Here is a 72,089-nt window from a genome sequence, read left to right on the forward strand (position 1 = left end):
TGTGGACATTTATGAGAGCTTGTAAACAAATATGTTAATACGTCATATTTTTTTTTTCCTGAAATCGATGCCCATTCCCTCCTTGTGCATCACCCTTTCGCATTGTTGGAGATATGTTATGCACAGATTGATAATCTCTATTCCTTGATCAATATTTGCACAAAGCACAGTCGCTGCATGGTCACTGAAAACATTTTAGCTCCTCTGATTTAATCTGAATTGTAATATCTATGAGAAATACGTCAAATGCGATAATTGCATGCTGCAAGAAAAATCAAAATAAGGGTTCACAGATTGTAGGAATGAATCCTAGTCGGTCTGCAGGCTTCAAAGGAGCACACTGATCGGACTCGGACCCCGCTGCGACCACGTTGGAGGTGGAGCTTGAAAACGCTCGGCTGCCTGGTTCCGCTGTCGCTGCCGTGGGATCGCGCTCGGCCGTGTGATCGTCTGATACGGGGAGAAATGACACAGCATGGTCCCCGTTGAGGAAGTGAAATGATAACATAACGGCCGCCTCGACTAAACCATCTGTGTGTTTCTGCCTTCACTGGACTGCAATGCCGCCACAGCGCGTATTCGCCCTGCCGAGGCAACAATCTCTGCTGCTGCCTGCGGTCATCAACCCGTTTGTTCAAGACACCAAACTAACCAAAGCGACCATAATAAAAGTGAGTATGCCGTTTCAGTTCAATGGTCATATACTGGCGAGCTTTTGTAGAATATGGTCACCACTGTTTGCAATACGGCTCACACACACACACACACACACATATCTGATGTGTGAGATTACATACAAACACGCACAGGCTGCTGTGTAGCCAGGGCCTATAATCTTCTCCAACGAGGCTTTGACAAGCGGCTTGTAAAGCACAAACAATGAGCACTGTTGTGTGCTTTTCTAGAAAGCTGTCCAGTGATGTGGATTTCCAGACTCGTGCATATGCCTGCTCTGAGGAATGTCAACAATCAGGGTGTTAACCCTTTCAGCTGTCTTCCCTTTATGGTCACAGGCCTGTCATTTATGATGTGTGTGTGCTCCTTCTCCATGTAGTGTGTCCTCCGGGGAATCTTCCTGGTCCCTATTCGCGCCATCCTTCTGTCCCTGGTTCTCATGGTGACATGGCCAGTAGCTGTTATAATAACCTTCAACCATCCTCTGAAAGGAGCCGTGGAACCAATGACAGGCTGGAGACGGTAACTACATACACCATCCCACTGCAATACAGCTTCCCAAGGAGCTACCAACGCCCCACAGGAACCAGATCCCTCAAGTCATGGTCCTGTGGATATCAGGGTCACTTATGAATGTTAAATCACTTTGAAACTGAATAATTGCACAGTACAGCTGCCTTACTGACATCAGTTTAGTTTTCGGCCAAATGTATGCACAGTTACCCCAGCTCTGGTGTCAGAAATACACTTGAACGTTGCTTTTTACTTCCTTCTAACAGTGCAGTGTCATGTTAACATTTTGTGTTTGCACAGCAACTGCATAGGCAAACATTGCCGTCATCATTTTTTCACCAAATAGTCAAATTAGCCAACAGAGAGGGGGTTTGCCACCAACTCTTCTTTTTTGTACGTGAGCCACCTCCCTGTTCAGCACATTGAAACATAGCTGTTGGTGAAGCAATGCGCTAAGATTTAAAATCGTATACCGTCGGTCACTCTACCAAAATAATGCATTTTACTCGAGCAAGAAGAGGAAGAAGCTGTGCATTTCCTGGGTTCATAAACTGGACAGTAACCAGTGACTGCAGCATATTCTCAAAATAATAGCTCATGACATGACTTGAAGAATGTGCAGCAGCTGGCATTACTGCCGAATCATGCTTTTCTAGATCATATCTGCACCACAAGCATTACTCTTGCTCAGTTCCCCTCAGTTCTCAGACAGGAAAGAGGCAGTGGTATCAGCAGGGCTTAACAGCAGTGCCTGAAAGAGTGATTTATCTCTATATAAATTCAATTAGACCTTGTATATCCACATAGTATGAATACAGTGTGTTTTAAAGGTTCTGTATATGACATTCTGAGCAGTAATATAGCAGCAAACAGCTATTTGCTATGTAAAGATAATATGGAGTAATGACATCCTGAGCAGAGAATAAAGTCATGCACCCTCTGTGTGCTTCTCTTTTCCTTGTTGTGGTCGATGGCCAGGCCACATGTGAATTTTAGTACAAGAGTCCCATTGGGTGTATTGCACTGGCTAGCAAATCACCTCTACTGTGCACTGTGGTCATAGGTGGGTATGGGTGGTGACCACTGATAATGGTGACGGCATTATTGCAAGTCTAAGTCTAATGCCCACCCTTTAGTCCCCCCCTGTTAGCACCGTTTACTGCTAGCCCCTGGCTCAGCCATGTTGAGAGCCGTGTGCAGTCAATCCCTGCTCAGTTTCTGAATCATAGACATGCTGAATGTCGTTTAGAGCTTCTTTATAGTACTGAACATGTCGTAATTCATATATCGACATTAAATGTAAAACATCAAGTGGTTGGGCTGTAATATTTAACTAACACCAAACAGGGTGTGGCATAAAAAAATGTTCAGCTGTGCAGATAGTGGCAGCTAAGTATACACAGTGTGCAGTTCTACAGTTAACAGGAAATTCTTGTGACCTTAGACCAGAGCTTTTTACATAACTATGACCAAACATGGTGGAGGTGACAGAAACAAGAGAGACCCTTATCTTATTTACCTACTAAATGCTTTGCTGTTAACAGGCTCACGGTGGTGAAAGCTCTGTAGGTTAGGTTTTACAATAAAAAGGACAGGATGACTAAACAGTCCAATTTCACAATTGTAATTAGTATCTGACAACTTAGAGCTACAATAAATGGTGTTTCTGATGTTACCATTAAATAAACTCCAAATGAAAGCCTGCGTCGCTCTTTGTTGGCTGTAATGACTTGATTTGCTAATGGTATTTATGGGTGTTGTTGATGGTTTGTGTTTGTGTAGGAAGCTTTCTACCCTCAAATCAGCACTACGTCACTTCTAGCTTCCTGCCCCATTGAGCAGGAAGATAAAGCAGCTTAAAATATACATAGGCTTGTATACTGTGGACAAAAGTTTCAAAAGGTTCCATATCCCCATTCGTCATTTTGTCTTAATGTTTCGATCAACAGACTATGACTTCCTACCCTTTCTCTAGATTATGAGGAAGGAACTGGCAATGGTAAAACTCTCAAGAAAAATACAAAATGGTGCAACTCTTCCTGTTTCAAAAGCTTTTTTGCTTAGCCCATTTGTAAAAAAAAACAAAAAAAAAAAAACATTGACTTTATCCCCCCAGTGGTAATAACCCTGGAGTTGGTACTGATCAACAAAGAAACATTTCAACATGGCTGATCCCATTGTGAAACAAAGCAGTGCCTTCTGAGCTACATATTTATTTTTCCATTTAAATTTTCCCCCCATAATCTCCCAAAGTCAGTAATCCAAAACTTTCTGGTCATTTCTAGGTTCATGTGTCGGAGAGTGATGGCTGCCCTGGGGAGAGCTTACTACTTTTGCATGGGCTTCAGAGTGGTGGTCAAGGGCAAGCAGGTGGACAGCAGTGAGGCCCCCATCCTGGCTGTGGCCCCCCACTCCTCCTTTTTTGATGGGATCGTGTGCATTGTGGCAGGCCTGCCCTCCACTGTCTCCCGTGTCGAGAACCTGGCTACACCCATCTTTGGCAGTGAGATGCTTGTCATTTTGCTTTCCTGTTTCAGTACAGGAAGGGCAGTACGTGTGTGTGTGGGCTTTTTGGTTCTCTCAACTTGTGTGTGTGTGTGTGTGTGTGGGTGTGTGTGGGTGTGTGTGGGTGTAAGTGTAAAAATATACAGAAGTGTGAAACATCAGTGTCATTTAGTCACACCTTCTCTTCAACATGTCGTGTAAAGTTCTTATCTTGTGCTGCTTATCATTCAGTTTTAAAAATCCCCCTGACACAATTAGATATCACAGCTAATATTTACAAATGTGCTTTGCGTAGTAAGACTGTTCTTGGGACTTGATGAATAGTTATCCCAATCATCATTTTGATGGTAGTCACACCACAGAGCTTTAATCATTTAATAACTATCCCATACTGGTGATATCATCACTAAGTGGCCATTTAATGAAATGGCTCTGCCCTATTATGTTAATAAGGCCATGCAATTAACCAAGGCCTGGAAATAATCAGTAAAAAATATGACCAAAATAAAAAATAGTATCTCCTCTTCTAAGTGTGTTTGTTAACGTGTGTGCTTTGCCCTCTCTGCAGGGTTTGTGCGCTGTCTTCAGCCAGTGTTGGTGTCCAGAAAGGACCCCGACTCCAGGAAGAATACAATCCAGGAGATCGACAGCAGAGCCAAGTCAGGAGGCCACTGGCCACAGGTCTGTCCCAACACCAAAAAACACTCAAATATTAGCCTGGTATTAGCACTGATTATTTATAGCTACAGAGAAAACTAGGAGCTTGTCAGCTGAGGGAAACTCAGGATGTTGGTTTGGTTTCACAGTTTCATTTGTCGGTTTTGGAGGGCAGTGTTGTATAATTATATTTCCTTTTTTAACATCAGAGAAGTAGATCAAGCACATACAATGTTGACTCAAATACAAGTGCCGTTATTTCAAAAGAATACTTTGCACGTTGTAAGCAGCAGTAGCATTACGTTGCATACTTAATAAAACTAATAATGCTTTGCCCCTCAGGTTCTGATATTTCCAGAGGGAACATGTACAAATCGCTCATGTCTCATCACTTTCAAACAAGGTAAGACAGAAAAAGTAACTTTAATGTAATGTAAATGTGAAGTTTTTCATTATCAGTTCTGTCTGTAGCTTATAGCGCATTAACTTTTTCACTCAACACATCCAATCCACTGAGCAAGAAGGCCATACAACAGAAGGAACACTTGATGCTACACTGCCCCATTCATTCATTACATGATGTGGTTTGTGCATTGATTTGTTGTCAACTGATACCCATATAACTCTGTTTAAGCGAGGTTGCAGAATAGGGATGTCAGTTTTGTTTGACACAATTCAGCGTCCATTCCTTCGTAATGAGAGGTCTCCATGATTTCTTTTAAACTGTGTGTTCCACACCTATAGGTGCCTTTATCCCAGGGGTCCCTGTGCAGCCTGTGATTATGAGGTATCCCAACAAACTGGTGAGTGAGTGTGATTGTAAAACAGCATTAAAGAGGACTTATTATGCTTGTCCTTATTTTCTGTCATATATTAAATATATGATATAGATATATATAATGTTACAATGTCAGATGTTCATATTAGACATGGCCAAAGTTTCAAAGAGTAAGGTAAACATGTAAGTTAGCCCTGTGAGCAAAAATCCCAGGCTTCAGACCTGTGTTTAAATGACATAGTATACACTGTTACGTGAAGCTACATGTTAACTAGGGTTGAGCCAATTATTTTTCATCAGTTTCATCTAGGTAAAATGTGTTTGTACATGTGATTAAGGAAAAACCCTATTTGGGTAGCTTTGTTCAATCTCTTACTATTGTTATCCAAATTAATCTTAAACTTAATCCTGCAATTGTTTTGCATTTACTTTTCTAATTAAGTAATAAATACAGCAACTTCTGATCAACCCATCAATTTCAAGTTTAAAGTAACAACTTCTGCTTAGGTCACACCCACTTCTGGTTTAATCCTGCCCATTTCAAGTATGTTTAGGGGCACATTTGATTTAGTTGGTTGAACAGATAGAGATCATTTTGTACATGCCCATCTCGAATGCTGAAGTCAGGCAAACATGTAATTTTGGTTGCTGATTTTGTTAATTTCCTCAGTCCTGCTGGAACGTGCCCAGTTGAATTTAGAAGCTTTTATAGGTGATTTTTCATCGCAGAAAGTGTTGCGATACTCTGCTACAGCACAGATACAGAAATCCCGGAAATATTGACCAGTCAGAGCAGACTGGGTGTTTTCTGAGGTCGCCTTATAAAGACAGGTGCTGAAATGAAGCCTTCTCAGACAGAGGGTGAAGACAGGTGTTCAGCACAGACAGTATTAGGGGGGAAACGTGTAAAAATGTCTCATAGAAACCCAAAATACAAGTATAAACCTGAAAATGAGCATATTTCACCTCACATCTTGAGAGGCAAATTTATAGAAGCCACACTGTACTATACAACTTTGAATAGAGATACTGTGACGCAGAGCTAAAGATGTAGTGCAGTGGAAAACAGTACGTACATTTGATACTTATAGCAACACAAAAGCTCATCTGTATCATACAACAACATATACAGTGTTAATATTTTACAAAGCTTTATGCATCCCCTCTGTTTTCCCTCCAGGATACAGTGTCTTGGACTTGGCAGGGTTTCAGCTCGTAAGTATGCTTTCTACAGTTTCTCATGTTTCAGCTATAGTATGCCGGTTTGCTGATGGTGATGTCTGCTTGCTCTTCGACGGTCAACACTATTATAACAACACAGCAACATTATTGCCATGTATTGCAACAACTGTTGGCACTGTTGGATCAACATATGTAACTGACTGTCCTGATTGTGGTTTGTGCAGGAGGACACTGCTGCTTTTAACTCTGTGCCAGCTGTACACCACAGTGGAGATAGAGGTAATGGGCGTTCCCCAAGTGTACATCCTCATATAATGGCAAAGATACTTCAAAGAGTTTCAGCTTTACTAGTAGTATCAGCGCCACTCTCTGCTATCAGATTAAACTAAAGAAAGCTAAGTGTGTAACCTTGATTTACTTTAATATAGTCATTGGATTTCATGCTGTGCTCAGAGTTACTCAACCTAAGCAACAATGTGTTTTCTACACTGAAGGATTTGGCTTCAATGTAGAGGATTAGGCATTTTCTCTCTGCTTGACCTTTACTTTTTACCTTTTTCATCCGTTTTCTGTTTTTCAGTTCCTGCCGACACATATCCCCACAGAGGAGGAGAAGAAAAGCCCTCCTCTGTTTGCCAACAAAGTGCGAGAAACTATGGCTCAGTAAGTAGTAATTGGCCTTCAACAGACATTCCACTGTGTATTGTTCAAGCACATAGTACAACAAAGTGCAACAGAGAAGCAAGAGTACATGCTTCTACAAGTAATGAACACAGTGTTAAACACATAAAGTGCCTGTGAGTTGATGAGGCAGTTGTGTTGGAAAAGGCATGAGTTGTGGATAGTATGCAGTTTAACGGCCACAACATTATAACTACATTAGTGTATGATGAGTTCGCTTACTGTCTGATCTTTGTATATCTTCCTGCTGGCCTGCTTTGTCCAGCTCTTTACAAGCATCATGAGCATTTGAACTGACTGCTGTCTGCACAAACTGCCTGCTTTCAGAGCTTTGGGAGTTCCAGTGACAGACCACACATATGAAGACTGCCGCCTGATGATCTCAGCTGGTGAGCTAACGCTGCCCATGGAGGCCGGCCTGGTTGAGTTCACCAAAATTAGCCGTAAACTCAAGTAAGAACATCTTGTTTAAGTGTACTGTTGGGATCACAGGGCAGGGACAATAACAATAACAGTGACAAATATGGCTTAAGAGGGGTTTTTTTTTGTTATGGGTAAAATTGTCTAACACATCTGGCAAAATATCTGCAAGTTAATGACCTATGTAGCTCGAGAACAATTATGCAAAATGCAAGAGAATGACACACACACAACCTCCTTCTTGTTCCCTGCTCCTTCAGTCTGAAGTGGGACAATGTGAAGAAGGAGCTGGAGGGTTTTGCAGCCATGGCCACCTCTTGTAAAGGAGGACGGATCACCATCGAGGAGTTTGCCAGATTCCTAAAGCTACCTGTCAACCCAGCCCTCCAGGAGCTGTTTGGACTGTTTGACAGGGTGAGAGACATGTACATCAGATATTATGTTTCTCTGTACCTAGAGACTAACTTTTTTGGGTACTGAAGTTCCTTTTGTTGACACAGAGCCAGTGTGTTGGAATTCGTCTTTGTACAATAAAATTGGCCCTGACACATCCTGCACGAAACACACCATTAATATAACAATTGACAACATAATGTGCAACAATTTTAATATCCAGTTTACAGAATTGCGCACCTATTACATCACTGCATATAATGTGTAGCGATGACAGTAAAATTAAGAGGACATCAAGGAGTGGGTTGAGGATTTATACAGCCTAGAGGAGGAAACTATGATCGAAGTAGTTTGGCCTCCGTCCTGGTATGTCTACCAGAGGTTTGAGTTGGAAGCATAAAAACAGCTTCTAACATCCAGTTCAAGTGTCTTTTTCCTTCAGAAAATCCATGCCTCATAATTTTCCAGTAATAGAGATTTGTTGAATAATAGAAATCACTTATGCTATTATACCTACATATTACCCTTTACCATTCAAAACTGTTGATGCTAGACTAAGTCTGTATTTCTTGATCATAAAGTATAAAGCACTATTCATCATAACAATCTGTGCATTTACTGACTCAAGTATTTTCATTGCTCTCCCTTTGACCCTGTCTAGAATGGAGATGGCACCATAGACTTCAGAGAGTATGTCATCGGCGTGACCATCTTATGTCGACCAGCTAACACTGAGGATGTTCTTCGAATGGCTTTCAAGGTACGACAGAAATTTTCTGCTTCTGCTCGGGCCTGAAGAACAAGCAGTGTTAGGTCACCCAAAGAAGTACTCTTTTTAGGACTGCTTTGTATGCTTACAAAAAGCCCAGATTCTTCAAGATGACTAATCAACATAGTATAGCAGTGACGGAAATATAACACCCGGGTAGACACGCAAATTTTTTACCCTTTTCCGGTGCGATGCAGTGATGCACTGCCACAGATTTTATCCATGTCTATGCAAACAGTGCTCTGAATTTTTTCCAAATTAGTTGGCACAAAGCCTGAAAGAGACACTGAATAGGTAACAGATGTAAAAAAAAAAAAAAGAAGTAGCCACTATAACATTTTACTGGCCTCCAGGTTGGCTTCTACTAGGATGTAAATCACTAGTTTGATCTCGATATGATATTATATCACTTCTTTGGACAATCATTCGATATTTACCGATATCACAATGTCTGCCACGATACAGTTTCTATTGGATTCAATTCAGAGGCCTTGTCAATGAGTCAATATCATACGCTCATTTAACACAGTCTGTTACAGAAGAAGCTGCCACCCCTTTTTTTGCTCTTTGCCATAAAAGACAACAACACATAAATAACTGTAAGCAGCTGTATCTAGTTAAGTTCAGTAAAGTTTACTTTAAATTGACTCCACTAACACAGAAAACAGCACATGAGATAAGTTAGCCTTCAGGGCTTTCTGATGGAAAGCCCTTTCTGGAAGAAATCATTTCGTTTTAATCCAAACCATAATGTTTTGCAATTTCAGGGCTGTCTGGCTTAAAGGTCTGAAGGCAAACTTCTCCCAACAGCCATAAAACATGGAAGTATAAAATTTGGCTCAATAATAACTACTAAGGCTCAGAGACAAAACAATATTTTTTGCTAGACACCCATTATTAGCTTAAGAACATACATTTGCCCAAATTAACTGAGGGGCTAGCAGACTTTTCCTCTATTCATAGCTAAACAAATTACATGTGTAGCCTAATTTATACTTTTCTTACTCATGGCTGGTTACTGTCTATTTTTTCTGTGTAAATTTGTTTAAACAAATCAGCTAATGTTGCTGTGTTGCTACAAGAAGTTAGTGGCCAGCAAGGCACACATTGTGCCATTGTTTACATATGGCATGTGCTCTGTCTGTTGACGCGTATTTTCTCAGAAATCCAGAATATTTCCACACTTCTGATTTATTCCCAACTAAACAACATTCTCCTCATCCTCTTTTTCTTGGCTGCTTGCCATTTTTCTGCCTGGCACTGTTTGACAGTGACACAGAATTTTAAAATAAAGGCATACCCTAAAGATTATGATGTGAATCGATGTCACTTTGCATCGATGATACTGGATCGTCCATCATTGAATCGATATATTGATCAAGATCAATGGACTGTTAGACCCATAGCTTCTACTGTTTACTAACCCTGTTTTCTGGAGCGTTTGTGACAGTGAACGTGACACATTAGGGAAAAAAGAAAGGCATACTCGTGTACTGCAGAGACTTGTGCACGGCTCTGGTCTACTGGCAATGGGAAGATTTTTAGTGGGTTTTCCCACGTTTAAAAAAACCCTGCATATATGCGCATTGCACTAATTTGGGTGGAAAATGGGTACGACTGAAATGTTCCACACTGATCATGTTAATTCGAATTGTATCGTTCCAAACTTAGGTGGGTTTCCATCCACCTATTTTTATTCGCATTTTCAACAATTGCGAAAAAAAACTGCCAGAAATGCCAGAAATTCGAAAAAGGGCTGAAATATTGCAAAAAAGTTTTTACGCTTGGAGGGGGTGGAAAGTAGGGTGTATCGATATTAGGAAAATGCGACTTTTGGCAATGGAAACAGATTTAGCGAATAAACAATGACGTAGGCTACCGAATCCTGCTTCTACTTCACACACACACCTGTGTGAACTTAGAGAGAGGTAATTACTCCAGTGTCAGGTGAGTGTAGGCCATTTCACAGCTTACCTGAATAGACTGGATGTGTTGAATACCACTGCATCATGTGCGCTGCCTGGTGTACCAACACAGACATCATGGCATTATGTAGGCTACGCTGACAACGGTGATAGGAGTGTGATGAGAGCTCTCGCAATAGCCAAGAAGTTCCCAAGGAATCTCTCCATCTCGCCGTAGTCATGGACGTGCCGGTAATTGTTTACATCAGTTGTGGACATGAGACACTCTCAGTGACATCATCTCACGGCGCCCTCTTCTTCTACGGGTGTTCTTTTGCATTTTATTTTTCATGAGAAGAGCCACCTTCTGCTCGACCTGTTGACTCCCAATACTCGCAAAACAATAACAAATGGAAACGTGCATAAATTTGCATTTTCTTTTGCGCATTTTCACAAAATTCGCTTAAAATTTGTGATACATTTGGATGGAAACCCAACTGTAACATGCAGACCTCTTGGAGATGCTGTAACTAGAACCCCTGACAAATTATGCGTGCATAGCTACAGCATATAATGCTTACTTTTTATACTAAATATAAAAAGTCAACATTTAATTTACAGTAAAAATAAACAGAATACAAAAGAAGTATTAAATCTGAGGTAAATCACCCAGCCCTGCCTTTAGTTGACATTAGAGCACAGCAGAAGCACTACTGCAGGAAGACACAGAGGCAGCATTCAGAGGGGCTTGGATAATGTCAAGTTAACAATGTGTGTCTGTTGTGGAGAGCGTGGATTCACTTTGCTGGCCATAAGGTCAAATGTGGTTTTGAACAAACAGTTCAAGGGTTTATGTAATGTGAAGTGAAAAGTTATTTTTGTCCAGCTAATTTAGCAAAAATAAGTTTCCCCAGTTTTATGTAAGTTTTTCCTAGCCCACCTACCTGTTTCCATACTTTAAATAGCCTTTATTTTTCTAAAACATGCATACATTTTCAAGTGAAAAACATTTCTCTCTGTTTCTGTCCTCTCTCTCATGCAGTTGTTTGATACAGATGACGATGAGAAAATCACCCGAGAGGAGTTTACTGCTCTGCTGCGCTCTGCTCTGGGTGTGTCCGATCTAAACATGACCAAGCTCTTCAAGGAGATTGATGCTGATGGCTCTGGTTTCATCACCTTCAGTGAGTTGACTCCAATGCCAAGCTACATTTTGGTCTTCTAACCTTTGTTTGCATTTCCACCAGGATATTTTGGAACAGGAATATGTGCAGGAAATATGTACAGTATTTTTTAGCATTATTATTTAAACGTCCTTTTATTCTGAGCTACACTGTATCCTAATGCTTTTTTCTGTGCCTGTGATTCTTCAGGTGAATTTCAGAGCTTTGCCTCGACCCACCCAGAGTATGCCAAGCTCTTCACCACCTATCTGGAGCTTCAGAGATACCAGGCAATTCAGGAGGCGAGTCCAGGTGACCTGGAATTGTCCTGTCAGACCAGTTCGGCAGAAAAACAGGAAGACAGCACCTCTGACAAAAAAGATGACTGACCGTGAACTCTGCTTGACTGCACTGAGACAGAACACTGTATCCACTGCACTGAGAAGAAAAAAAGCAAGTCTTATCCACTCCAACAACTTCTAGCAAATTCAAGTCATTTGCCACAGCAGAGCCATAGTATAAGTCATGTGCTTGCCTTTTTAGATGGTTTTAGAGTGCTTCTATCTTCAATTTTAGTGCCTTATAGAGATTTCAAAGAACCACATCCCCAAGTCACTGCACAAGAAATGTCTCATTAGATTCTTTTATCCCTAAAGTTTTGTGTGAGCGCGTGTTTTGGTTATGTATTCACCAGGAAAAAAAATGAAAAGCTAGTCATAGGATGAAAATATGTCACTCATCAGTGTTTAACATTTCTAAACCCTGCAATCTTGAGAGTTTTAATGTTAGTGCCAGTGTTTTATGCTATATTTAAACTGCCTCACCATGTTTTTGTCTTGGATACATCATTCTCAGTAGCCTGAGCTTATCCCCACTTGGACTTAGATGAACATAGCGTTGTGTACCCCCTCCTTTGTCTTTGTGATCCTCTGTAAATGAGTGGGAAAAAAAATGCCAAACCAACACCTTTTTAAATATAAGCAAAGAGTCCTCGTGCTTCTGTGTTGCAGTATAATTAGTGTACAGTAAGCTTTATTAAGATCTTTCCAACCTGGCAACCCGCAGATGTTCTGTATTAAAGCTATGTCTACGAAGAGCATACATGCTGCGCATTACACTTTTTCCAGTGCTCAGGGACACAGACCTTGTAAGATGGCTGTATAATTAGCCAGAGGTTTGCTTTGCATGTGTATCTATTTGCATTTCTACTGAAGACTGTTGTTGCTGAGACAGCAGCATGTCTGCGCGGCTTTAAGTTTACTAAAGCAAATGAACCACTGAAAATAGGGCAATTTGTGAGCAAAAAGGCAACAGTGCTTCTTCACAACAGTATATCCCAGCGGGGTATGCTTTCAGATTAACTAGCAGCACTGTTATTTATTTAGCGAGGTGCATTGCAATTATGTGATTTTTTTTTTCCTTTCTTTTTTTTGTTAACACTGCAAAGTTTGCTTTTTAAAATAAAACAAGAATAAGATTTTAATCTTGCCTGCATTTTTATATTCATCACTGAGGGAACCTGTAATGACTTCTGTTGTTTATAATGAGGCATGGGTGCAATGAAGGGGGCTACAGCTGCACCTCTGGTTCTCCAAGCCACCACCAGGTGCCAGTAGTTACCTACTACAATTCAATTGTGTGCAAGTTGGTTTTTGCTCTGCTTGTGAGTACCACTCTGAGTTTTAAATCTTTTGTCATCTTTGGCCTGTCCTTTAAATTAATGGTAGAGCTAGACAACCATGATGTTTAAGTTAGTATCAGATTTATGGTGCACAAGTGTGTGTGCAAATGTCACATTTAATCACGGGGCACTGAAACAGAAGATAACGCATGATATGAATGAGTTCTTTGAGTTTCAGCCTCACAGAAAGTGTATCTAGAACATAAACATTTCAATGGATTTATCATGTTTTTGTTTAATGCAGCAATATCTTAAAGAAAACAACAATGTTACTGTGACTTATGTGCTATAATCACTCAGTTTGTCTGCATTATATTTCTTCATTGGCCTCTCTGTGACCCAACCTGTACTCATTGTGAGGTGGGAAGAAGTCTTAATCATGAACAGATGCAGTGTGTATGTGCTAATGGAACATTTTATCATTGAAGAAACACCAGAACGGACACACTGTATGAGATTTGGAGAACGATGTACTGAAACGTGTTGGTGAAGACCATGTGAAAGTTTGGTTTTGTTATACTGCATGTGCGTGTCTATTCTGTCAATACAATTTCTCAGACAGAGAATCTGTATCAATCACATGTAAACTGATGTACAGACAATAAACATTTTCATCAAATAGTCCCTTTTTTTAGTCAAAGCATTACTTTAAAATGCTAAGACCATGAATCTATTTTGGCACAACCACATATTAAAGCTCAACGGCTGTCGGGAGAAAAGTTCATCTGTCTGTGTCTATGAATGATGGCAAGCGGGTCGCTTCATTAAAAGCCCGCTGTTAGACAAACTGTGATTACCAGCTGTGATTTCCACCTTCAATTTGTTTTAACCTTTTCAAACGTACAGAGGCTCATTTCATTTTAATCAAAATTGATGAGATGGCATGGAATCAATTAAATGACATTGTTGCCGCGCTTACAACAGTGTGACTCCTTCCCTACACACAGCTCCCCACTTTCCTCTATGTGTCCCCCCCCCCCACTCCCCTCCGTCCTCCCGCTTTCCTCTGCATGTGCTGTTGTATATTGCTGTATCCATTTCAGCCCTGCCCGGGGGGTGATCCTGTCGCAGTAGATTGTGGGAGATATGTGTTGGTAATTTGATTTGGTCTCTTCAGGACCTGAGTGAGTGAGCAGCCTCTGTTTGTGGACACAAGCTGGACACAGGCCTCGTACGGATGGAAGGACTCACTGTGCCAGGCTGGAAGGAAAGGTCAGAACCGACAGGCCTCGTTGTTAAATTGATGCAACGTTACTGTGTGCCTCAATTGAACTAGGTAGCCTGGCTTTCTCAGCCCAAATGAGAATGAGTCCCGGCTGAGTTCCACCCTGCGAGTTCTGATCCAGTCAACCAAAAACTTTAAGAGTGTTTTACACGTTGTACAGTGTTGGTGGCTTTGACTTATAGAGGGTAAAACATGTACGTATTGTGGCTTGTTAATACATTCTAACCACAAACTTCCAGGACTGAAAAATGAAGCCAACAATGAAGTGCCAAAAACAACTGTTCCTTGAATGACCACTTGAGGCAGGCTCCAGAAGCAGGCTAATCCTCATAGACCCCCATGTTAAAATGCCTGACTTTATGCAACTCATTCGTTAACATTTTACTAAGGCTATAAGCTACACATATTAAAGGGCATGGCCGCTTGAGTGACAGACTGTGTGTGAGGCGTCATGGCATCTATGAGTCACATCCACCCCTCACTTCTTCACAGCATCACTGTCACTTCTGGCTCAGATAAACAACATTATTTTGTACAGTCTATGGTATGAACACATTTTTGTACATTTCTTTGAATACAGAATATGCAGACTTTACTCAAAATGTAGTTTTACCTACATGACTACAATACAGCAGACTGATTCACTGTCAGCGGGATAATTCAAGAGACAATAACAAGAAAAAAAGAACAGTGAAAAGGGATTGAGCCTTGTTAGCACAAGGACGTTTTAGAAGCATTACATAAGAGGAAAGAAATCAGAGAATAAATCAAAGTAATTTTGGCTTTATGTTTCGCAGGCCTTCCTGCTTATAACAACAGGATACCTGTCCTGGGTGTGTACGTACACTCGCGTGACCCCTCCTTTGTCCTGCATGACATACATGAATGTATAGCTTCAACATTGTCCACAAGAACTACTGACTGCGTTCTGTAAGGACAAGGAAATCAAGTATAGTTAAAGAAATTCTCTCCTGTTCCTCACACGACTGACACAATGGGCCTAATTCACTAATGTGTACAGAAATGTTCTGACTATGCACACAAAAGAAGTGTGCATACAAAATGACCGTCAGGTTCAATGTGTTGATAGGTAATGAATAAACATCTGATGCTTACACAGAAATATTCAAATCCAAGATGCCTTGTTCTTCATGGATGTATCAGTCATCCAATGAAAATCGTTCTAGGTGTCTTGCAAGTCATTTCATTACCATTTACCTTTAATTTAGCATGAGACACTGGTACTGGGTATTATGGCAAACTTTGGGGTGTCCAGTAATTTACGATAGAAATATCTAAATTTGAACAATGCTTGGCAGCATGACATACCTTTAAAAATGTGAAACCCATTGCTTTGTTCACTCATACCTGACTTCTGTCCGGGTACACAGTGCAAAGGTTCATTGAACTCTGATAGGTGTTAGCTTCTATAGATGCTGGCACAATGTTGATATCTACACAACTTGATGTGAGTCACGCACTTACAAACACACGCCTACACAACACACACACACACACACACACACACACACACACACACACACACACACACACACACACACACATCTCGTACCACCTTTGGCTCCTGCAGTCTTAAGCCTGGCAAGCTGTCTCCTCTCAGCCCTTCAGGGAGTTCCTCCAAACCTCATTGTTAGGTTTCCTTATCACACCAGATGACACCTTGTTGACTTTTTCTCTCCTATTATTCTCTCAGGAAAGTGATTGTTCCTCATTTCCTTTGTGATGGTTTATAGGAACAGTTAAGGTCCTAGTGAGGGCAAGGTTTGGGGAGCCGTATGAAACATCGGCAGCCCACTGCTGCTATCTGCAGCAATATCTGCAGTCCAGGTTTGTTTTCATGCTCAATGTTTTGGGTTTTTCCACATCTCTGCGTTTGATTCTTTTCCAGATGATTTTTGGACGATGGGCAACAAATTTTTCCTGTATAATTTTCAAGGATGGGTCAGCGTGAGGTTGTGGAAAATACATTTGTCTCTTACTTGTCAGCGAGACTTACCAAATAAGGTGTAGAAGTGTTTAGATGTTCCAAACAAACTCAAACTCATCCCTCTCCACTCTGAGAGACAAGGAAAACATATTCAATCACTGTTACCAGTGTTTCTCTTTATCATTCTAGGAGCCAAGTGACAGAAAGTGTGATGTGTTACAGTGTTTATGACAGTGCAACAATAGGTCTTACGTAACAATTGTATAGGAGAAAATTAGAAATGTCAGTATGAAAATTAAAAATGCGTCTCTTATAGAAGATGTACATTTAGTCTGAATCTTACTGTTAGACTTGTCAATCAATCACAGCTTCCCCCCCTTTTTTTTACAAGCACTCTTACACTTGGAAAAGCAATAATGCCATCTTCCTGCTGTCAAGCCTCCCTTTTTGTGCCCCGTAATTACTACCCACAATTCAAACTCAACATGCGTTTGCCCCCTATTGAGTAATTCATTCACCGGTGGCGTGGAGACTGAATGGATATGACCTGCTGAAAGATAAAACTCTTTGATACATAGATGAAGGAGACTATAAAACTGATTATTTAAAGCATTTTGAGGACAATGGCGCCACATTCTCACAGATTTATTTTGGAGTGTAGGTGTTGGCTGAAGCATGACATGAAGTGCTGCTAAGGAACTTGGTTTACTGGCCTGTGCCTTGTGTTGGCAACATTTCCCAGATGTTCTGCTAAGAAATGTTGCTCTCTTTGACTGGACAGCTGACTTAAACTGCTATTTCTTCTCACTAAATGTATATATAGCGTGTGGGGAATGAGACTTAACATTGCTGAGGTACTTAAATCTTTGCAGATACTTGTAAAGCCCAGAGAGAGAGGCTTAATGACACTCCTCCTTTTGTGAGGCCCAGAGAGGTTTAAACCAAAGACAGTTTTAATGGGGTGCAGAACAAAACAAACCCCACTCAATGCTAATACCATGACCTGATTACCATGTTGTAATGACCTGGTACTTTAAGTCGATGGAATGACAAAACAAGCAATGCCCCTTTTTGTGAGAAGAAAAAAGTCCATATATATAGTACTTTCCAAACTCTAAAATCCTGACTCACACAGCACAACCTGGAAAGTCTTTGTTAAGTTGTGTCATAAAAGATCTAATAAATGGTCATTCTGAGTCATTTTTATTTGTACTATGGCTCAAGACGCTTTTTATGATGTAGGGATGACAATAATGGCAGAGTTAGTAAGCACTACTGTGAGTGAAACTGCAGGGTCATCTAAAACAGTCCCCAGAATAAATGTTGGCATTGTACATTTTTGCAAACCACGGATATGAAACATTTGTACATTATCATGTAGAAACTTTAACTTTCTTTACATTTCAGTACCACTTAGTTATGTTTGGATAAGATCATGTTTTGGCTTAAAATACCTGCTTTTGGTGGCACAATCACAGCTTGAAATGCTGCTGATGTCTCACTAAGAAACAGCCAGTTTCATTTTGTTGGTTTGTAGTAGTTTGCTGCTTGGTGGCTGTCAATCCTAGATGTCATGTCATCTAGCATTCCCTCCACCTCCCAGTGAGAGAGTTGGCTCATATACATGTAATCAGTACTACATCACTTTAAAAATGCTGATATGATACATATGAAACATGCAATTTTAACGTATCTGTGTTTTGCAGAGATATACAACATTCTCTTCTGGCGACTGGGCTCAGAGAAGGTGGGTGAAAGGTCATGATGGTGTGTGTGTATACGTGTGTGAGGGGGAATAAAGTTTATTAGGTAATATAAAGAAGTAGCAATGCATGTTTGCACAAGTACTGTAAGTGCAGAGGCATTGAAATAAAAAGGAACAGAAGTAAAGAGCTTTGCTGTGACCCTAACCAATTGCTGGGGTTAAATCCAGAGGGTCGTACTGTGACTGCTGTGCGGCTGTGTCTTGTTTCATTAGCGTCTCATCCTCGGGTCAACATGGGAGAGCCTGAACTTTAAGAAGAGAAGGCAGGTTTAAAGAACTGTATGCAGCCAGAAGCTGGAATCTGGTATGATCGAGGTAACAGGTGACGGATGACATCATTTTGCCTTTAGCAGTGCTGTACACCTCTATGGGAGCAGCACCACTGTGAGTTCAGGTCCTACTTATTGTCTCAATATGCACCTGCTTTACGTCTTTAAATCATTTCTGAGGGACAGTTTCCATCAAACCATGTTACTGCTCATTGCTTGCGAAATCCTTAATTTTAAGAAACGCAGTCACTGCTTGTACAACCTCACACTATTACACATACAGAAATACACTCTCATAATACACTCTCATGATGTTAACACAAAACATTTTGTAATTCTTGGCTAGAGATATATGACAACACAAGACAAAGTGCAAAAGAATAGAACTATTTCAGGAGAAAAAAAAAACAGTAATAACACATTACCGTTCCTTGTTACCTGGTCCTTTGCTTTACCATCACTGCAGTTATTCAATCTTCACAAACAAAACGCCCAAAACCAGCCCTATTAGAGTTTTGTAAAACAAGCACTGGAGAGCAAAGAGGACATTCATTGACTTTAATGGGATGAACTGATCAACCATATCTAATAAAAATCATTGCCCCTGGCTAAAGCTGCTGTAGAATTGAATTACACATGGAACACAATGCTTTCATGGCTTCTTAGAAAACTGTAATTCAATCTGTTTAGTACAGAGAAGAAACAGATAAAGTCCAAATTAAAACATTAAAAAAAGTTTTGTTGCATGTGAAATTCAGGCACTACTATGTAGCTGAATATAAAGTGTTCTTAGGGCTCTTAAAAATCTTGAATACAAGTATTAATGTGAAAAGCAAAGACATAATCTGGTCCTTTTATCTTGCTTTTGCCATGGACAACTCTTTATCAAATAAATTTAGCTTATAAAGTTCACATTAAGGTTTTCTAAACAGAGTATCTGATTTATAAAAACGGTAAGGAGTCACATTATGTTCCACTTGGATTAATGTTAAAACCACTGTGCTACCGACTGATTAATGCACCGGCAAGTCAGAAGTTTATAGGAAAAAAAAGCGATCATGCTAAGTCCACATCAAGCTGGAGAGAAAGTGTTCAATTATAAAATATCACGTGGAGGAGAGAGAGGAAAACCGATTTAAAAGCTCGCATTTTATATCGTCTCCGCTGGATCTGCTGGAGAAGGCGAGTCTTATAGTTCCTTCAGAATGGGCAGTCTTCCCTCAGATGCATCTGGACAACAGCAGCATCGGGTCATGAAGAAGTGTCCCTAAATTTAACAAGTACGGAGGAAAACCTTTCAGCTGCAGACCTTTAAACTGCTTTAGTAACGGTGACATATTCAAATAACCTTTTACCTTCTTCATTATCCTTATGGGGGATGTTTTAGGTGATTTTAATTGAGTTGACTGTTTAGCGCGCCATACGCTCAGCGCGCGGTGACGTGGGAGGAATTCGCTTTCACCTGCTATTGCTGGGCATCAGGCTACAGATACCATGGTTTATATTAATACTGTACTAGTGTTAAAAGCACACAGACACTAGGTCTGACAGCTTTAGGAGGAATTATGTTACCTCCCCCCCCTAACCTGTATTCCCCGCTGTGCGTAACTGTACTGAAACTTTACGCACAAACACCAAACCTCTCCAAACTCTTTTCCTTTCTCTTTCCTCCTCTCCAGCCCATGTACGCGGAGGTATCAGCAGCTTTCGGTGGAGAACACTCGCTTATCCGGATTTTGTCAACGGGATTGTAATCCTTAAGAGCACCGACTCAGACCATCAACTCCGCCAGAACCCACAGGGGGCCGTGAGTGCATCGGGCCAGCGTGGGCTTCGCACGCACCGCAGAGAAGATGAATATCCAGGTTCTGCCAGAACACAAGTTCTCGTCGGTGGCCCCGCTGAAACAGTGCAATGTGGAGAAAAAAGGGGTAGAACTGATACTGGTGAAGGACCAGAATGGCGTCCAGTACACCACTTCCTCCATCATTCCCACCCCTGGCCGCCTCGCGGTTCCTCCCGGATCAGCCGAGGACGACCGAGAGACTTGGGGCAAGAAAATAGACTTTCTCCTGTCGGTCATTGGCTTCGCGGTGGACCTGGCCAATGTTTGGAGATTCCCTTACTTGTGCTACAAAAACGGAGGAGGTGAGTAAACCATGTATCTCTGATCGATTACAGCGCGTTCACAGATGCTTAAAAATTTGTAAGAGGTCAGAAAAGTTATCACGGCGTGCCACCGGGCTCAGGTAACAAATTGTTGTAGTGATAAAGCATACGAGGCGTGAGTGAGCTGTCAGGTACACTGCAAGTTATAATACGTCTCCACAAAAAAATTACACTATTTTTTTCTTAACTGATGTTCTTCTTTCACTGAGGGGTCAGGTGCCAAAGAGTCTCTATTTTTACTTTCAAAACTGAGAATGTGTTTACACTGTCTAATAAAGCAAGTACTTGTGTTATTTTAGATTAGATTAGATTAGATTTCAGTTATTTTGCTTTGTTGTTGTTCTCATTCTAGTCCCTTTAATCTCCTTTAATTAGGTTTTTAATAGTCCCATGTGTATCAATGGGGAAGTGAATTTAGTGTAGCTTACATGACGGAGGAAATGCCTCATTTCATCAAGGCATGCACATGGAAAAAGACACTGCATAAACTGTATCATATGACACTGTCAGCTAGTTCATGGAAATTGACAACATCTTCTGCCAAACCTTTCATTATTTTTATTACAGCTGTTGAATATGTAGTTTATGATATTAAAATATGATGTGTGTCTGGGTTTCTGGTTACGCAGCAAGTCTGCCAACAAAATGAGCACTACTAAAGCACTACTTTTGGAAACTGAAGGTGCACTACAGTGAATGGATAAAAAAAAAGAAGTGGTGTGTAATTCAATCACTAGCAACAGGTTGTTTTCAACAGCATTTTATTTTCAATAAGTTTCTATTTTTCTTTCAAATTGTTTCCAAAATAGCGGGGAACTGCCTTAATAAAGTAATTACATTGTAACTTTAAAATTGCCAAATGTAAGCTGGGAAGTGGGTGAGGCATACCATGACCCTGTAAAGCATAAGTGGTTACAGACACTGGATGGATAGATTTCAAAATTGCTTTAATGTTGTGCCTCTCTAGATTCTTTAAATCCATTAATAGCTCATGAGAAAGAATTTGGGCTGACACAGTCAAAAAAAGCCTCTTCATAAAAAGGCATGTGCATGCGTAAACCACTGGAGCTCTAACATTCCATACTGTCAGATGAATTATGAAACGTTTTAGCATTAACTTATAAATCATATGAATCGTATTTTAAATATATTGTAATGGTTTTGTGCCTGGCCTAATGGAAAAGTCAAAACAAGTGTCTGAAATCACATTTACAGTAAATCTGAATACAGGAGTAAGGGATTGCCAACTTTCACTGTTCTCAAAACTAATGGACTCTGAAGCTGCATTGCTGTGAGAGAGAGAAAAAGTACAGTGTGTGTAGTAGAATCAACAAAGGATGTGTTTTAAACACAGTGTTGTGTTACCCTCAACACTCATCAACAGAGTGCTCACTAGAACGTGTGCCCTGTCCTCTGTTTGCCTGCGTGTCCATTCACGTGGCGAAAATCAACATGTTGTGCTCAGTGCCCCAAAGGGTCAACTCCACCGCTGGCCTGTCAATCATATTGGCCCTCAGCAAAATGTATTCATTACTGTAGATAATGTGTCATTTGTGATGGACAATGTCAAGAACAATTCAATTATGGGAGATCATTTCCTTGTTGGTGGATGTGTGCTACTGAGGCACAGCATGAAAATAGCTGTGAGCCTTCCTGCTTGCATGTTATGGTGAGTTGTTTTTCCAACAACGTCAGGACCCCCAACTGTTACTTTTCCCCTTTTCTTCTTTTGGTATTTTATTTTGTCTAGCACTTGCTTTCGCATTTAGCGCCTAGGTCATCTACACTATACTATCCAACATCTTTTTACTGTTAGCAAAACAAAAGTCACACAAGCAGGGAAGTAGGATATAATAAAATCATTTCTCTTTCCAGGTGCCTTTTTGATCCCATACATCCTTTTCTTGGTCATTGCGGGGATGCCATTGTTCTACATGGAACTTGCCTTGGGCCAGTACAACAGGGAAGGGGCAGCTACAGTTTGGAAAATTTGCCCTGTCTTTAAAGGTGAGCTTTAATCACAGATACACCCAGTACGCACACACAAACCTGCATTTACTTTAGCCTTTCCCAAACCTCTTAAACTGTTGTGTTACAGCTCAGTCATGCTCTTCTTTGCCTCTCTTCAGCGACCTTTCATTTCATCCCTTTGTTCTTGTCCTTTAACCCTCATAGGGACATAAGTGTCACTTGTAACTATTCTCTCTGTCACATCACCTTTCACCTCTGTGTACTTTTTAATCTCTCTCTGCTTGCGCTTCTAACCTCTCACCCCCGTCAGTGTATTTTCAAATGTCGATTTCAAATGAGATAAGCAAAACCAAAGCAGTGTCCATGGCATGCTGAGCAACACAGTCGAGGTCAATGTAATAACAAGTCAAATAATTCAATTAGTCAGAGACACAACCAAAAAGCTCAAATCAAACAGGATCTATTATGCACCATAATTGTAGAGAAAGCTTTGAGCACATTATAAACTAACAGATTTATGATGTGTAAATGTGTTTAAAGGGGCTCTAGACAAAATACAGAGTGTATGAGTTGTCTGGACACAGTTCCCAACATGGAGGAGGCTGAGCCAGTGGCTAGCAGCTTTCGGTGCTAACTCCATAAACAGCGCTAAGCTGCCAACAGTACTGACAGAGCTGATGGTGTTAATCTTGGGAGAACTAAAAGGTGTGCGCTCCAATTCCACAATGCTGTCGGGGCAATATCGAGCAACATGTGGAGTAGACATGCTTTCAGATGCTCCGTGCCAATCTTAAAATTCGATATTTTGACAGTCTTACTTCTCATTTTATTAGCCTCAGGGCTTCCCTGACACAGTGGGTGTTTCATTTACCAACTTTCTGCAACAACATTCCTAATAAGTCCAAAAACTCTGAGCCACCCAGATTGGGCTTCAGCTAATGCTAACAATGCTAGTGGCGATTCCCCCTAGCCAAGACATGGACAATTTGCCATTAATCTGGGAGTCTCTGACAAGATCCTAAAACACATGCATGGCAGGTCTGACAAGTTAGAACAGACCCTCCAGGTGGTCCAAAGCTCCCATGCTGGAAAAGATGAAATCTATTGAGGAGAAGGTGCTGGAGCAGGAGAACCATTTTCGCTGCTTGGAAAAGGCTTTCTCCAGCTCTCAAGCTCAAGGTGGATGACCTCAAGAGCTGGTCGTACCACAACAATATAAAGATTGTTGGCACACCTGAACAAGAAGAAGGGAGTAAACCAGCAGAATTTATCAACGCCCAAAACTTATTGGAGAAAACAACCTCCGGTCTTCAAAGGTTATTGACCTGGCATACTAGACTTTGCCACTGCTGCCTGGCCCCAAGCCACCATTGTGTGGGTCTTCTTTTATCAGGAGAGGAAGCTCATACTGCGTCTCAGAGGGGCGCCACAACCACAGTATAAATACAACAAGGTGCTTATTTTCCCAGATTACATGGCAGAGGTGATGCAGCAGTGACGCAAATTCAGCGAGGTCTTGAGTGCAGACTCCCCTTCCAAGCGAGGCTTTGGATCAAAGTTTTCACTATACCAAGTGAGGCAATATTATTCTTGAACATTGACTCAAAGAACATATCCTAAGGATTTTGATGCCATTCTGTGTGTTTACACAGAGGGTTAATCATAATATTTTGACACGACTCTTTGTTATTTAGATTATCCAGTTAGACAGTCTCATGTGACACTGTCAATTTGTCCTGTTTACGTCAATAAGCCATGATTGGCAGTGGAGTTCAGCTAGACTCCTGTAGATTTATTCAGCAAGTTACTATTCTTGTAGGAGCTAGGCACTGGATGCGCGTCTAGCAGTCCCACACTGAGAGGAACATTTGTGCTTCGTTTGGGGGAGTACTTTGTGGGCGGGTAGGAAACATGTTCATGGGTTTGTTTGAATGTGTTGTTCTACACAGTGTGTGTTTTTTATGTGTTGTGTTTTACTGTATTATGTGTTATGTTTGGTAGATGCCAAACTGTTTTCTTTCCAGGGGCAATTCACGATCTGACAGTATTACACATAGCAGCATTAATAATAACTTAACACCGGTCTCATGAAACATAAAAGGTCTTGGTCATGTAATTAAATAGGGTCATGTTTTTTCTCAACTGAAAGCGTTGAAGCCAGACATCATTTTTCTTCAGGAAACACATCAGTGTACATGAACAGCGCAGACTGAGAACAAATTGGATTTCTCAAGTCTTCCCAGTGCCTTTTACCCGCAAGGCCAGGGGTGTTGCTATTGTTTCTCGTAAAAATATCTAATTTCGCCTTGACTTAATAATGGCGGACCTATATGGCAGGCACTTAAGGATTTAAGGTCATTGAAATTACTTCCCAATCGTCATGCTTCATATTCATGGCCCAGATATTGACAATACTGATTTCTTTTGTTTGGCTTTTGATATGATACCAGCATCCAGCCGCAGTGTCATTATTGGAGGTGATTATAATTGTTATTTAGACCCAATCTTAGACTGTCAACAAAACCACCTCTTAGTCTGTCCATAGGTCCTGCTCTGGAATTAACTATTCCCTAATATCCTTTGAATTACTACCTAGCATTACCAACTCTACCTATCATAATATCTTGATATCTGAGCATAGCCTAGTCTCCCTTCAATTTAAAAAAATCCTGTCTAAAAATACGTATAGCTGTCGATTCAACCCTCTCCTTTTGGAAGGCCACTCTTTCACTGAGCACATGACTGCACATATAGATGAGTTTCTTACCTTCAGTGATAATGGGAAGATCTCTTATTCTCTCTGGGAGGCCGTTAAGGTTGTGATGAGGGGCCACATTATTTCATTGGAATCATCTAAAAAAAAACTTCTGGTTCTTGAAGAGGCTTATAGATCCTCCCTCTTACCGTCTGGCCACAATAAAAATTGACAACTAACGTATAATACTGCCCATAGCAAACATGTCAGCAGCCTTTGACTAAAACTAACAGAAACATTTTGAACTTGGGGACAAACCAGAGAAACTATTAGCAAGTCAACTAAGAGGTCAGCAGGCTAACCAAGCCATCCATAGGATCAGATCAAATATTCAAATAACTGGTTACAAAACCCAAAGAAGATAAATACTTGCTTCAGGGGCTATACTCCAGCAAAGTAAAGGCAACTAAAGCAGATTGTTGTAACTTTTTTTGCTAACCTAAATATTTCCAAACTCGATGCCGCTGTGAGAGACTGACACCTCATTCTCGTTCAGCCTGACCTTTTGGGTGCTATTCAAGCTTTTCCGTCCAGAAAAAACAGAGGGCCTGGATGGCTCTAGCTGTGAATTCTCTAAAACGGTCCATGAAAAAAATATTTCCTCTCTTGTTGGGGATGGTGAAAGATTCAATGAAATTTAAGAGGCTTCCCAGCTCACTTTACGAAGGAAATGCTTCTTGCTTTAATAAAAGGAAAAGAAGAAACCAACCCTGGAAGTTACAGACTCATTGCTCTTCTCAACTGTGATCAAAAGGTAATAATTTAAGTCCTGGCTACAAAACTAGGTAATCATATCTCCAAAACTATACATCCCAATTAGACTGGATTTATCCTGGGTAGATTTTCATTTAGTAATATTCGTTTGCGTTTAAATACACATATTCAGTTCATGAAAGGGACACATAAGCTGCCGTCTAATCTCTCGACGCCAAAAAGACATTTGACCAGATCAAACAGCCTTTTATTTTTGAGGAGCTAAAACGATTTTTGTTTGGGGTGAACTTTATAGAGTACATCAAAATAACTGATTTCAACCCAGTATCATCTATTCTTATTAATACTGACAAATCACAACCTTTTGATTTGCATTGCGGTGTAAGGTGAAGCGACCCCCTTTCTCCCCTCCTTTCTGATATTGCTGTAGAACCTCTTGCAATAGGAATCTGGAGTTACCCAGGTATCCATGGTGTAGAATTTGGTCATGTTTGAAGCCTTGTAAATTTATATGCTGATGATTTATTGATTTGTTTATCTGATCCAGTAGATTCAGTTGTCAAATTCCTGCACAATATTAAATCGTTCAGTAAACTGTCAGGATATACAATTGATTGGGATAAAAGTGAAATTATGCCTATTATGAATAATTGGAGTTCTGCATTTTTAAAAACTCTGCCATTTAAATTAGTTACCACCTACATTACCTACCTTGGACTTAAGATTTCCAGAAATCCCAAACATTTACTGAAATTGAAGTTCTTGGACATGGTGGACAAACTAAAAGCTAACATCAGGAACTGGAAGCTGCTTCCCTTCTCAATGATTGTTTGTATCAGTGCTCTAAAAATGGCTGCGCTTCAAGTATTCTTGTACCTTTTTCAAAACCTTCCTATCTATTTACCATTGTCTTTCTTTAAACAACTGGATTCAGCTATCCTCTCATTTGTCTGAACAAATAAACCCCCCTCACATTTCTAAAGCCCACTTACAGAAGAATGTAAACAGGGGTGGCCTCGGCCTTCCTGTATTTAGGCATTATTATTGGGCATCAAATGCCAGGGCACTCACTTTCTGGCAGTGGGGTTCCCCGGTGATGAATGGTCCACTGTCTCCCCACTGGTTAAAGATTGAATCTATGTCAGTCTCAGGAACCTCTCCTCCAATACTGCTCTTTTCCAGTGCACAGCCTTTCTACAAATTACGTGATCACAACTTCATCCCCAGAAACTCCCTGAAAATTTTAAACCAATTACCAAAAACATTTTCGTACTACCAAATGTTTTAGTACACATTCCTGTAGCATATAGTGGCATGAAAGAGTTTGGGCACACCTGGTCAAAATTCAATTTACTGTGAATAGTTAAGTGAGTAGAAGATGAAGTGATCTCCAAAAGGCATTAAGTTCGAGATGAAACATGCTTTTCAACATTTTAAGCAAGAAGAGTAATTTATTTTGTTTTGCACAATTTTAAACTGAAAAAAAGGAAAGGAGCATCAAGCAAAAATTTGGCCACCCCAAGACATTTGAGCTCGCAGACAACTTGAACCAGGGTCTCAGACTATAATCAGCTTGTTAGGGTTATGGCTTGTTCATAGTGACTCCTGAAACCTTGTCGCAAGAATCAGTAGCCATGGGCTCCTCTAAACAGCTGCATAGCACTCTGAAAACTAAAATAACTGATACCCACAAAGCAGGAGGTTATATTTAGATAGCAAAATGTTTCCAGGTAGCTGTTTGCTCAGTCTGTTATGTGTGTATATTAAGAAATGGCAGTTAACAGGAACTGTGGAGGTCAAGTTGAGGTCTTGAGGACCAAGAAAACTTTCAGAGCTGTTCATAGGATTGTTAGTAAGGCAAATCAACCCCTGTTTGACTGCAAAAGACCTGCAGGAAGATTTAGCAGACTCTGGAGTAGTGGTGCACTGTCCTATTGTGCTACGGCACCTGTACAAATATGACCTTCATGAGGAGAAAACCTTTCCTGTGTCCTCACCACAAAATTCAGCATCAGAATTTCTAAACAAGCCCAGTGCTTTTTGGAAACAAGTCCTGTGGACTGATTAAGTTAAACAGAACTTTTTTGGATGCAATGAGCAAAGGTATGTTTGGAGAAAAAAGGATGCAGAATTTCATAAAAATAACATTTGTCTGACTGTTAAACATGGAGATGGTTCAATCATGCTTTGGGCTTGTGTTGCAGCCAGTGGCACGGGGAACATTTCACAGGTAGAGGGAAAAATGGATTCAGTTAAATTCCAGCTAATTCTGGAAGCAAACATCACACCATCTGTAAAAAAAGCTGAAGATGAAGAGAGGATCGCTTCTACCACTGGACAAATGTCCTAAAAACACCTCAAAATCCACAATGGACTACCTCATGAGGCCCAACTTGAAGGTGCAACGAAGAATAAGTGAAAATCCCCCAAACAAGAATTTAAAGACTCTTAGCTGGTTACAAAAAGCATTTAGAAGCTGTGATACTTGCAGAGGGGGGCGCCACTAGTACTGACCATGCAAGGTGCCCAAACTTTTACTTTAGGCCTTTTTCCTTTTTTGTTATTTTGAAACTGTAATAGATTGAAAATCATCTTCTACTTACTTAACTACTCACACTAAACGAAATTTTGACCAGTGGTGCTCAAACTTGTACACTGTACAATCACTTGTTCAAACCAGCACTGATGGATAGAGTGTTTCTGGACTGGAGGGAGAGGAGAATGTGCTGCACTTGAGATCTTTATATAAATAAAAAAAATGTCTTGTTTCTTCAGCTCCAAACTAAATATAAAGACCTCCAATCACATTTTTACAGCTAACTTCAAGTCATGCATTTTGTATATGAGTGCATCCCAGAATTCACAGTTAAACTAAAGAGTCACATTTTCTTTATGATAAACTTCTTCTAAATCCAGCCTGAGCCCAAGAACTGGGTGTTCTGGTGTCAAAAATCAAACATTGCATTGAGCATAAGAACACCAATAAAAAAGAATAATAGCTACATTTTAGATTTATTTTAAAATCCCTGAGTACAATATCACAGTCTGTGCTCATCTCGCAAGTTGACATTGCAATGACAATTTAAAAAAATATCTTGTGCAGCCCCCTTTTTTCCCCCCTGAACATACACAAACATCAATTTGACGACAGATGTGAAACATTTAGAAAAAGCAATGCAAGAAGCTCACAACACAACAGAAATAGTTTCCAGGGACACACTTGCCCCTCATCTCAGCTCTTAATTTGTACATCTGTGATTCCCTTCCTCTCTTCTCCTCTCCTCTCCTCCCCTCCTTACAACTTATTCCATCCCACCTGAGATATGAGCGGAGGAGGCAAGGAACAGACACGAGGCCAGAGGAGTCGAGGCATCAGACTTTTAACAACATGAGATGTCATTTTCAAGCAAGATTAATTAAATATGAGGTGTGGCACAGCTGCATCATCAGCTGTGTGTCACGCTTCTTTTATGTCACAGGTGCCAAAAAGACCTCTGCAAAGGACATACTTGTGCAACAAGCCTCTCCTCTCCTCAAGATGCACTTTAGGAACTGAGACCAGTGCCGCTGCTGGCCATTTGGGTGTCCCAAGCACAATTGCTTTGTCATGCCAGCATCTGTTATGTTGCATTGCTGCCACCTTCTGTAACAAGTCCATTACTATACACTCCACGCTTGTTGGAAAAGCAGCGCTTTTTCTAAAAGCTGCACGTGTTGCCTAATTTGTGAAGGTGTTTCTTCATTTGCTTGTGTGGTGTCTATTTGCATGTGTTTTCTTAATCTCCAGTGCGCTGAGCTCTCAGGGTCACCTTAGGTTTCACTAGAAAGCCGATCCTGCAAAAAAATTGTTAAACTGTCCTGACTAGCATAAACTCGCTGGCATAGATCAGCAAGAAAAGTCGATCTAATAACATTCATCTGGCAAATAACAGCCACAGACAAGCCTGACCTCTTCTTACGATGTGATCTTTTACACAACACATTATTATTTGAAGCAGCATGCTTTGAATACGATAAGATAAGTGCCTCAGTCTGCTCTATTGAATCAGCACCAGTCACTGCTTTTGTTGGCTTTAGCGCTGAGGAGGGTTTGTTTTTTTCCTGCCTAGAATGGCTGAGTGATGGATTTATGGCTTCTCTGTTTTTATGTAAGAATATCACATTCCAGTGGAGACAAAAAACAACTCATCCCAGAATTTACTTCATAAGGTGCAAAATGATGGAAAGTAAGCGTTAGCGGCCAGAGGATGTGTGCGAACATAGGTTTGACAAATTATAATTTTATACGTACCCTCCACTACACTGCTGAGGGAATGATTTGTGTACCTCATGGTGATGATAAGATGGTGAAGGGGGTTGAAAATGTGTCATGAGGTGCACCAGGTTGCAGATATGAGGCAACTTTACTATAGGCAACTTGCTATATAGATATAACACAACTATTTTTGGGAGACAAGAGATCTGATGTCTCTTGATGTGAATTGTGTCTTTATTGCTTTGAGTTTGCATTCTGTCCCTGCTATCCATGATGGTGTTTTTTTTTTTTTTTAATTTTGTTTGTTTAGTTTTTTTAGGTGGCTGAAATGCACGTACTCCTATGATGTTTGGATTCTTGGGACTGACTTAAACAAATATATTTATTCAATTTTATGACACATAATAAAGCAAATATATACATCAAAGTGTATCTGCACAAATTATAAACCATACTGTGATGCAACATGTATTTGTACAAATTATTTGGAAGCAAATCACAACATGAAACCGATATTAAGAGCAGAAAATAAACCAGATGTGGTTGTCTTAAACGAGAGTGTGTATTTAAGGTTTTGTATGTGACTTTAAGAGCAACATTATAGCAGCAAAGTAAGTCAAATTAAATCTATAGTGGAGTAATGACAACTTGAGAAGAGAATTAAGTCATGCTCCCTCTCTGTGTGTTGTAATCCAAGCTTGTCTGTCTGATGTTATGGTAAACATTCTGGCTGTGTGTGCATGTTTATTCATGTGAGTCCCTGTAAGTGGGTCCCACCGGCTAGGTAATCACGGCAGCTCTGCACTGCACTCATATAGTGGTTACCGCTAATATCAAGACAGCATTGTTGTGGAAGCATAGTGCCCACCCTCCAGTGTCCCCCAAGGTTAACAATGTGAGCTCTGTCAGCACTGTTGCCATTGTTAAATCTGTTTAAGGAGTTAGGAACATTAGCTGTTAGCCACTTACTCAGCCACCTCCAGAGTTGAGAACCTTGTGCAGACAATCTCACCCCAGACTCTGACAGAAATATAGATTTGCTCTGAATGTTGCATACAGCTCCTTAAAGTGCATCTGCACTAGGCTGCACTGCAACTGCACCGGAGAACAGTCTAAGGAGTAAGGAGGTCAGTAAGTGTAAAGCATCATGTTCTCCTTCCTCACTACTAAATGTCTGTTCCTCAGGTGTGGGCTACACTGTGATCCTCATAGCCCTGTATGTTGGCTTCTACTACAATGTCATCATTGCCTGGTCCCTCCACTACCTGTTCTCCTCCATGACCAGTGAACTGCCATGGCTCAAATGTGGCAACATTTGGAACAGTGAGAACTGCACTGACCCCAAAGCCATCAATGGATCAGTCCTCGGCAATGGAACGTCTTACGCCAAGTACAAGATCACCCCAGCGGCTGAGTACTATGAGTGAGTGATTTCTGATATTCTGTAATTCATTCGTTTATCAGATAGTGACCTGTAAAGGTTATAGCAAGATTTATATTTATTGCAACTTAAAAAATGTAGTAGAAAGACGTCATGGTAACCTGACTTTCTCAGGTTTTACTGTAACAGAAACATAATATCCTGTACACGTCACACCTATTCAAGCGTCAGATCTAATTAAATTCTTTTACAGCACATTTTGCCAAATCATTGGCAAGAAAACACAAAAAAAATCACAACACACAGTCACACTGCTATGTAACTGCTGTTGCTCTCATGCAATGGCGGTTTAAGAGAGGGACCAGCAGGGGTCAGTGCCCCTATAACTCTGAGTCTAGCCCCACCCAACCAAAGAGTCAACGCGGGGCAACGCGGAACTAAATCGTCTCAACAGGTTGCCGGTCAGACCACTTAAAGCCCATACATTGACCAATTTGCCCTGCCATAGTCTCCAAAAATTGGCCAGATATAAAATGGCTCCGGTAAATGAACGTCACTCTGTAGCACACCAGCGGAGTCTTTTCGAATCCACGTAAAATTAAATGTTCTGATTCAGAGTGCCGCACTTGCAAATCGTGAGGGAGGAAAGCAGTAATTTGTGTCTGTTTGTGTGAAATTAATTTGAGTCTTACCTTTTGTTTTCTTTTCGTATTGTGTATTTTGTATTGTTTTGTGTATCTGTAACTGTGATTGTGAGTGATAGTTTTAAAAGAATATTTTGTCTGCACGAGTTAAAATAATAAAAATAGCCCTCCAGAGGCAGATCAGTACGTTAGTCATTTTTCTTTTGATTACTGAAATGTTTAACCACTAATCCTTAGCTGTATTTTAAGTGTGACCCTTCACATACCACTAGTGTTTTATCAGTAAACAATAGAACATTTTTCACACATAAAAAGCACACAGATGTTGAAATCTAGGCATATTCTGCTCTTGCTATTGGCTCTCAGAATTCACCAGATTGATGCCTTTAAATCAAATATATACTAAATTTTCTCCCGGGGGAGCATGCCCCTGGACTCCCCTACAAAGTTCAGAACACCCCACCCCCCAAAGTCTCCAAATATCCTGTGGGAAACACTGATATATATACACACACATCTTATCGGTCAGACTTAGATATTTGACCCTATTTGTATGTGCCCCTGTATCAAAAGGACTGGCCCTAGCAAGCAATGTCTTCAAAGCTTCGGCCTTCATGTAAATACAGCCACTGTATTTAAAACACCAGCTATGTTTGCATGTTTGTTTCATTCGGACACTTAGAACTTATACATTTTAAGTAAATTGAACACAGTCTACTCAACAACAAATGGTGTCACGTGAGTGTTATGCTTACTTGTCCTGGCATTGTTGTCAGAATAATATTAGTACAGTATGTACATCCCCATTAAACAAGTGAACCAGTGTCCACTTAAAGACCAGTGACCAGTCACTGAAACATGAGAAGAGGGCTCCAAAATTAACCAGCCATAAATGTTTGCACTATAAAACATGTATACATAAAACATTCAAATGCACTCTTTGAAGTGCATGAAAAAAAGCTCCATCTGTTTATACTTCAAAGACAGCCAGTTCTTCCCCAGCTTCTGTGAAGACTGACTGTGCAGCCCAGAGGAAGTCTGTGAAGTGACTTGGACAGTAAAAGGGACACATGCTAAGCATGACACACAGAATACAGTGAGCATGCACCCCAGCATATAATTGAGCATGTTAAAGTCCCACTCCCATTCTGCTGGGCTGCACTGTCTCGTACGTTTATTTAATCAGTATTCCTGGATATCGTTTAAACTTCCAGGAACCATCAAACTTGTTATGTTTTGAAGTAAGTAAAACACTGAAACACAAGGAAGTCAGCATTCACATTAAAGTCCAGCCTTGTGAATTACTCTGGCCTTTCAAAAAGTGATGCAATACTGCTCAAAGAGTAGACACAGTGCATATAAAAAGAAGGCAGACTTTATGCTCCCAGTGGATGATTACACCTCACGCATAGGAAAAAATATCTGTAGATTCACAACAGACAGACTGACAACAATAGCGTACTTCAAGACAGATCCTGCATGGGGTTAAGCTCTGTAGGGGACAATAAATCCTCCTGCTTACAGCTAGCTTTAAGCACAGGAGCAATGCCAAGGCACAGCATGAGAGAGTGAGGCCAACTGAATCAACAATTCTCTTGCTTCACCTCTTACACTCTTCTACATCCACAAATACTCTTGAGCCTACCGTCTTCTGCTATCATGAGCACAGTTTGCAGAAAAAAAGTAAAACAAATTTAAAAAGGAACATTCTTTTAGACTTAGTATACGCCCGAGCTGGTGTGGAGTTCAGGCTCACAAGTTGCTTAATACAGTATAACTGTTAAGCTCTTATTTTAGTTGATTTATTGCCTCAGATTTACAGCATAGTGGGTTATTCATATTCACACACAATGTAAAGGTCATGCAATTTCACTGATTTCTTGACACTGCAGGTATCCTTAAACCCCTGTTAGTGAATGTTTTGGTCACTTGGAGGCTCACGGGCTGGCCCAGTGGGACGGGTGGGCCCGAGTGTGCTTGGCACGCCAACAGAGCCACCATGCTCTCCATATTTCACAACTGATTGTTTCATTTAAAATAGTTTTTTTTTTTTTAAAAAAAAAGTAGCGGAGGGGAAGGAACTGAGCAGAGGGCCTGGCTATTGGGCTATAGCCACAGGTCTTTTTTACTGGCAGATATTTGAATCAATGAGGAGAACACCCGCACACTGTCTACACTTGCAAAAAAAAAGTTACATTTATTAGGCTACAATGTTTCATTGATGGACCTTCCTCAGGTAGATAGACAAAATTTAACATGAATATGAATTATGAGCTCATAATCACTGAATCTTGTGTGGCAAACTTAGCTATCCTCCACTCCTCATTCACACACGGGCACCTGACATACACACATACACTGTTGCCAACCTGCTAATTTTCCCGCTTCACATAGCAACTTTTCAAACCCTTTCAGCAACTTGCTGCTCAGAATTAACTCAGTCGGCAGCTCCTCTTTTGCAACAGCACATCGTCTCTCCCTCCCTTTCCTCTTTCACTGTGCATATGCAGGCAGGAGTGAGCTACTATGGTTGGTTTGCAGCGTTCTCAAGCACCGTTCATCTAAACGACATCACACTCGACACTGCGTTTACTCAGATCCGGGAACAGCAATGCATCCACCAAGTGTGAAGTATATGGGATGGATGGTTCTCCAGATATGCAAACAACATGCATACAAACAGACAACAGAGGGTCCTTACATGCATAGGTGAAGACAGGCTCAACTCTCAAGTCTGCAGAGCCCTGAAGGCACACCTCTGCAGTTAATTAATACTAAGCATGTCATGTCCAAAACTAAATATAAAAACTAATAAGAACATACAACACTAAACAGTGATCTTTCTTTTATATGTTTAGTATATGCATATTCCTGATTTGTATTAAGTTTATTTTTATTTTTTTTAGCTTCCCTGCGACTCGTCATATCCTGTAGCTCAGTATCTCTTGGGTAGTTCATCAACTTGAGAGCTATCAGCTAATGGTAATCCATTACCACATCATAAAATGCATCACTACCAAATCACCAAACCCTATGAACACAGGGCACTATTACAAAAAGGCTACTTCGTTACCAGATATCCTGAGGAATAGCTGACCCTCCATTTTATCCCCTAGGGATCATCTAATACCAGTCAAAGTTTACACCTCATTTCTAACTGTAGCACCAAAACATGAAAACAGTCAAAATCATTGTAGCTGAGGAGAGCAAGCTGGTGTGACTTTTCCCATCAGGGCTTGCTGGGAAGCTGTGGAGTGGAAGGGGCTTTGTGAAGACAGCCAAAAACATGGCCTCTGCCAAAAACCTGACCTGGAGTCAAGAGACCTGTGCATCTCTCTGTGACTAACTAACTTGTGCAGCCTCGAGAGATCAAAGAAACCTCCAGATATTTAACTAACCACATCACAGCATCATGTCTATTAACTCTATATGCTCAATGATGTCTAATGATTTAAAGAGATACAAATCATGAAGCGGTTCGGATGGGCTTTCACAGAGTTCTTAAGCTGTCAGTATGCTTCATCAGAAGTGCTTGTCATATGATCAAACAACTTTCCAGCAGGGGATGACTGCATCAACAATCTCATGTCTTACTTTTCTGAGGAGCACCTCATCCACCCCAGCTTTGCTGTTGTTAAATGTGAACTGTGATTATTCCAATTTATGGAGAATGTTTGCCTTTTAAGGACTATCCATTCACCATGGAGGCATGCAAGAAAACCGTTTTATTCACGAATTCAAGTTAACACGCAGTTAGTGATCGATACACAAGTGGTCATTGTGAGGGTGAAGTATTCCTTTCACGTTACAAGTCAAAATTTGGACCAGAAAGCCTCAGTTCTGTAATACAAACTAACTGAGCTTTGAATATGTAGCGTGTTTACACTGGTAGAAGTGTATACAAAGCATATGCAAGATGCTAGATATGTGCCTGTGGTGTTTATGGACACTTCTGTTCCACAATGCAAAGTATTACATCTTTGGTAAAAGACTGGGCTTTCTGTGTAAGTATGGCTGCTGGCAGGCATTATCGGTCAAGTGGACAAAGTGCTGTCAGATTCAGTTCTGGCCCGTAGCAACCACATCTCACTTATGTCCCGGATAACTAAACTTGATAAATATCCCTCATTTAAACAAAAGAGATGTAATTAAAAGACACTAGAGATTGCTTTAACTTCAATTTCACAAGCAAATTGAGGGCATGAAAGAAGTACATTTGAAATAACAAGTGCAATACATTTGTAATTAGTAAAATGAATCAGATTGAAATTAGAAAGAACCCCTCAGGTGCGTTTTGACACTCAAGTCTGTAGTCTTTTTTATTTATGTATACTCTGCATGCCCTGTTTCTCATTCTGTAACCAACATTAAGACCAGGCTGCATGCAATAGTGTGCCAGTCTAAAGTATACAGAAACCAATTAATGGTAACATTGAGTGTCAGGACAGCAGTATAAGCAGCTGGCTGCGCTATGATAAGAGTAAATGTGTTTAGAGTAACTGGGCCAAAGGGACCTGGATTGATGTTATAGTGTGCATTTACTGGCAGTGATGCTATCAAATGAACAAGGAGGCCTTGAGGCTTTACAACATAACACTAACACAAGGCCTCCAGGGACCTACGAAGTAAGTTCAACATACCCGCGATGTCTTTTTGTTATCTGGTTTCACTAACCCTAACATTGGCCATCTGGATAACAAGTATCACAAAGCTCATTATATGCAATCTCAGTCAACTCTGAGTTTTCCTGTCCACCAGCATGTTGATGTGAAAGAGGCAGCGTTGTTTATTACGACCTACATCATCAGAACCACGACTGAAGTACTTTATATAATATGAGATAAAACGGTGACACTAATTACCCGTGGGAATGTTTCATTTTAGGGACAGCACAAAGTCATATTCATCAGAGTGAGATGGAAATGATAATCTGTCAAAAGAGGATGTAGAAACACTAGAAATAATTTCCAAATACTGAAAGTGGGCCAAGGCTTAAAATACTTGAAGGTATTTTATATATGACTTAAGTATAGAGTATGTTTTGCTATTTAGTTTGATGGAAAAAACTCATCACGCAGGTGTCCCGTGTTATTCTGAGATGAAGTGGTGGAATCAGAGTGGAAAAGCAGCCACACTGTTAGCCATTTGTTGCGGTCTAAAATATGTTAAATCTTATTTCATTGTAGACTTGTGCATTGCTTATTGCTTTGCTCAGCATCTCCACAACATTACTATTCTGAGATGTAGAGAGTCCATGCACATCACACACATACACAAAGGGCTGACAGGGCAACAGGGCTAACTGTTAGCAGGACACGGGTAACATTGCCTAACGTGTTTAATGACAGACTCGAGCCAATTTGAGTTTGTCACAGTCTGTGTCGGATGTTAGCTGCTTCTGCTGAGTTAGCTTGTGCTAACTGGGCAGGCGTTGAACTGAGCATTCTTTATAATGGCAGCAACAGAAAGTTTGCTGATCCTTTCCAGTGAAGAGCATTAGTAGCTACCCAGTGAGAGGGGGATTGTCCCTCATATAGGTGTTCACCTCTGCCTCTGGGCAATTAGCTTGTTAAGGGGTGCTGTAGTCATCTATCCCATGGCATTACCCTGTCAGCGGCATACGACTATAGCCTGGACAGCAGGAGACTCTTAGCATCTCTGCAGTAGTGACAGTATATTATATTTAATATATGTTTTTAACTGTTTAACTGTTCAACTGATAGTATTAATTGGTCAAAATTCTAATTGTTGGTTAATGGTTCATTTTTAAAATCCCTAGTAAAAAGTGAATCAGCTTTGTAGTACTGCAAACCCAGGGTTAACCCTGAAGTTACCTCCCTAACCTCCTGTTTCATAGCACAGGCTGCAGGTTAGAGCACAGACTCTAAATTTTCCTCCCCAGATGAATTCATATCTTCAGGCCGCTATCTGCATCCCCAAAGACCTTACAGCTTTGAATTTATTATCAGCCAGAGATAAGTAAATGCTGGAGAGGGGTTTCACAGATTCTTTGGTCCCTTCAGATTGTATGTCTGAACATATTTCAGTTGGTGTGGCCCAAAGGGTGTTTCATCTAGGCTGTTGTGTAAGCAAACCCAGTATCAGATCCAAATCCAGTTCTGCTGTGTATATAAGCCCAAAATATCACATTCCAACTTTATTGAATCATTTAAAGAAACTTTTGGGACATATGTGAAGGGAACAAAGGTGGTTTGAAATGTTTTATCACAGGATAGTGATATCTAAATAAAATAGCAGTTGTTTTTGGTTGTAAGAGACACTGTGTGCACACTCTCACAGGTGTGCTACAGCTAGATACTCCGTCCTCTGTCAGAAGATGCAGGTGACCAGCTATGATGCAGTAAATGTCCACGGTCCTTGCCTATCAGACTGCCTGTGTCCGCCACTGGCTGTTGTTTGTTTCTTGTTTGCCAGTAATGAGTCCTCATCTGGACAGACTGATGTTTCTATCTGCTTGTGAATACAATGCTTTACAGTGCCATTTCCCAAAGCATTTTAATGCTTTCAAACAGCCTTGCCCAGTATTTAACAGTAATAACAAAAAGATTTAAAACTGTGATACCAATGTGCACTTACTTTCCACTACTCAGAGCAGAAATTCAAAGATTGAGCCTGCAGCTGGAAACAATATTTAGATAGATAAACAATTTTTTTCCCATTAGTTCATTATGGCACAATAAAACACTTGATCCTTGATCTGACAGTAAGTGTCTGGCTCTGGGACAATGGCTGATAATAGCAAAATATTACCAATTAATTTAAAAGCATTTTGAGAATAGTTGGGAGAGAGCGAAAGAGTAAAGTGATCATTCACTTCAAAAGCCATTCAAATAGAATGGTGGTCCAGCTTCACTAAGCTTTCACCCTGACTGTTGAGGTCATTTGTTTTAAGTTAAGTGAATTGAATACTTTAGCCAATGATGAATTGGGATATAGTGACAGTAACATATTTGAAAAGCTGGTTGAAGGTGGACTGCTGTAATGCATGTCCTTAGAGAGCCTCTGTTCCATACTTCATCTCCCATCTTTACCTCAGACACCTGCAGTGTGGGGCTGTTTTGTTTGCACTCACCCAGCTGCTACAGAGCCGGGGTGGGCCTGTTCAACGAAAACATCTCTTACTATAGCCAAAAGAAACAAAATACTATACCATAGAACAATGACATCACATTTCCCTTTGCTTGAAAATGCATTGCTGATAATTTCATTATCCATTAATAATGTAAAGCAATTATTGATTTCTCACTGATGACAGTATATAGTATGTAAATTAAATAATGTCCTCTGGATATCATGATACAATCTATATTTTTTCTGTTGTGCATGTGTGTCTTTCTGCAGACGGGGTGTGCTGCATCTCCATGAGAGTAGGGGTATCCATGACCTGGGCCTGCCTCGCTGGGAGCTGAGCTCTTGTCTGGTCGTGGTGGTCTTTATCCTCTACTTTAGCCTGTGGAAGGGTGTCAAGTCCTCAGGGAAGGTACAGGCCCGAACCATCAAACAACACAACAATTGTTGCTCTCTTGGTTTGCATTTCTTTTGATTTAAAATAAATTAGAACCCAAGTCGTTTCAAGCCAACTATAATTTCTGCACAAGAATTTGCAGCTGTGACACCAACACAGACATTCTGCCGACATCCTGTAACTGTTGGCACCGGGTCATAAAAGTCAAGAGGCAGAGATAAACGTTAGTAGGGCTGGAGACTATTCTCCCATTTGCATTTAACACAATACATGTGTTTTATTTCCATTTTCATTCATTTCACAAGTTTAAGTTAAAGATCTAATACTTCTTTTATACACTTAATAGATTAAATTTGTTCAAATCTGTTTTAGTGAGCACTCTTCCTTTTCCTAGTTAATCCATCCACCTGACAGGTGTGGCATATCAAGATGCCAATCAAAACAGCATCATTACTACACAGATGTGCCTTGGGCTGGTCACAATAAAAAGCCACTCTAAAATGCCATAGATGTCCCAAGTTTTGAGGAGCATGCCATTGGCATGCCGACTGCACAGAAGTCCACCAGGGCCGTTTTCCATGAACTGATTTTTCATTTCACTGCCATAAGCTGTCTCTAATATTGTTTCCATGAATTTGGCAAAGCATCCAAATGATCTCACAACTGCACACCACATGTAATCTCAAGTCCAGAACCTCCACATCCAGCATCTCCAGCTGCAAGATCATCTGATACCAACCAGATGGACAGCTCATGAAATAATTGGTTTGCACAACCGAAGATTCACTGCACAAGCTGACAGAAACCGTCTCAAGGAAGCTTACCTGCATGCTCATTGTCCTAACCAGGGTCTTGACCTGACAGCCGTTTATCGTCATAACCAATTTGAGTCGGCAAATGCTCACCTTCAATAGCATCTGGCAAATTGGAGAAGTGTTCTCTTTACAGATGAATCCTAGTTTACACTGTACCAGGCTGATGGTGAGTAAGCAGTTTACCAGTGTATACTTTTGTAACAGAGTGCCCCATGGTGGCAGTGGCGTTATGGTATATGCTGGCATAAGCCATGGACAGTGACCACAGGTGCATTTTATTCATGGCAGTTTGAGTGTACAGAGACACTGTGACGTGATCCTGAGACTAACTGTCCCACCATTCATCTGCCGCCATGACCTTGTGTAGCAGCATAATAATGCACGGCCCCATGCAAACATCTATACACAATTCCTGGAAGCTGAGAACATCCCAGTTCTTGCATGGCCAGCATACTCACCAGACATGTCACCCATTGACCATGTTTGGGATGCTTTGGATCAGTGTGTACAAGAGCATATTCCAATATCCAGCAACTTCACACAGCCATTATAGAGGAGTGAGCCAACATTCCACAGACCACAATCAACAACCTGAAGAACACTATGTGAAGGAGATATGTCGCACTGCATGAGGCAAATGGCGGTCACATCAGATAGAGACTGATTCTTTGGGATATCTGTGACCAAAACATCCATTTCTGTAGTGCTAGTCATGCGAAATGCTTTTTCCAAGGTCAAACTGCACATCTTAGAGTGGCATTTTATTGTGAGTATCCCAAGGCACTCCTCCGTTGTAATTAGGCGGTTTAATCATCCTGATATGCCACACCTGTCATATAGAATGATTATTTTGAAAAAGGAGAAAGGTTCACTAACAATATATCTAGTGAGTGCATAAAAAGTCTTAGGTCTTTAATTAAACCTGTGAAAAATGGGAGCAAAAGAAAAAAAATTCAGTGTATATAATACACTACTTTCTTGCATACAGATACTAAGATTTTTAAGTCCTGTTATAGTGTTCAAGTCATCGTACCTACTACACAATGCACTACACATCATATGCACAGTATTTCTGCATGCTCTATTAGTGTAGCACATACCCTTTCAACTCATAGGGCCCTATTTAAACAAACAATCTAGTGCATGGTCTAAAGTGCATGGCGCAAATGCATTTACAGCGAGTCCAGCTCCACTTTTGACAGTTAACAGTGCATAACCTGCACAAAGAGGTTGTATTCAGTCCCTTGCTTAATCGTAAGTGTGTTTTGGGCATAACATAAATTCGACCACTCAGATTTATCAAATTGGAGAAGCATTTCACTGAGGTGAAGGAGATGTGGGATGAGGTAGCAGTGACCATGTCATCGTCCTCTGGCGTCACCATTAGGCTGCACCATGGTAAAATGATGTCAGGAAACGGGGAAAAAAATGTTTGCAGCTGCCTGTATGTGTAACAAGCAGAGTGTAAGTGCATTGTGAACCTGCTGATACAGGCTCATTTTACGATCTGAAATTTGCACCCTTTAAATGGCAGAAAAATACAGTTTTTTGTTGGTCAGTGGTGCAATCTCTTTCTGCTGCTAATAACAATGCGCCTGGAAACACTTTAAGATCTTAATGACCATCAGCACACAGATGGGCACAAGTACATGTTCTACTGACACAGCAACGTGGGTACTGGCCATGAAAATTACAACTGCATCGGTGTGAAACTAGCAGTGACATCTGCGCTCGGATGTGTGCTGCTTTTCGCCAGGTATAAAGTACAGACAATGAAAGAGGGGCCTTGGGATTTTTTCTCTTTTATGTTAATATACACTGTCAACCACAGTCTGTGTATGTTTATTGACCGAATGGTTCGGTGTAAAAAGGGTCTACATGATGTATTTGTTTCCTCTAACTTGTTTGTGTTTATTTAGGTGGTGTACATCACAGCGACCATGCCCTATATGGTCCTTTTCGTTTTGCTGATCCGAGGCATAACACTACCAGGGTCCATGGATGGCATCAGGGCCTACCTCCACATTGACTTCAAGCGGCTCAACAATCTGGAGGTTAGAGACGGTGCTTGTTGGTCACAACCCATCCATGGGTATTGGAAAGATTTTGAATGGGTTGCTGTAGGATCACCAGTGGAAAAAAAAGAAATAATTCTTGCTTTCAGGAGGAAATTCCAAGTGTCAGAGGTGGACAGGCCTTCAGTTTTGTGTTATTTATTGACATCTAGTTTGATGTTAACCCATGGGACTTTTACATCTATTATTTATGCTCAACTTCATGAGTAACACTTACAACAGAGTCTGTATGGATTTAGAGAGCCTTCTTTCTGGGTTACTATAATCCACTGGGTGGAGTATCTTAAACTCTGAAGGTTAAAGGATCAGTTCTTAGTGATGCCGCTTATGCTATACATACTATATATGTACATTATGTATAGTAATAAATCCCATACACACATACTAAAAGATACAGTTTTCAACAAGCTGAGCTATACAGAAAGTTCAGTTGCTTTGCAGAACATTTGTGTCACTTACATATAGACTTAATTCACATTTTGCAAACCAGAGCCATGTGTATTCCAATACACACATGCTACATAATAAAATTCAGCTTTAACGTTTGAGTCAGGCCTTGTATGTGTGGTATTTCAGTCTGACAGCATTTTTTTAGGAATTCAAAAGCTTTCCTTGTCTTTTATTTTTGCCATAGGTGTGGATTGATGCCGCCACCCAAATATTCTACTCACTAGGAGCAGGATTTGGGGTCCTCATTGCATTTGCCAGTTATAACAAATTTGACAACAACTGCTACAGGTAAGAACTTGCACTTTGTGATTTTTGATAGTCCAAAACACGCCAACAGCAACACAACATCCTGCTGTTTTTGAAGCAGCCGGCCTTTTCCAGCATGGGACTGGATCATTAAGCAGCAGTGGTGATGCTAATCTGTTCAGCTGACCCCAATGGCCAGGTGTTAACATGACAGATAAAGTACAGGCCAGGAAGGGTTGCCAGATAATAGCCAAAGGCTGTATGTTCCCTGATTTGTCACAGTGCTGCTCTTCTTCAGAAAAAAAGCAGGCATGAGGTTGTGAGCTTGACATATCTTTTTCCACATTAATAGGTTGCTGTGGTGCTGCTGGAGGCAGACGCTGGTGGCTAAATGGCAGTTTAACCTATTATGGTTGTAAACACCCAGCAGACAAAATGCATCTTGCTGAAGCCTCACAAAAACTGACATGATCTCGCCGCTACGGTACAGCTATCTAAAAAATAAAAAGGTTCTTATCAAATACATTATCTCCTAATGGGTGGAACATAATGCAAAGTGTCATCGCAGAAGCTTCCAAGCTAAATCAGCCCTGCACTGTAAGTTATAAGCATAACGAACCCCTCCTCTCCTGTCCGGTCTCATTTCCTCCACCTTTTTCAACCCCAAACGGGGCCTCCTCCTTCCGCACCTTTCATGTCCGATTTAGAGATGTGTTTGTACTGCTGGCAGGTGGGGTTCACATTATGCCCTTAGCAGCAAATGAGCAAATCTGAACTAGGTGAAAGGAAACAGCCCGGAAGAGCCAGTGCTCTTAGAAAAACAAGCACTGAACACAGAGTGTTGTTTGAATACCCACACAGATGGAGGAAGTCTCCATAAGGTATAGTGTGGCGAGCGAGTAGTAGTGCATCCTCAATCACACCTATCTGGAAGAAAAACATAATCCCAGGAGCATGGAGGAAACATTAGGTTTAAATATATTTTCCATTGGCGCCAGCGCAATCAGAAGAGTACAAGGTCAGGATGCAACAGGGTGCCCTTCTTTGTTAGTTATGTTTAATAGATTATGTTTAATCAGTGCTTTCAGTAGTCTTGTGGCCTGCTGAAATCAAAGTGCCCCATCTGTTTTAATATTTTCCAAACTGAGCTAAAATTTTAACTGAACTGAGTTATCAAAAATTAAAAAAAAAAAAAGTCAGGAAAGATAAAAACTACAATTCAAACTTATCAGGAAAATATAATTCTCAGAATCTAAACCTTGAAATATTATCAAAGACTAATTAGAACATGTGTGTTAAAATAACATTGCCAGAGCATTGTATTTTAACTGGACAGCTTCCAGTTGTAAAATAGACAAAATGGTTTTCCTCATTTACTTTTATAATCATGTTTGCACACACAATATAATGTTAACATGTTTATTGTCTGTAATTAGTGTACTAACACATCATATAGATGGTTTAGGTGAAGCGCTCTTGAGATGTGCATTTGTATAATGACCTGGTCGACTAGACTGAAGATTAGGACTGAATTAAAGCTGAAAAGATTCTATCACAATCTGCACACAATACGAAAAAGCTCCCTCAGCCCAGAGGGTGGCCGTGGTCAAGTTGCCCCTTTTCAGTTTGTTGTTCAGTTTTGCCACAGAACAGCACACCAATAATATCCCCTCTGAAACAATGTTTGGCTGATGATCAACTCCTAAAAACCTTGAAAAATGCCAAGTAACACATAGCCCTATTTTGACCCGACACATTCATGAAGAATGATACCTTTCAACAAGAAACAGTTTGCCTTTGTTAAATTTAATTAGTATAAGGACCTTCGGGGATAGAAAGTGGTGGGGTTAAAAAAACAAAAAATGTAGAGGTAAAGTAACTAAGCTCTGTTTTTAACTTGTTTTTGTTGTTGTGCCTTTTCTTTCTCCAGGGACGCTCTCTTGACCAGCACTGTGAACTGCGTCACCAGTTTCTTCTCAGGGTTTGCCATCTTCTCTGTGCTTGGATACATGGCTTACAAACATAAGGTGAAAATAGAAGATGTGGCAACAGAGGGTAAGTGCTGGTTTCCAAAGTACAAATATTTAAAACATACTAGTAACACTCCTGCACTACATCAACGCTGACTGGCTCAATACTGTATATTGCTGTAAGCATTTACATGCATACAAATTTGTACTTTGTAACCACTGTTTATGAAAATCAAAGTTATTGCGTGTGCATGTATCTGTGTATGTACAGGGCCAGGATTGGTGTTTATCATCTACCCCGAGGCAATTTCGACACTGCCTGGCTCAACACTTTGGGCTATTGTTTTCTTCATCATGTTGCTGACTCTGGGTATTGACAGCTCGGTGAGTCCCAACAACCACTACGACCACTCTGTAGAGCTCAATCTTATTCTTATGACCAGAAGTATAAATATTTTTAGCAGGATAACAGCTCTCTGTATAGATACCTACAAGATGCACAAGTGGCAAATTAATAAACATTTAAAAATTTCAAGTTCATGTTGTTTATATGCACAACTAAGGCAAAAATCACAAAACAATGCTAATTACATATGCATAAGGAAGAAAAAGACGATCGTGCAAGTAAAAAGAAAATGAGAATCGAACCATTAAACAGCGCAAGTTAAAATAAGGGATAAAATAATACAAAAATAAAATATGAAATAGAGTAATACAAATTAATAAATTGAATGCTAACATCTATGTAGTAAAATACACAGCAGGAAGTAAACATACTACAGTGCAAATAGAAGATTGCAAGCAAGTTGAGTGGTGAATATTACAAATGAAATACAGGCATACATGCATGTACATGCAGTGCTGGATACACTGTAGGTTTTAATGGTGCTTTAGCCTGTACAAAAGGTGCAGACATTGATGAAGCTTGTTTGGAAAATAGCTCTTTATTTCAAACGAGGTATGGTTTCCCCTGTGTTTGACCCAGTGCTTAGAAAAACAGTGCTCTGTGCAGGTACAGAACAGAGCAGACACTGTATGTTGAGACCCTGTCTGGATAGTAATGATATCCATGTATCATGCTGAAAGACTTTTTTTAGCTGAGATGGCCATTAAACCTGATATTTGCTGGAACATGATGGTTATTACATACTCAGTGTGCAAGTTCATCTCTGAGAAACTCGACTTGGCTGATTTTATGACCTAATAACTTTTATTCAACATGATAACACAATGACTGACTGGCTACTGCCAACTGTTCATGTGACGGTTTTATGACTCTTTATGACTGATAATGTGGGTAAATTGTAGAAATTAACTAATAAGAGCAAAGTAATGTAGAGTAAACAATGTTTCTGTGTGGTCAGCGTTAAAGTGACTGTAAATGGTCTGCGATAACAACAATGCCTTCCTTGGAGGATTCAAAAGCCAGCAGTAATTTAACAAAACATCTGCCCAATGACTCACTCAGATGAAAAATAAACAAAGGATAGTTTTATCACCTCCAATCTGTCATCACATCCGTAAGTAATGCACGTATCCTCTCTGTCCTTTATCAAGTAGATCAGATGAAGACCATACAGACTGTAATGTGCTATGTATGTGTATTTTAAGTATCATGTTCCATTTCTTTGCCTGTACTTTATTGTTGAGCTGAGGTAGGACCAAGGACACATCTTCAGCCCTGGTTGGATAATAAAGTTTTATTCTATTCAGTTCTCTCAAAATTGGAGGTATTACCAATCAATCTGAATTAATGGACATATGATGTTCTAATTGCAAAATGAGCCAACGTTTGGTTGGATATTGCTACATATATCATTGTAAAAAGTTGTATTTACCCATACCAATCTGGTATATTCATTAGAGAACACCTTAAATTAGGCAGAGATGTCTGAGTTTCATGTCTCTCTTTGTTTGTGTCCACCAGATGGGTGGAATGGAGGCTGTCCTCACAGGCCTGACAGATGACTTTAAGATCCTCAAGAGAAACAGGAAGGTCTTCACCTTCGTCACAGCCTTTGGAACCTTCCTGGTTGCCCTCCTCTGCATTACTAATGTCAGTATGAGACTACAAAGTGCCATAAATTTACACTTGAATGAAATATGTGTTTTGATAAGCCCCACCTTAAGCATAAAACCTGCTGATGTAATGTTTCAATTCATCTTTTAGTATCTAGCTTTGCCTTCTTTTCAGTCATGCCCGAATACTGTACAAAGAAAAAAAATACACTACAAAATTGGGTATCTCACAGCAAGAAATATTGTTTTAAAATATACCAATGTGGTGGTAAGAACGGCCTGTGGTGTCAAAACATGATAAATGAAAATTTTAAAATGCATGCAACCGCTTCCTGGAAGTCAAGTCCCATGATATGTCATCAAAGGACAGTTTCAGAAAAATATCACAGAACCCTTTCAAAGACATGATCAAAAACACTATTGCATGACACTAATGACAAATTTGAATTTAATATCAGTTGTATCCAAGCAGGAAATGTTTAATTTTCTCTGTAGTCTCTACTTATTCACACTGCGTAAGAACCAAGGAGTAATGTTTACCCGTTATAGACTTTCAGACTTTGGAGACAGAAAGGTATTATGCTAGTGATTCACAGGGTTTCTTCCCTTTATCAGATCAATGAAATTATTGTGCAGTGAATGGTTCCCATGCTAGCTCCGTAGTACAAGATACAGATTGTGCCACTCAGGATACAAATCAAAGATTTATTTCCAATACACACGCAATCCACTCTTAGTCCATGAGAGACTTGTCCAAGTTCAAACTCTTCAAAGTGGACCTTACGTCACGTCAAACAGCCAAACTAGCATATGTGCTACAATGGCTGAAAGGGCATTCCAGTTCGAATGCACACAAGGGTCCACTTATCTTCAAAAGATGAATATTTATAAAGTACACACACACACACACACACACACACACACACACACACACACACACACAGACATACACACAGACACACACTAAATTTACTCTGCCTCTTTCTCTCTTTGTAGGGTGGGATCTACGTTCTGACCCTGTTAGATAAGTATGCAGCAGGGACTTCTATACTGTTTGGCGTGCTGATCGAGGCCATTGGAGTGTCATGGTTTTATGGTATGAATTTTCTAATTACTTCATTACTTACTTCAAATGACGATACAAAATGACAAGGAACTGAACAAAATATAACTGAAACGTCTTACCCACTAACCCATTCCCACCCTCTTGCCATAATGTCAGTGTAAAAGGAAACACAGTGAAACTTAAAATGGCACAAGAATCATCAGTGACAAAATATTGGAGGTGAAATAAAGGAGACAGCAGGTCAGGTTCATAAAAACCTGTTTTTAGGTTGGCAAAAACCACAAACACCAGGACCAGAAATGTAATCAGGAAATAAGGTTTAGGGATTGTAACCTACATGGTGTGCTTAGTGTCACTTTTCTGGCACAATCAACAAGTTGTGATCAGTGTTAGAGCCTGTTGACTTCATCTACGTGTACTTAAGTATGCAGTACAGCGGTAAACGAGACACAAGACAAACTAATGCAAAAAGGAACCAGAGAAGTGAAACAAAGCTTAAGTCATGAGATTATTTGTGGAAAGGCATACAGTAGTAGGACTATCTGTCCTATCAAGCTAATCTATATCTATCCATCTCTTCATCATCTGTAGACCCCAAGAAAAGCGAAGGTAAAATTACAGGGAAAAAAAATCCTCAAGAGCGTTCCCTCCTACTGTCAGAGAGAGACTGTGTGAGATTTCATACTTGGCACAAAGAACCTGCTGTAGCTTACATTTACTGAATGTTGTAACTTTGCTCTCGGCATTAACCTTTGCTCTGTAACTCTTCATGCTCACTCCAGGTGTGGACCGCTTCAGTGAAGATATCGAGCGGATGATGGGCTTTAAGCCAGGTCTCTACTGGAGGCTGTGTTGGAAATTTGTCAGCCCAGCTTTTCTGCTGGTGAGAGGAATATAAAACACTGTGTGTTTTTTCCCCAAACACAGATAATGTCTGATCCTAGATCAAAGACAAATTTAGTGGAAAATCAGCTAAAATGTTTTAAGAAATGACAATTAAGCTACAGTTATGGTTGATATCTTCCAGTAACTGTCATTCACAAACGTCGGCACGCTGTATGTGGCATTCATTCGAGCATGCAGTAAATTAGTTTGAGAGTCAGTGATTCAGTTATGTAACACACAATCAACATTGCATTCCTATTAGAATAAATAGCTTAAGTAAATTAATGTAATGTAATAACTTGGGAGGCAAACAAGAAAAAGCATTCACCCAACACCAAAGGGTGCAGCAGTGGTGCTTCTGGTTTGTACCTAGAGGGACGGCAGGATCACGGAGGGCAGTTTGAACTCCAGTGCACCTCCTGGCGACTTCTTCACTGGCAGGTGAAATAAGTAGCTTGCAACTCCACGTGCATTAGAGGAAGCACATGGATGTGTCCACTGTTGTCGGGGGGAGGGTGTAGACAGTCATGTGCTTCCTCTAATACAAATGGCTGTCTGCACCCTCCCCTCTACAACAGTGGAAGTTATAGTAACAATGGCTGCAACACAGGAGAACTGATCATCCTGCACTGTGTAAAAGGGACACACGTAAAAATGAAATGACATTATTTACAGATATATTTTGGCAGATTGGGTACTGCTCCAATGAACATTTGTTCTCTAAAAGAGAACATATCCTTGTCCAAATTTGCCAGCTTAATGGAGTGTAACAATTATGCGCCCTCTCTTTTGAGTGAGCCTTTTCATCATGCACCATTGTGCTAGTAACGTAGGAGATGAGTGATGTGACTGAGGCAATAATGATACAACACCACACCCTACCAATTGTATTCCACTTGAACCAACCTTTTCCTTGTAGCATCCACTGATGTGCACCGCAATTATATTAATGAAGAGACGTTGAATATGAGCAGCACTAATACAAATAGATGTGACACTCCTTTTCCCCCTTCTCTCTCTCCTCTCTCTATCACAGTTTGTCGTAATAGCCAGCACTGTGACATCGTCAGGCCTCAAGTATGATGAGTACGTCTTCCCTAACTGGTCTAACGTTGTTGGCTGGGGTGTGGCCATGTCATCCATGCTGTTTGTCCCCTGCTATGCCATATATAAATTCTGCACCGTACCAGGAACATTCAAACAGGTCAGTATCAAAAAATATTTGTTACACAGGATGAAAAGACATTGTGAGCTATAACTGTATGGAAACATTAAATGGTTATACACTGACTGCCAATTGCTGCCAGGAAAGTCACTGAAGAGGAGGAAATATGGGAAAAATTATTTCTGATTACACAAGCACTTAATGAGAAGTGTTTGTACTGACAAATTTGGTGTAAATAAAATCGCAAATTGACATTGGATAATAGAAGCCACATGTAATCACTGCTAAAAAGTACAAGTGTGACTAAATGGTGTACGGTATGCTCTCATTTCAAACAAAACTTGAAAATGGCAACCTGACTGAAGAGTGAACTTTCCTCTCTTAACTTGCTGACACTGGCACCGTGAGAACACTTTCAAATGATGCTTCAAAGCATTGAGAGTTTGATCGTAATCATCAAAGCACCAGAGAGCTATTTTTATCGTTCAGCAGCCAAGCAGTGTCAGCATCACTCTACTGTAACAATTCTCACATCACATTGGCATTTCCCATCGGTACTCAGGGTTTAAGATTCTTCTCAGGTTCTTAGGACACACGTTTTTTCCGATAACTCCTGTAACACCATCAAGTTTTGGCTGTCTCCATCTCATAAAATTCAGAATAAACAGCTCTTGAGGGTTGATAAGAATTCCTCAGAGGTTCCAAAAGGCAGAGGCATATTTTGTCAGAGATAAAGTCCATAATGAATGTTGCTAATATTTGACACTTGTTTTGACTGCATTTCCCTTTTACATCTCAGGTAAGTACATGGATACTGTGGCTCCTCTAAGAATATGCATATGTGAAAAGTCATTTAAAAAGGAACAGTCACCCTCCAAGTGACCATTTGTATGTTAATTACTCACCTCAAGTTACACTGAATTAGAGAAGAAAAAGTTTTTCTCACATGCCTCCACAGTGAACTAAGATCCAAATCTGGAGTAAATTCTTGATGGTCTGAAGTCATAGGGGTCTGCATTTAACAACAGCAAAACTATTTCAAATCATCTGTTTTCAGACTCTCACATAACTCATGTAGTACAATGCAAGTCTCATTTTTCCATTTGTTTGTTCAGCACTTACGCTTTTTTGCTAAAACTTTACTGTTTAAAACACTTCAACATAAATAGCGCATGTGGTCATCCATGACTGAGAATGTTTGGTTAGAAGTGTTTTAAATAGTAACGTTCTAGCGAAACGGGATGTGTTTGGACAGTCCTGAGCACGACTGAATAAAATAGACTTCACATTTTGCTGTTGTTAAACGTGATGACTTCAATTCATCAAGAATTTTCTCAGTTTTGGATTCTTTGTTCACCGTGGAGGCATGCGAAAAAACAAAGTTTTCTTCCTGAATGCAATGTAACACAGGGGTGAGAAGCTGTGATGTGCAGGTCAGGGTTTTTAAAAGCCCGTACCAACCCAACCTGTTATGAGAATCAGTCTGCCAGGCCTGAATCACAAACATATGCATATGCTAACCCGAACCTGACCGCAAACTGGAGCTAAAAGTTTATGGTAATGATCATCACTACTAACAACCTACTTGCTGTCGGCGATATTGTAGGTCATGTCCAATAAATATCACAATACAAAATGTGTGTTTTCTGATTAAAAAGCACCAATGTAGGAAGACAGCAAGTATTCATCCGTCTTTTAAGTGTCTTGTTTTTTAGTATGATCTCTAGTGCACAGCTGATGTTCTATGAAGATTGTTTACATGAGCGTACACTTGATAGGTACAGTGGTTTGTTTACATAACGCTCCAGAAGTGCATATTATATGAATTCAGTGTGAACAGAGAGGCACTTGCACTATGACCAGAGAGATTTAGATATGTTAGACTTCAACAGAAATCCATGGTCAAAAGCTGAATAAGATAAAGTCTGAGTGCAGCAGCGCTGATGATAAGTGTGAGAGACAAGAGAGAGATGGGGAGAGGGAAAGAGGAGGAGGAAGTTGGATTACTGCACATTCCTGAAAATTATCAACTTACTCAGAGCACTGCTTCGTCACTTTATGCCCCTTTGGCCTGAAACCCGTGATATTTTCTAACAAGCTTACCTGTACCAGCCAACCCACTGGTTAACCCACAGGAACTGTGGGCTGACCTGTGCATCACTAGTGACTAGGCTAACTGATATACAAATGGTCATTTGGGGGATATTCCTTTAAGAAGGTCAGAATTTCAGCATCAAATAGAAATAAAAAGAAGATATACTGAGTTATATTAAAGATTTAGTAGGTAACTTAGTAAACATATCTTTTTGTCTTTTGCTGAAACCGTGGCTTGATCCTGACAGCAGTACATGAGACTTATTTGTGGAATAAAATAAAAAAAATCTGACTCCTGCTATTGCATTTAAAGAGTCCATTGCGCCTAAATGGAAACAACCAATCATAACCAGGAGGACTCTCTAACGCATGTCAGTCCCCACCACACACACTGCACAGCCAAAATAGTGTACACAGGAAAACAATTAAACAGAAGATAGATGATGAAAAGCAAGCTAAAAGAAGGTGTTAACATCAGAGCAGTGGATTCTTGCAAATGCCATTAGGAACACTAGAAGGAACCAGAGGAACCTGATTTTCTCATACATAATCTGTCTCATGCACTACTGTCAAGATATACTTAGGTTCAGCCAATATGAAAGTTACCGACTGAACCTTTAAAAGGCAATTGTGGTTTATGTGTGCCTCGAAGAGGAGACACTTGTTTTGTGAGAAGTGTTGAGAATGATGTGTTGTAATTGCTTTGTTTCTTTGTTTGTTTTGCAGAGGATAGCCTATTGCATCACTCCAGAACATGAACATCATTTGGTGGCTGAGGGAAATATACGTCAGTTCACAGTAAGGGCAAATTTTTGTGCTTTTCATTAACAGTGTTAATTTGATCTGGCTAAATGGCTGCAATTAATCTGGATTTGAACACATTGAATTACTTCTTAATTGACTTGTGCACTGATTATTGCTAATGTTTTAACAATTTTAAGAGTCGGCAAAAAAGACAGAAATTATACTTTGGGGTGTAGGCCTTTTTAAGAGTGGCTTACACGAACAGTAAATGACTCAATGGCATTTTTAACAAGGCAAAAAGCAGGCAGCAGCGAGTAATCAAGAAAAGAAAAGTTGACCAAGGCGGTTAAAATTGAATAAAATACAATGGACATTAATTCACAAAACAGACCCATGACTTTTTTTGTCTTCCAGCTCAAGCATTGGTTGGTCATTTGATGACCAATATCCAGAATTCCCTCATCCATCCTCACATCTGGTGTTTGGAGTTCCTTTGTGCCACCAGTGGTTGGACAGACAAGGAGAGCAGCAGGCTCCCACCTCTCTCAGCAGTCTGCCTTTCTCCCTGTCCATTCAATACCCAAGGCCTTTGTTAACAGTAGCTTCAAGCACTTTGATTCCAGAGTTATGCCTGTTAACATTTTGAAACCATTAAACAGCTTCAGCTAATGGGGACAATGTACTGTTATTTGCCCATAAAACATTGTTATGTTTTTTATATAATATCTTAATTAAGCATAAATTTGGTTGTGATTTTGTATAGTTTGTGATGTGACTATTATCTCTTAGAAGGGACAGAATCTAAAATTAAAACCAAAACAATCCCATTATCCTGTGTATTACTGTACAAGGGACCCAAATGTTACATTTTTTAACGTTTTTTAGGCCTATGAGTAGTGATTATAACATTAATATTGGAAGAAAGTCTTTTTGCCGTTCTGTTGGCAGAGTGGCTTATCTGTGTCAGTGCCTTATCAAGTGAGACACTCCATGTTTCTTACAGTCCGTACAGCAAGAAATGATATAAACTGTGTTGACTCAGGAACCCACCAAATCAAGCCACAGTTTGTGGACGGCAATCTCTCAATTTGATCCAGTCAAACAGCTGGAAGTCAACAGTGCAAGGTCAAGCTCCTTAGCAAAGATTATATTATATCAGGCCTGATAATGCTTTTGTCTCACATTCTGTTACAGAAAAGGGAATAATTCATGCATCACACCGAAGCTTTGAAAAGACCTGAGACAGGCTTCATCCACCTTTTGTGTTGTGAAAGGCCAGTCTCATAACCAGGCTTTAATTTCAAAGGCTGAACTTGGTCAGTCCCTGGCTGCTTACTGAGGCTGAACAATTCAGAATAACAAATGGCGTAACTGTTACAGTTTCGTATTATTGTTGTGTTACTTTTACTTTCCCATTTTTTTTGGGATACACGTGGCTTCTCCTCCAAAGACATAATGAGAGAGAGAGAGATAGCTGTGTGAGAGAGAGAGTGTGTGTGTGTGTGTGTGTGTGTGTGTGTGTGTGTGTACGTGCGTGTGTGTGTATTGGGATGTTGTTGCCAACCATTCATTATGCTGTAAGCGCACAGTACATGGAGGACTGACAACTTTCACTGCACTGTGTAGTAACTTAAATACATGATAATAACTCTTATTTCATCTGAAACATATCTTGTGATGTTCCACTTTTTCATCAATATAGAAGTGCCAATATGTTTATTTAGGAATGTTTTTAATTATCTATTGTTTTATCTTTTTTTATTTATTTGAATGAAGTTGAATTTCAACCATGAGTTCTAGCCCTTGATGAAAGGAATAAAGCCACAAAGAAAAAAAAATCAAATATATGTGGAATATATAAGAAGATATAAAAAATATATATATAAATATATTCTTTTGTTATGTATAATCTTGTATTTATCAAATTGTTTATAACAAAAACGTGAATGTAAAGTATTTTAAGCGTAACTGTCCACAGTCATAACATGGTGTTTGATGTATAGCTACGATGAACTATTTAGAGAAAATATTCTTCAGTGTAACCCTGGGCCGCTTTGTCACATGTGAATGTGAACAAATACACCCTGGCTTTCCTGGACTATGTTTACAAAAATACTGTGTACAATACCAATGTCCTGTTGAACGTGAGTGACAACTATCAATGAAGAAGTATTCACACTATGATAATAAAGAATTTCTTCTACACACACTTGAAGACTACGTGCTCTGATTTAACATCAGTTTTCAGAGACTTTGAGGTACGAGTCTCTCTAGTCTAACTCTGTTTAGTGTTACTGCTGACTGAGGGCTTCTCAGAGTGGCTGACTGTGCCTTTCCACTCTATCTCCCTTTGTTAGCCTGCTGTACCACTGGCATACAGGCCTTCAATGTCCATTCTTTGCGCCTTTGCTGGCTAAGCTTCTATTGTTCATGATTCTCTGCTACCCACGTGCCAAGTTTCCACGCACATCAGTAACTCTTCAAGAAACACATTTCCAAAAGCTAAACTACATACATTTTGTTATATGAATGATCTGCAACACATCTGTTTTGACATAACACTGTGTTTTAACACTGATTTGAGGTCTTTACCCAATTGTGTCCTAAACGTACACTGCATACCAGCAATATAATGTATAACCTACATACAAAATATCAAATCTTACTGTTAATCATTAGTCATTTTCCACTGTGAACACACCATACTAAAAAATACAGTATAAATCAGTACAGCTTGCATGGCTTATTTACAATATAAATATGAGGAACTAGAAAAGCACTACAAAAAGTAATAAATACTGTTATTGCCTTTTCAGAATAAAAAGCATGGGATTTCTGAAAATATGACCACTGTATTTGCTATGTAAGTTTTGACAACACTTTGACAAAACCAATCAATAAGAGGGTTCACTCACTATCATACATGGGGGCATTTGGGACACACAAAATGTCTTTATGTAATACTCCATCAAGAAATTATCTCTGCCAAAGAGATACCATTGACACACACAGTATATTGACCATGAAGCTTTTAAGCTGTCTGAAGTCAGAGCATTTACAGAAAGTTATTGGTGGACATGACCTGGCTTTAGCCTCTGCGTGACTGAGACACAAAGGGGAGTAAAATAACCTGGATCCCACTCAGCAAACAACTCAAGGGAAAATCCAGAGATATTCCAAAACTAAGCCAGTGGATTTCTTTGTAGATGGCTCTCGACCATTTCACAACCCAAGCACTTCATCACTTTTACCTAAGGCTGGGCTGAGAAGTCTAAGACCCCATCTCAGGCAGCTCAATTGTCTCCAACTTCACGTAAAATAGGGCTGGGCGCTGGCATGGTGGACAGTGGTTGGCATTGTTGCCTTACAGCAAGAGGGTCCTGGTTTAAAGCTGCTTGTCACGTCTTGTTAGCTGCCTTCAAGACACACACAGGAGCGGAGGGTAGGCTGGGCGAAAACACAAAACACTGAGCTTGGCCAACATCTATGCAGACTTGAGACTATTATTGGCGAGACCAGAACTGAAAAAGACTTAAGGCCAACAGCTGGAGAGGTTCTATAAAAAAAAAAATGTTTTTTAAGCTTTGTGGATTAAAAAAAGGCAAGCCTAGAGCAATTTTCAGGAGACTAGTTTATAATTACCTGAAAATAGGACTTGTTGTGTTTTTGTTACTTTAGAATGAGCGATGTATATCTACAAACGGAGCGGGTCCTCTCCCACGGAGTCTGCCATTTTGTTCTAAAGTAGCCCAGAGCAGACAAACACTGGCTCTACACAGGGTCATTCATGGGAGAAGTTTTGGTTCTGCAACCTCACTGCTAGATGCTAACTCCTACACATTTGACCTTTAAGTTAAGGCATTTTGTCACATTATATACTGAGCAAGGTGCACACTGGCAGTGTTTTTAGCAAGGTGTGTAAAAAGAATTAAACAGTGCAACATGTGGCTAAACTATGAACATCCAGTTTTCTGATGGCACTTTAATGTGCCTGTCATTTCAGTGCAATGGAGCAGGTCAGAGTGTCTCTAGGAATCCTTATGAACTAGAAAATGTATAATTTCTGTTGTGATGAATATAAAGTGACCAAGACACTTTACCAGGACAAGATATTTACAAACTGGAAATAAAGAGTACCTTCATGTCAACTAAAATAGTGTTTTCTCATTTAGACCCACCTAATTCGATAATGAACATTTCCATAGCTGATAATCGATCTAACTATTTCTCCCATTGACCTGTTGTTTTGAAGTGGGGCTTGAATTATCTGCCTTTTCCATCTCATCTCATCTCAGCCCTGCTTCTCAATGCCTCCAGTTCTACCTTAATGCAGCAAAAAAGGTCAAAACCACAAACTTTCATCGAATTTGTTTAGCCAATAAAAGTCAAAGCCGGACCACCACAGACTGCTTCTTAATTGGCAGCTCTGTGCAGCACTAATGCGATTGGGGCAAAGGAGAGCCATTTTTTAATGCGCCTCTTTAGGCTGAGGACTTGGTCTATACTCATAATCCAATTGCCAGAGAATAGTCCATGTGACTGAGAGGTAAAACCCCTCTGTGGTTGGCAGGAGCATGTCACGGAGAGAATCCTGATACAAGGAGATCAGTGAGGGTGATGTCAGGGAGAGGTTAGTTATAAAATCCTCTGTGGCAAATGTTGGAGATTTATACATGAAGTTTTGCTTTCCGCATCGACAGTGAGAGACGACTGTTAAATCATATACTCAAAGTTCTTGTGAAACACAAAAGTTATAGGTAAGTACAGATGCAGCAGTGTGTCAGATTTCAGGTCTACTCTAATTTCTAAGGATCAGTTGTTCATATCAACAATCTGCGTCTACTGTATTTACAGTACTGTAATGTGAGTGCTCTTTGTTTGTTGTTGAGCGACAGTGGATAAGGGTTACTGTGGGATGGGTGGGTTTATTGGAGAATATCAGATTTCAAGGCCTCTCTTAGGTACAGAAAATATTCCCTTGTTTTTCCTGGAAATGTAAAAATAGAAAACTCAATGAGCAATGGCATTTTCCACCATGATGTCCAACTGTGACAACAACAATCTTTCAATGCTTGAAGTTTAACAAAAATATTTGCTGGTAGTGTAGCATGTGACTGCTTTTCTGTTTTGATAAATGGTATGTCCCAATAGCCGTTTTCCATTTCTGAATGCCAAATTCAAATCATTAGATTATTTTGATTCTGATGCTGTTTTGTTCTGTGCAGCACTTCTAATGTTTCCTACAGTTAAAGGGTGAGTGATTTATCAATAGGTCACATTCATCTCTTTTTGAAATGGAGTCTCTGAGGGGATGGCAGTCTGCAACCACATGACTGACTTAGACATTCAGCAACCGCAGACTAGCTGTGGGCATGGCATTACTGCTAGGATCCTTTCTAGGCAGGAAACTTCTCTCCTCCCTTGGGCACACTCTGTGGATGATGTATTTCCTGTTTATTTTTTGGGCCACCCCTATAACTGTGAATACCACAAAAAGCCTGGACCAAGTCCAAATAATTTACACAAGAATTGAGGAACTGTAAAGACTTTGTGACCTTTTCCTTCACATTTGTGGTTTCATTCCATTCTTATTTATCTATAGTATCAAAGGTTTCTATAAAAAGTAGTGTCTGTTTCCTGTCTCCCAAGCAAAAACAGACATGAATCTAATAAACGTCAAATTGTGATTCCCACATAAGATATGGTTACATATGGCCACAGTCTCTCAAAACTGGTAAACATTTGTGACCTCAGGTCATGAATGTAACCTGGGCACGAAAACTGAAATGAATTCATGTCTAGGAAAGACAAATATATTTCTACCTGTGTGCGGCAAAACAAAATTATTTTAGAGAAGTATACGCTGTAAGAGTTGTTAGCCATAATCTGTGCCTCTTCCACTGTGTGATAGATTAATCACGTCAAGTTAAATATATTCAAAAGGTCCATTATTTATTATTTGGGTCTTCCCAAAGTCAACAGAAGGATTTGTTTTTGCTAGCCTCACATGAATAAGCCAAACATTCTCACTTTGTATTAAATTCTTACTACTCTTAAAGCCGTATAATGTGTGAAAGGCCCACAATCTGTATCTGTAACAACAAGCATTCTTACATGCATGTGTGCATATGCACAGTTTTACAAGAACAGAAGTGCACACACATACTGTGCACACACACTGACATACGCAAATATTTCCATTGCAGACCACAAAAATCAGATAGAAATCCTTCTGGGAGGGTTACTGTGAGGCTGACATTTAAAAATAAACAGAGTTGCGCTACAAGTTCTCCATTAATTTCACATGTTGAAATAACAGTTAGTGACTCAGTCTATTCATTATCACACCTTAAATAAGTTTCTTTGTTTATGTAGCCTAACAGGGTATTTAATTACATTTCCAGGGGTGATATCATTGATACCATTTAAAAATATAACCTTGATTAATTTGAATATGTTTCCCTTTTGTTCTTGTTCAGATTTTATGTTTTCTCTAATAGTGCGGCTACTCTGATCCTCAATGTCCATACTACAGGATATCTTAAATAAATTCACCGCTGATGGCCATCAAATGATTGTGACCCTCACAATTTGATCAAGATGATTTGGCAATATACATTAGGTCTTTCTAAATCTTTCCAATGAGGATAAGACCTTTGGGGTTCTATGTGCAGTCTGCACTTAAAAGCATGATGAATATCTCAGTCTGAACTATTGACACTGAGCACATTTGTGTTCATTCAATCATTTAAAAATGAAATAAAAACAACAGATGAGATTGAGTTATGCTGACCTCACATGTCAGTTCACATCCATGCTTATCTGTGAAACATCAGTATTAACAGGAAGTTGTAGTTTTAGATCAGTTATGTCTTGCCATAGAAAAGAAAACAGAACCAGATCCTATGGGTCTATAAAACAAGGTGCAGAGAGGAAGCGTATGCTGCAACTATTTCCAATTTATGAATTAGCATTGATGTGGAAATGCTTTATATTATTTTGTCTCTTTTAGTGTATGGGGTCTCATTGAGGGCTCACAGTACGGCAACATTACTTCTGGTGCATGTGGGAACTGTTTGTTTATGTATGTGCATTATATAAATGCACAGGGAGTGTACACACATGTATTCATTTAAGCATGTCAGTGTGTACGTGTGGCAAACAACTTATTTAGAGTTGGTGCAATATGGTTTACATTTGATAGGACTTTACACCAGTGATAATCAGTGGCAGTTATGGCCCATTTATACTACAGGTGCCAGACTGGGCCCGGTTCCTTTAGAGGGGCCAGTTTAATTAACCCTGAAACTGAGTGATGAACTGAGTGTTCATTATAGCAGCAGCTTGGGAGAAGAAAAATAGTAAGGAAGCCAAGTGAGAGGGCCTCTTAAAATAAGAACGTGTGACACACACAATGCAGCCGTCTACACAGGCTTGCATTTCATTTCTGCCTTACGTCAATAATCACAACCAGTTTCATGCTTCAAGTCCATTTACTTCCATTTTTACATGTGTTACTGCATTGTATTAAACTCTGAACATCCTGGGACAGAGGTATGAGGCTGCTTTTGCTCTGCTAATGTACAGGTTTCACTGCACAATCTCAAGCAATATATAAAAACAACAACAACAATTTCAATGCTCAACCAAGGTGTGACATTTTCCTATCAAAAAAAGTCATCTAAAAAATATTATTTAAAAGTATATGATTATAATAAAAAGTACAAAATAAAGATAAGATAAAAGCTAATCTGTGGATTTTTTTCTACTATTGCTATGAAGGAGTTTCTCTATGAGCTGGTTAAAGTTTAGACTGTTTTGTGGGAGACGACTGCTGCAGCAATTTGCCCGCAAACGCAGGAATGAAAAAGACTGGTTGCTAAAAAAACAGCTTTGCAACTGTTTTATGAGGAAGGAATTGTATTTTCTCACATTTGTTAGACCTCAAGGATACAAAGTGTTTTGATGAGTACCGCTTTGTGTAAACATAACTTTTGTTTGTTTATATCAAACTGGTAACAGGACCTTAAACTTCCGCACATTTACACGCAACTCAGTGCTTATTTTAGTCTTTTTTTCATAACTGATGTAGTTTTCTAATCATTTTTTGTTCACTGCTTTAGTTGACTTGCCTGCACAGAGTGTGTCTTTGGGTCTCCCCACACCTGATCCTGTGTAAAACTGTAGGCCAAATCCAGCTCAGATAAGCTGAGTCTCTGGTAACTGCCCAGTACCAAACAGCAGTGATAAGTAATAGGAGCCAAGCATCTAACGACCAGCGTTGGTGGACCAAACAAGACCCGAAGGACAATTGAATATTGGAATGTGATGCTCATGTTGTTCTACATTAGCTGGATGTATAAGCGTAAGAAATACCTTCTGGATAAGCCAATGGTGTACCATGGTTGTATTGGTTTTAAAGTTTAAGTAACGTCCCTCTGCTGCGCAAAAGTTAAGATATATAACCAGGGGCAGGCTGGCCATAGGGAGGTTCGGGAGTATTCCCGAACGGCCAGTCTGTTCCAGGCCGAACCGGCCGGTGATTGGAACATTTTTTTACCCCATAAAATGCAGCCGCGGTTGACCGCAGCAGCCTGCCCTCGCAGCCGCAGGTGGCAGTGGCATAGAGTAAAATGTGAGACTGGGTCCATCTAATATTTTACATATTAAGAGGGGATACGAGCGGTTAGCAAGCACTGCCTATATGGCCCTATCATCCCAGACGGGTCGGGCCGAATTTCAACCCCAGCCCGCCCCTGTATATAACGCATATTTATGGAAAACAAAATGTTGGGAGGATCTCATAGATAATGGTGGGCTAGTCTACTTCTAATGGAGTGGCAAACTGTTATATACCATCTCAATAAGCTGAACCCTGTGACCATAATAAGCAGCACACTTTGTTCCTACATGGAAAAGGGGATGTGGTGGGAAGAGAGGAAAGTGAATGAAAAAGATAAGCAGATGATGGATGGAACTGCCGTAGAAGTCCTGAATCACAGTATGCTTGGGGCATAAATTTGTGTTACACTTTCCATCCACCATCCATCCTCATGGGGAGTGTTCTGAAAAGTGAAGAGCTGTTTTAGCAATCAGAAGCTCTCAGGAGAGGATGTACACACACTAACATCTGAATCTACATGTACAATGTAGCTGACACTGTAAAATCAAAGAGCAATGTACATGCATACACCTACTAACTACTGAATATACTACCTGCTCCCCCATCATATGATAACTGACTATCCAAGACAATAATGGTCAGCTAGTGAACGTTCACAATGACTTCAAGCAGCTTATCAACATCACTTTGTCACTTGGCAGGCGAACAAGACAGAGGTCAAGGCCAGTTAGCTGCTATAACTTCAAAGGCACAAATGTGGAACCTACCCAGTGCTGGAGGGTCTTTGTATTTATAACAACATTTTGTCAGCCAACATTTTTGTTTATCATGACGCAATGCTCGAAAAGTACAGACGTTAGATGGTGTGGAATGGCTATCTACAAAGATAAATCAGAGCAGGATAGAGAAAACAAACATGTCCTGTGGTGAGTGAGGGGAGAATGTTTGTTTTCACTGAACCTTGAATTGATGTCTCTACCTCCTCTGATGTCTGCTCTTTGGTTTCCTCTCAGTTTTATTCTGCACTCTCATTTTCTCTGTTTTTACCTTCTTCGTCTCTGTTTCTCTTTTATGCTCTGATCTGTAATCCAGTTTGAGCTGGTTCCTAGTCTGCAATCTGTCACAGATGGAGTATGGTCCTGATGTTATCATGTCCATCAGCAGTAGATTTCCTGAGAGGATTGTATTGCTGTGTGTGTGTGTGTCTCTGTGTCACACAAAAGTAGTACATTTGCTTTGGCAGATTTTGAATGGCACTACCTCAGTAAATCAAGTAATTCGTCATGTAAGCTACGAAATTCCACTGTATGTTGTCGAAAAAGTTGAATGAATTAAGCTTCCTTGTAGACAACAAAATAAAAAAGGTTATAAACACATTTACTATTAGTATAACTGTACTTTTGGGGCAGATTTTATAAAGATGCTGTGTATTCCACATCACAGCTAGTTGTCTTGTTTTGCCACGGTATCTCTGACAACAGAAAACATGCGCAGTAAGTGGGCGTGAGAAGAGACATATAGGGCAAGGTTATCTGAGCTGTTTTCTTATCAGACAGATTTATAGTCTCGGCCAGGGCATCTTCTGTGGGAGCTGTGGTCCACTGAGTACGAGTAATTGAGTGGCATCCAGAGGGAATTACAGAACACCTGAAGGATATAAAGCAGGATTTTGACAAGATGGTTTATAACAAAGTGGGAAATACATAAGATGGGGGGTATGCTGGGTAATACCCTTGGTCCTCTCCGCTGGTTGCTTTGGGAGAGCAAAACACTCCAGTGACTTTTTAGACTGGGTTTGTTTTGTCCAGTCGTGGTAAACCTTGATCACATCTGATTATCCTTGTACCAAAATCCTGCTAAAGACTAAAAACTAGAAAATCTTATTATGCCCAGATTTTCTGCTTAAAATCTCTAGGGTGACCTGGAGGCCTACAAATATTTTGCTCTGACCAGATGAATATTTTGACATCAATTACATTTATAGAAAAAGTATTGCAATAAATCCCATTGTTTCAAATGTCAAATGTCTAAAATGCACTTGTAGGACTCTGTGCAAGGATAAACTCTGCAAAAACTTGACTCAATTAGACGTATGCAACTGAAAGCATCACAAATACCAATAAGGGATTGCATGGAGTTGAAAATACATATAGCCAATAAAAATGGTTATTAACAGCACAATTTGTTCAAGACAGCAGTGACCTGTACTGTTAAATCTCATTACTCCTCACCCTGGGCACAATCCTCCATCACCATGGGGTCCATTTTCACTGCTACGCCGACAACACACAGGTCTACATCTCCTCCAAACCCACCACTGCCATCCCTCCCACCTCCCTCACCACCTGTCTTGAAGATATCCGGAGCTGGATGAGCAGATTCCCCGTACCTTTCTCCTCCCAAGTCAAGAGCCTCAGCGTTATTCTGGACAGCAACCTCTCATTTACACCTCATATTCAAAACATCACCAGGACTGCATTCTTCCACCTCCACAACATCTCCAAACTCCGCCCATCAGTGTCCCAATCCAGCACTCAAATCCTGGTTCACTCATTTGTCACATCCCGCATCGACTACTGTAACGCCCTCCTCACCGGCCTTCCCACCAAACTCATCAACAGACTGCAAATCATTCAGAACTCGGCCGCCCGGATCACCACCTGCACCAAAACATCTGACCACATCACCCCTGTTCTCATCCAACAAAGCTCTCCACAATCTAGCCCCCACTGACCTCTGTGACCTCCTTTAGGAATACACCCCCTCCCGCACCCTCTGCTCAACCTCTGCTGGGCTCCTCACCATCCCCACCTCATGCCTCAGTACCATGGGTGCCTGAGCCTTCAGCTGCTCGGTACCCAGACTCTGGAAATCCTTCCCCCCACACATAAGACAGTCAGACTCCATCACATCATTCAAATCCCAACTCAAAACCCACCTGTTCAAACAGGCATATTCACTCTAACTGGACACTGTGCACTACATTTGTTTTTATGTTGATGTTTTGTTTTAATGATGTCTTACCTTTGTACACTCTGTAAGGTGACCTTGGGTGACTTGAAAGGCACCTCCAAATAAAATGTATTATTATTATTATTATTATTATTTTTCTATGTGATTATAGAAAAATTAATTGAACTGCTATGATGTACGAGTCACAATGTAACAATTTAACTACATCAACTATGATTTGGTAACTATGGTGATACAGTATTACTGAGGAGAACATGGTGCATATGGATCACAAAGCACGTAAGAACCTGAGGAACATATGGTCTGAGATTCACAAGTTTTAATGTCAAAGCCCACTGACTTCTATTATATTATGATTCCTGCCTTGCTGGAATAACACAGCAAGAAATGTCTTCTAGTCATGTGGAGAAGTGCATATGTGCTAGATAAGAAGAGTATAATGTGTACTTTGTTGTGGCATAGATCCCAAACTTTGTATCAACTGTTAGTATGGTCAGTATGCCAGGCTGATTAAGTGTTGCAAAACCAGGAAAACATTGGTGTCAAAAGCCTAGCATAAACCATTTACTCAGCCTTCACATCTGGCCCTAAATCCTGAGTCCTCGGGCTTATGAATGAAAACAAACATTTAGTCCGCAGATTCAGTTTGGTTTCAAGTGATCTGGGAAGTGGTTTTAACAGCCATGGTTTAGGTTACGTTTACAGAGTGAACATGTGAATCTTTGAATGGCTGCTTTGCCAATTGTCAACCAGCATTGTATCATAACCATGTGGATGGTAAGTGTAAATGAACTGTGGTAGAATTCCTTCCATCATTCTAGCAGCCAGATCTACCTGCACATCTCTCAGCTCAAATCTGCTATTTTCACTGGCTCTATGAGTTGCTGATGGAAGAACATTGTACTTATGCATTTCCACATGCCTACTACCACGGACACAAAGAGTATAGAAGTGGATTGAGAGAGAGTCGTGCCTGTCTACGTCTGTCTCTCTCAAACACAGACCAATCTTAAATCAAACTTGTAAACTAGACCGTGTCAATCACCATATATAAATCAGGTTTCTGTTACTGCATTGCCTATTCCTTTCCTAAAATGTCCTAAAATATAGAAACATATTTCAGTGCACTGCTTTACATCAACCCCCAGCAGGAGCATAATTGGTCCGGTGCAGCACAATGCTTTGTGGTAGTTGTAGGTTTTCTGCCTCTTGAGCACAATCAAATGCCACAGCACTTTTCCACTGTTTTCTCTAGTCATGTGGCGGCAGTTTGAAAAGTATTTCCATCTTTCTTCCTTATAGATAGCCAAGTTTTATGAAAAGACATCTTTCCAGCAGTGAAATACTTTAATTAAAAATGATTCCATCAGTCAGTAAGTATTCAGTCACTGGACCTCGGAGACATTTAATGCTGCTGAGGGGGGCAAGGTGGCCTAGTGGTTAGAGTCCTGTGATCAGTCACATATGCAAAATCTACAATAATCAATACCAGCCAAGTATGTAGTATAATTCTTACAAAAAAACCCCTCTTTGCCTTAGTGAATCTTTATCCCAGTGCAGGGAGGACTGGATAAATTGGTTTCACAAGTCACATACCACTTTTTTTCTTTCTTTTTTTTTAATCAAAACCAACAACTACTTGAATATAAAGTATAACTTAGGTAGTGTGGAGTCTGCTTACTATAATCACGTTGAACATGACTGACACATCCTGCCAATCTATATCAATATCAGACATACAGTATTCCTTCACAAACAAGTTATCAAAATCAATAGCCTAACAAATTCATCACAACTTAAAACCAAAACTAGGACGACACATTCCAACAAGCAACCAGCAGACCGTTGCACAGGCTACAAACAATCAGTCAATATATAAAAACAAACAAACTACTTGACAAGTAAGAAATGTGAAATTGGGGGACTCCAAATCTGTTCAAAGCTCCAGCAGGCCCTGCCCATGGTGCTGAGTGTCTATTGGTGGACAACACACACAGCCAAACATGATACATTGGACGTGCCCATTGCAAGTACTCAACAATGGGCCTTTCTTCACAGCAAACGTTTTGAGTCATCATACTAGGAAAATCACAGGTGTTACGATTCACATTAATGACGGCGTCATTCTACTCAAGCCTCACAGTAAGACAGGTGTCAAAGTGAGCGAACATACACAACACCCCTAAGACCAAGCACCTTAGTAGAATTCAGTTGTTGGAATTTCATTAATTTCCAGCTGTGCTTCACAGTTCTGTTGGCAGACAGGCATGGTGGCCTATTTTTCAGTGAGCTGAAAAGGGAGAATGTTACTTACCAAAGACGACCACTGTCCTTCATGGTGGCAAAAACTTCATTTATTGACCACATAATTTCCCACCAGAGTCCACTGATATTTTGGCCAACTCGCTCGTGTCCAGGAGTTTCCAAACTATGTCCATGAGTAGCCTGCCATCAGTTTCTTCTCAGTCAGTCATGGCAGCTAGCCTACTAAAGCACCGTGACCTAACCTATACTGTTGGCAGCAATGCTGGAGAAACTTGCCAACTCTCCTTGTTCCCTTTCATTTAAATGATGTTACTAACCTGTTATGGTTTAACTGGTATACAATAAAGTTTATGATGTCATGCCACGGTGAGCTAGTTTCCCTCCGCATTCCCAGAAACTGTGTACAATTTTGCGGTATCATGACGTCACTAATTAACGGAAATCACCTTCACCTGTGTTCTCTTTGTCCCCTGTGGCGGCGCAGTACCACCTTTTACCACACAAGCTGACGTTTACAGTGAATGGCAAGCCAGGGAGGCGCTGTTTCACCCATCCACCGGATGCCCTCTGACTTTCTTTCCATCACCTAAACGCTCCACCCATATACACACCTGTTCCTATTTTCCTCATCAGCCCTGCGGTTACCTGATGTTCCCTGAAAAAGAATATTTTTTCCCTAAAATAAGCAAAGGATGTCACATTTTCACATTTAACAAACGGCAACAACGAGCGCTGCGCGTGTATGTCCCAGTCTTGTGCATCACTTTTTAATGTCCCCTAGAAATTGTGTTGTGTGAACTTCTTGCAGCACTCATAGTAAGTGCCGCACATGTAGGCTACAGTCAAGGTAATCTATTTATTTATTTGAAATGCTGCGCGTGTTTTTTAATTGGCAATGTTTCATATTAGTGTTTTGTACCTATTTGCATATCTTCTTAATATGCAGCTCACTGGGCTTTCAGGTCCCCTTAAGATTATTTAAAATTAGAACAATTTTGTTGTTTCATTTAAAACCAACATTTACTTTCTTATTCATTGAGGAATATCCACAGAGCCAACACATTTTCTTTAGTATAAATTAAGTTACATGTACTTCCACCTTGACTGAGCATTTAGTCTCTGGCATGTGGTGTCCCAAGTAAAAGTAATATATTTAAAAAATATATATTGAACTGAACCTGGAATCTGCCTAAAGCAATCAGTTGTCTACTTAAGTAACACACATCTCTTACCTTTAGGTAAAACTTTATGATGTATGAAATATCAGCCTGTCCTAACACAATGCAGTCATCTGTAATTGCTATTGTGAGTTTTGAAGACATTTGTAAAAATAAATAAATACATGGTATTAGGTGCTAACATCTGGAGACAAACAATACAGTTCAACAATATTAAAAACAGGTGTACATTATCAAGTCTGAGTGAGTTATGCCCCACAGGCAAACTAAATATATCTCCCAATGTAATAGATAGACTGATATTACAGTTATCACCTTGTATGGCAGGTGCAGGACCCAGACCTACAGACTGAAACCACTGAAAATTGCTCTCAGTCTAGCCGTACAGACAGGTAAAGCTACTTTGGAGACGATACAATGGCCAACCTTTCAGTCACCATTGCTGCCAGGCTGCATGGCATTAATTGTCCACAGATGCAGATCTTTAGTACGAGGGACAAAGTAGAAGGGCCCCTGGGGCCACGTCAAGATAATGATGGCAGCCAAAGGTAATTGGATCGACTTAAGTCCCCCTGGGCACAGTATTAGAAAATCCTAATCAATGTAGAAAGACAAGGAGTGCTTAGCTTTCACAAGCAATTAGATTTAGCCATGCAGCTAAGTACCATGCATTCAAACACAGAGAAATCCCCTCTTTCAGACAAAAGTCTTCAAAGTTGCTCTTTATCTCACGACATTTTAGGAATTAGACAGGGTGACCGTGGGAAAAGATGGTTGTTACAAAATCTGGGAAAACGCAGCAAGTGATGATCATTTTACAACTTTCCAGTCTTACACAATGACAGAATTGATCACCACATGAGTTTAAAAAGACATGGTTTTACTGTTCATTTAAAAAGAATTAGCAACACAAATCTTTCTCCAGTTTCGACAACAGTTAACTCAAGACCAACTCCTTTTTAGAAACACATGGAGTGGGGGTGCCCATTGGCTAAACTGGTGGAGCAAGCGCCCGGATTGCAGGGTCTTTGTCCTTGCTGCTATGGCCGGGGGCTCAGCTTCAGCCTTCAACCCTCTGCTGTGTGTCATCCCACTGTCGCTTCCCCTTCACGCTAAAACAAATGACCTATCGATTAACAGCAAAAAAAAGCCCTAAAAATATATTTTAAATAAAGAAAGAAATACACAGAGTACCACCAGAAAATGGTTGAATCTAAGATCATACCCTCTAATACTGATTGTTTACAGCACTCGTGCTTCTGAACACAGCAGTAAAACAGGCTTGTATTTTCAAATCAGATAAAGAACATAAATGATTATTTTCAAGCTAACTCTCTGTCTATGTTTGTAATTATTCTGTAATTTATATGGAGCCTTTAAAAGTGTTTTTAGGACTCAACCCTCTTTCTGATATCTATTGACTATTAAGAAATGTTTGCCATATCAAATACTGGGAGGTTATCTTGGAATATGTGTAACTGTGCTATATTTGTTAGGTGTTACAAGTCTGACACCTAGAGGGAGATCACATGTATTTTTATCTAAAGGCTGAAAAGACCCAATGCATTTGAAAAATGTTTGAGGCATTTGAAGGCTGCCATCTACTGGGAGATATAGAGTCATAGAGTCATATAGAGTCATAACTGCAAGTAAAAGAAGAATGTGGCGGTACCAACTCAGCTTTAGTTGCTGAGTATATGTGACTATGGAAGGAATTTGACTGATTTTTTTGTTTTGTTTTGTTTTTGCACAGTTCTCAATGTACACAGCAACCACAGAATATACATATAAGGTAAATATAAACATCATCCAGGAATACATCAAGAAGATGCCCCCCTGATGACCTGCTCAGACAGTGCCTCAGACAGCAGAAGACAGAGGGTGATAAGGAGGAAGAAGAAATATCATGGATGGCCAAACCCCTCCATGAGATCTACTATCTGCAGATGGAGGAAGTGGTTGAAATCCTACCAGTGGCTAGGACAGCACAGAGGCCTTGATCATGGCAGCACAAGGACTGGCCCTGAGCACCAGATCCAGAGAGATAGGGGTCTCCCATAGCAGACAGTACCCCTGGTGCAGGCTGTGCAAAGAGGCCCCTGAGATCGTCCGGCAAATAGCTGCAGAATGTAAGGTGCAAGCTGGGACAGTGTAAACCAAGAGGCCCAACCAAGTGGTCGGGATAGTGTGCATGAACATCTGTGCTGAGTATGGACTGGAAGTCCCCAATCCCAATGGGACGCACCACTGAAAGTGGTTGAAAACAACAGGATTAAAATTCTGTGGGACTTCAAGTCCCAGACTGACAAGCAGCTGCTAGCTAACCAACCAGACATAGTGGTGGTTGACAAGGAGCAGAGAAGGGCAGTTGTGGTAGATGTGGTAATCCCAGCTGACAGGAACATCAGGAAGAAAGAGCATGAAAAGACTGAGAAGTGCCAGGGGCTGAAGGAACAACAGATGTAAAAGATGTTAGGTCAAAAGTGGTCCCAGTGGTAATTAGAGCATTAGGGGTTGTGACTCCCAAACTGGAATAGTGGCTCCAGCAAATTCCAGGTACAACATCTGAGGTCTCTGTCCAGAGGAATGAAGTCCTAGGAGCAGGTAAGATATTGTGCAGAACCTTCAAACTTCACGGCCTCCGATAGAGGGCCTGAGCCTGAAGAAGACACATCCTAGCAAGCATTTTTTGGTTTAAAAAACATCTAATAGCCGTCTATATGAAGACCTGACGTCTAGGCTAAATCACAGCTGAATTTGGGCTGTCAGTGAAAATCTGGTAGACCTCTAACCATAGCCAAAGTGTAGACATCATCAATTATACGGCCATGTAGAGACCATGTCCAAAAAATAGAGATAAACATATTTTAATTACTGTTGACTCTCCATACGTGATTGAATATCATACCGCATGCCATCTGCAATGGCGAAAATTACATTTAATCAATTTCAAAATTAAATCGGCTAGATTTGGGTTACGTGTAGCTAGACTAAATCGGAGCTAAATATAGCCAATACGTTTAAATCTCGACTATTGCTTGCTGGGATACCATCGCAACACACACACACACACACACACACACACACATATATATATATATGTATGTATGTATATACACTGTATGTAGTGCAAAGGTTGCTGGAATAAATATGATAAATGTTAAATGTTGCTTATATACATGAGGTAGATGGATAGTGGATATGACAGTATATGTGGTGTCTACAGCATGCTCGGGATATGTTTGACAGACATTTACGGGTTTACAGTGTGTATTTAAACTATAGAAATATCACTGGTAAAGTGTTTGCTTTGTGTTATGGGGTGCACAGGGATTGTTCCTGACTCTGTGGTCTTAAGTGTTTGTCATAGTGATGGTCTGTGGAAAGAAACTGTTCCTGAAGCTGGTTGTTTTTGGAGTATAATGTTCTGTTGTGCCTACCAGGGGGGAGAAGTTGGAACAGGTTGTGTCCAGGGTGTTAAGGGTCTGCAGTAGAGCTGCAAAAATTAATGGATTAGTTGTCAATTATAAAAGTTATAAAAGTTGGCAACTATTTTCTTAATCAGTTAGGGGCTTAATCGTTTGGGGAATTTTTTATTTTTTGATTCCAGCTCCTAAA

General features: G+C 40.2%; 2 protein-coding genes across 3 annotated transcripts; both read left to right on the forward strand.

Annotated features, from left to right (window-relative positions):
* Positions 1–352: 352 nt before the first annotated feature.
* lpcat2 (lysophosphatidylcholine acyltransferase 2) lies at positions 353–13,940 on the forward strand. The gene is made up of 14 exons (XM_049602091.1): positions 353–671; positions 1,055–1,197; positions 3,474–3,691; positions 4,262–4,374; positions 4,693–4,753; positions 5,095–5,153; positions 6,309–6,343; positions 6,535–6,589; positions 6,891–6,973; positions 7,319–7,444; positions 7,672–7,825; positions 8,466–8,564; positions 11,520–11,661; positions 11,851–13,940. Exons 1-14 carry the CDS (start codon positions 561–563, stop codon positions 12,027–12,029), a joined length of 1,578 nt encoding a protein of 525 aa, XP_049458048.1. The 5' UTR covers positions 353–560; the 3' UTR covers positions 12,030–13,940.
* A 5,709-nt stretch (positions 13,941–19,649) lies between these two features.
* Positions 19,650–55,641, forward strand: slc6a2 (solute carrier family 6 member 2). Of its 2 annotated transcripts, none has more exons than XM_049601288.1 (15): positions 19,650–19,808; positions 20,208–20,676; positions 22,573–22,704; positions 31,578–31,815; positions 39,780–39,918; positions 42,638–42,772; positions 43,428–43,531; positions 45,420–45,544; positions 45,731–45,843; positions 47,387–47,515; positions 48,475–48,574; positions 49,327–49,427; positions 50,466–50,633; positions 53,415–53,486; positions 53,847–55,641. In XM_049601288.1, the coding sequence occupies exons 2-15, from the start codon at positions 20,382–20,384 to the stop codon at positions 53,868–53,870; spliced, it is 1,875 nt and encodes a 624-aa protein (XP_049457245.1). In that variant the 5' UTR covers positions 19,650–19,808; positions 20,208–20,381; the 3' UTR covers positions 53,871–55,641. The 2 variants fall into 2 exon arrangements, with proteins under 2 accessions (XP_049457245.1, XP_049457249.1); XM_049601292.1 differs by having other exon boundaries at positions 19,737–19,858.
* Positions 55,642–72,089: the final 16,448 nt, after the last annotated feature.

This window comes from Epinephelus fuscoguttatus, linkage group LG2, assembly GCF_011397635.1.
Source record: "Epinephelus fuscoguttatus linkage group LG2, E.fuscoguttatus.final_Chr_v1".
In the NCBI taxonomy this organism is placed as follows: Eukaryota; Metazoa; Chordata; class Actinopteri; order Perciformes; family Serranidae; genus Epinephelus; species Epinephelus fuscoguttatus.

Bases quoted from the DNA above. Each gene is read 5' to 3' on its own strand.
- lpcat2 (XM_049602091.1), top strand. From the start codon at position 561: ATGCCGCCACAGCGCGTATTCGCCCTGCCGAGGCAACAATCTCTGCTG. The intron at 3,692-4,261 runs GTGAGATGCTTG...CCCTCTCTGCAG, and splicing joins GGCTACACCCATCTTTGGCA to GGTTTGTGCGCTGTCTTCAG. The intron at 11,662-11,850 runs GTGAGTTGACTC...GTGATTCTTCAG, and splicing joins CTCTGGTTTCATCACCTTCA to GTGAATTTCAGAGCTTTGCC.
- slc6a2 (XM_049601288.1), top strand. From the start codon at position 20,382: ATGAATATCCAGGTTCTGCCAGAACACAAGTTCTCGTCGGTGGCCCCG. The intron at 31,816-39,779 runs GTGAGTGATTTC...GTCTTTCTGCAG, and splicing joins CCAGCGGCTGAGTACTATGA to ACGGGGTGTGCTGCATCTCC. The intron at 39,919-42,637 runs GTACAGGCCCGA...GTGTTTATTTAG, and splicing joins GTGTCAAGTCCTCAGGGAAG to GTGGTGTACATCACAGCGAC.